The sequence below is a fragment of the Lottia gigantea genome, assembly GCF_000327385.1.
Source record: "Lottia gigantea unplaced genomic scaffold LOTGIsca_72, whole genome shotgun sequence".
In the NCBI taxonomy this organism is placed as follows: domain Eukaryota; kingdom Metazoa; phylum Mollusca; class Gastropoda; family Lottiidae; genus Lottia; species Lottia gigantea.
The window spans coordinates 1,085,489-1,157,577 of NW_008710427.1; the positions used below are offsets into that span (position 1 = coordinate 1,085,489).

Sequence of the window (72,089 nt, forward strand, 5' to 3'; positions counted from 1 at the left end):
TCTTAGATTATCAATATATGAAGAACGACGTCATCAGTTACTATTATTAAAACTAATGAAAGCTCGTCTTAATGACTGTCGCTAGGTTCGTCATTTTATTGTAAATACAGATTATTGTGATTACACACGATTAAATCATAATGAAAGTTCCGTGATGTGTTATGCTGTTGTATAAGGGATATCTATTTGTACCATTCCAATTTTAAGTCGGTCGTCTGTGTTGCGTGCAATTCCCCAAAAACTAAGTGTTTGATGACGTCACTAATCGCAAAATAAATATGCACTATTACATTCGCTGTTCCCGATTAATGACGTCATCAAAACAGAAAATTTGAAATGAACAAATTGATGCTATCAGTATCCCCGATACATATACGCATTAAATATATACGATATTCGAAGAACTCGATGTGGACAAGTAAGGAGTGGTTAATCCAACAAAGAATCTTGTGGTACGATTGGATAAACTCCCAAGCACAAACCTTTTTCTTGTATTATCGATAAACACCTTCCAAGACATATAACACGCAAGCACGACCAAAATTAAATAATAAGATTTCATGATGTTTGCCCTATTAAGTTTTAATAATGGGTTATTTATCACGCAATGTTGATCGAATTCGAATTTGTTCCTTTTTCAGACAAATTTCCTTCATTTGAATGCCACATTTCATCTTTTCAGAATAGATCTATTTCTGTTTATTCTTTCTATTAAACCTATTTACGATGTCTTTATGATATTAAATAGAGGTTTTGAATCTTCAGAAGTATTCTTATAACAGAAACAAAAACCCTTTAGCGTTCTCCTAAATGCATTTATATGGTAACATTAAATCGTATTCATCTCACAAGGCTTGCATAAATTCAATTTTAGAACCTCTATTCCACACGCTAGAGGAAAAGCTTCTCATTACCCTTGCTAGTAATTTCCAAACTCATTTTGTGGAGGCATTATAAATAAAAGAGAATCTTGAAGAGACATCGACTGAATGATAGTAATCTTGCTTTTGTTACCTTGCCATGAGATAATCTCTGTAGCTTTAATGAAAATTAATCAATGTATAAAGGAATCGGTCAATAGATGTGGCTATATTTGGACACGAAACATTCTGTTTTTGACACGCGTTAAATGGATAATGAAATACCAATCAATACCAGATTCAAATTGAAAGATATTTGTGTCGTTTCTTTAGGTTTAAAATATCTCAATTTACACAGATTGACGTCATGATTTATGTTGACGTCACGTATATTTCCTCCCACTCAAATCCGTCAGATCAATATGGGAAAGAGATCTGTTGAGAATAATAATGTATCAACAATAACACGCGCTACATGACGTGACTGTAGAGTTAACATTGATCGTACTAAAATGACTCTTCTAATATTTGTTGTAATTTCCTATTTCAGAGTGAAGTTGATGAAAGTCTGGCTTTAACGCCTACTGACGTGGCTCAATATCTTCTTGAGACTGGTGAATTCCAGAATTTTTATTCAGCCATCCAAGATCTCATTAATTCCAATGTTGTAAGTGTTTTTCTTCTTAGCCTTTTATCACCACCCCCTAATTTCATAAAAGTGACCTACACTTTGTGGTGCAGAAGCTTTTCTTTAAATACATCTGATCAACTTCAACAGAAATTCAGAGAACATATAAAAAGTAGCCTACTTTTGTTTAAGTTTTTAACTATCAATGATAATGATAAATATGAAGTTTAGTATGGGATAGGTAACACGTTCAACATCTTTACAAACACGTGGAGTATAATGGATTGGATTGATGATTTATGTATATGTTTATACCGGCCTCTAAGGAACACTATATTCTTGCGTAATCAGTCTAGAAAAAAAATGTCAGAGTGATACATTTAGTTCATTATGGATAAAATGTTAACACAATCTCTGCTTTCAGACAGTGTCAAGCTCTATTTTCTGTATGCCTTTAACACTAACAATGTATACTTTATAAGTCTTCTTCCATTAGTGAGGGTGTTCTTCGATCAGAAACTGTCTGAGTGCTAAATAATATTCATTCATGCTGATAAGACTATCGGATACTATATATGACGATATAGATTGCAGACAAGATCCATTAATTTGACACGATAGTTGCCTTTCAATCATGACCATTTGGCGAAGAAAAAAATGATATCTAAACAATGTGCACCATGTTTCCAATTGCGTTGTTGATTTCAAGCAATAAGTGGGCGTGGCAGGTAACAGCGTTTACCCAAATAGCATCATAAATCACTTATTTCGTTCTAGTCTGCGGACCAGAGTTTGCTAGTCGGATAAGTGGCTAGGACTTAATTATTGGTTTAATTAAATCATTATCAATAATTACAGATGACACAAGAAGAAGCCGAAGCTTATCAACAAGAAGTTATGAACGAATACCAAAGACTATTAGCTGAAATCGATGCTTACCAAGCCGAATTAGCTGTAAGTTGATTTTCATATTTCATCCATCCTAAACCAATGAAAATTAAAAGCCCGTAGATTTATCTGGCATAGAAAAAATGTAGTTAATTTAATTGATACAGTTAAGATTGGGGTTCATTCCATCACAATCCAGATTAGTTTCGCTATTAAATGTGTTTTTAACAACATACAATAAAGATAATTAGTGAGAAATATGAAATTCTAATTTGAGATTAATTCATGTTTAATGGATGATTTTATCTCGCCCTATAATATCTTCAAATTAAAAACTGATTAGCGACTATAGCTATTACTCTATAAAGATCATGTCTATTTCGAATCATCAGAGCTTATGGATGTAGACTCGTTGGCAATCATGCTAATTTATGTTATGGCGAAAACTAGTATGTAGTCATGTGTATATTAAATATGCAATGTGATTTTGCTGTATTCAATATTGTTTTTCATAATCAGCAACAGGAAGAAGCTTTACCCGTCTACTATCCACCACCATTCCCCGGTCAAGTACCACAAAAGAAATCAGATTTATATGCATACCAAGGTGGTTTCCTCCCAGAAGATTTATCTCCTCAAAATCAACAAGCCATTCAAGAGGCTTTATTAAATAACGAGAAATCTTTGAACGAAGCTATTGATTCATTATTAGAAGCTTGGTGGAATCAGGCTTTCGAAGCAGGTTAGTACCGATGAATGTCTTTCAAGGGTTTACTGTAAAGCATAAGAAATTATATTTCTATCCGGTATGTTAATGTAGATCAGACTTGAGTTTAACTGTCGATCTGCATTCCCATCACTTCATTATTTACTCATTACATAAACTTTACAATAAACGGTATGTTAATTACAGGTGACTCTCGTGCCCAAGCTCTAGTAGAATATTTATATAACATTGTATCAAAAGATGATGATTTAGATGATATGGGACAAATCAAAGAAATTGTTGGTAAGTTCATAAATTCATACCATACAAACCATTGTCAATTGGATATACCTAAAAGAAAGGCTAGTGGACAAACAGCCCTTGTTTTGAAATATACACTACATGGCAAAATAACAATATTTTAAATTCGAAAGAGATCAAACACTTTCCTTTAACTGCCAAATTTTAACTGCCTAGATTTTTTACGACAATACAAATTTAGATTGCATTGAAAATATATTGGTTTGATTAATGTGTATTACAGCTAAAATGTTAGCTAGAGCTGTGATGGAAGATTTATCTGTTGAAAGCCAACCAGAATTATTAGAAAACGTTGTCGGCTCTGAAAGTTCACAAGAATCAGAAGAAAGCGATGAATCTGCTGAAGAAGAAGCACCTCAACAATCAAGCAGCGAAGAAGATTCCGAGGAAGGGGATGAATCAGATGATAAAACAGAAGAGTCAGAGTCACAAGAAGAGTCAAATGAGGAAGTTTCTTCAGAAGAGGTTGTACCACCCGGTAAGCATTTAATTAGAACACTTATCCTTAATAGCACAGAAACCGATGTAATACTTAAACATATTTTAAAACCATGTTAACGGAAGCATTAAGAAGTTGACCACTCTGGAAAGTTTGAGTTTTAGCCAGGTTTCTTAAGAATTATTTAATTACATAAAAAAAACTGTTTTCGCAAAACGTCATCACTAATGTCTTTTTTTTTATTAGCAGCATCAGCACAAACAGAAGATAAATCGGCGAAGATGTAAACTATGAGTTGGGTTGTATATTGATGGTGAAGAGATTATATTTTGCAGAAGAATTATATGAAAGATGATATTTTTTAATGATTATTCAAAGAAGCCATATCTGCTGAAATTTAATTGATTTTGGACAATTTTGAATTAAAATGCCAATTACCTGATTACGCTGAAGAAAGAATTTTAAGACCATGTTAATTTGAACTTTCTGAAATCCCATGATATAATCAGACGTCTTCAATTATTTTTTTAAACTTAAACGATTTTATAATGGTATTCCACAACTTCTAGTTATATTTGACTGTACAATATTAAAGAAGAGTTCATGTTCGAGAATTTTTCTGTTTTTACCATCTGTTCGTAAATCCAAATGCTTTTCTGTCAATTGATCCATTGAACATTCCGATATATGATCCAAAACATTCCAGATCTTTCCTGTATTCAGACCGAGACTTTGATTCTCGAACATGAACCTCTTTCACCATGGTGGACAACATGCCTTAAAATATAATTGTCACTTGTTATTGTTTTGTTTTGTGTATATTATTGGCATGTTATATGATGCTGTTATAGTTCCGGAGATGTCAACCTCACACTTATCTACTTGGCCCTAGAGCTTGATCATCTGGGTTCAAGCAACCAATGGACATGAAATAATATGCTGGAACATATCGTGTGAGTACTTTCGCAGATGACGGAATATTGAACAATTTCAGAAATGAATGTCTAGATGGTGTTGATGATAATGAATAATTGTTAATCAAGGTTGTGTTTAAGTGTAGTGTCCAAATCAAACACTTTTATTAATCCTATCAAAGACCACTGTGTCAAAACACACTCCAAAATAACTTCTAAGATAAACTGTTTTCTCATTTTTAACCCTTTCTTTGAAACAAAGGGCTGAAATAAGCTTTACCTTGATCTCGAAATTGTCCACTGTGACTTTTATTGCTTCATTGTTCTCGAAAATGTAACAAAATAATATCCAGATTTTCGTGAAGAATAACAAATATGTTAGTCATCTGGTTGCTTGATTACCTGAAGCTAAATGTTCCAGGACAAGCGCCTCAGCAATTTGGGATGTTGTTCTTGTCACAACAAATTAACCAAAGTTTATCAGACTTGATCATAACTTAGTTATAATGGAAACCCAGTGACATTACTTGAATATTATATATCGATATTATCCCTTATATTGTTATTGTTTGCATTTTTGTAAACTTTGTAAATATTTATTCCTTTTATGATTCCTATTGTCGGTGCTGATGCAGATATGTGCGTTTTCTTTTAAATAAACAGAACTAGATCTCCATTTAAAGCTTAAACAGAGATAATGAGATATGCAGCTTCATTTACTTTCCATAATACTATCTCAATATCGTTTCGGGTTCCATTAGCTTTAAACACTCAAGGTTAATTGGGCCTATCACGTCTGAATACCTACGCATGAAACGTCTAATACTTTTTAACGATTTTAAATTTGGCTATCCTTAATACGACTTTTATTGTACTCTATTAACTGTACATATAACATATAACAATTCTGTACTATTTATACTTTTTTAAAAGGTATAGTCCTTTACTAAATCTGCTTATGGTTTTTAAACTCTCTAAAAGAAGAGTAGTTCTGCTTGGTATCGTTGCTGATATTATGTATATATTTTGACATATTGAGATATTTATTTATAACTGTTAAAACAATTATTGTTAACAATTCACTGTACAGTGTACAGTATTCAAATAAATTTTATTTAACAAAATAACACAGTTGTTTCCGTTAAATCATTGACTTGGATCTGGCATTGATTTATGAAAACGTACACCTCTGTAACGACCATATTATATATACACAATGTTATCGTTTTGTCAAGCCATGGTTGTGTTGTAATAAATCCAAAAAATTCCAAGTTCTTTGACATTATTGATCTTTCATCACCTTTTACTTAAGCAAATCTAAATAACTACGTGTATATAAAGAATGGATATACTAGCTCAGTTGTCTTTCCAATACAGATTGCCCTGTGTTCATTACCTTGAAATACAACCGGAAATGGGCTAAAATTCCAATAATTAAATTATATGTATATTGTCTAATGTTAGATACATGGCAACCCAAAGCCATTGTTGTAGACCCAATAATTAACAATTACATCTACCTTTCAGTACACAGATTTACACACCCACACATATCATATCAAGTGATTCAGGTCTATTTGCGAGAGTATAGAGAGCACGATGATCTTGCTATCCATTTCGATAGAGCCAATACCATATTACTGAAATAATAAAAGATGAAAGATAGGAAAATATTCTCTGTCGGGCAAAGGAAATTATTTAAACAATGTGATAAAGAACACTGTTTCTAAATTTGTCTTGAATTAGTAGCCATTTTGAACGTAAAGTATAGAAGTAATAAATTCAATTATTATCTGTTCCAGAAATAGCCTTAGTGTATACTTCACATGATCGATTTTGTCTAGAATTTAAACATAAAACACGGTATTAATCAGATGCGACGACTCGATCTATTGGAAATTATGAGAGTAGCGAGACCAATATAGATTGATCATTGTTGCTTATCGGAACCATCTTTTGTATTTCTACTGGAGTAAAAATATTGCGTGGGCGATATATTTCTTTATTGCTTTATCTCACGAAATGTCAACTATATTATAACCGCCTACTGATTTATCTAATGTTAGATTACTCAAATTCTTATTCTTATGCTTCCATATTTTCAATGGCATTTTAGCCATGCATTATATAAAATTTGTTTCGATGAATGATATACAATCAGTTCAATTAAATATTTTTTCGGGTAAACTTTCACTGTTGGTGCGTTGCGACACCGGAATGTATGAATCAGACAATTCATATGCCAAAGGCTACCACATATGTTGGGACACTTCAAGGAGTTCTTAATATGCTACGAATGCGATCCTTCTATTTGCTGCACGGACTTAGGGCTTTGAATATATCGGATGTTCAGAAGCATGTCTAAAGTTCGACTGGTAGTATCTGAGTTGTTTGCAAACTGATCTCTTGCCAAATTCTCACAGATAAACGTCAAAATGTCGTTGTCCAACCCTGAAAATATGAAAGTACTGTCTGAAAGTAATGCCTTTTTTTTCACACTCCGTACAAGAATACGAATGTGGCGAAAAAGAATACCATAAATAGTATAGAGCGTACAATAGTTTAGAATAGGTTAGAAATGGTTATAAATCACAGAACAAAATCGATCAGAATGAAAGTGACCTATTAGACTAGCCGACAATCGCTATTTCAAATTCTTGTAGTATTTAAACTTCAGTGTCGAGCGATTCCACTTAAAGTTTAATTCCTCTGGTGAATTAAGCATACCAACCAAGAATAAGAAGTCACATTAACAAGTGAGGTGGCGGAAATTTCTATTTGGTCTGAGAACGACTTTTATTTTCTCAGCACGCTTCGATGGCTTATTTGACAAGAAAGGAGCTTTTGACATTTAGTTGACATTTGAGCTGTAATTGAAGATTCCAGAAAGGTATTAACACTAACGTTTAAAATTGACTCCAGATTGTTCATGTATCGGCCATTTCTATAAGATCCGATTCTATGGTTGTTGTATCGTCCATTTTATAAGATCCGATTCTAATACCTCTATTTATCATGTTACATAGGAAGTCAAAGTATAAGTAAACATTGTATCTAATTGGAAAAAACCTTGGGTTTGTTTAGCGATTTCTTACTAAATATATCCTATATTTGTCAAGATGTTTATTGGGATGAAATAACATAAAGATATAAAGTTGAATATCAAAATGATACAGCACAACAACCAAAACTTTTGCGAGCGAAACTAAACGTCAAGAAAGCGTATATAGCTGTCACCATCGTAAATTCGTTATAGATCATCAAACTTCACATATTGAGATTGTTCAATGTCAATCTTGGTCCGATCGTTTGTGTTCACGACTTTCTGTATGTCCGGAGTGAATTTCAGTCGAAGATCGCCTCCCATTTTCTCCCCGATCCTATGACTCCTTCATGTATTTGTCCATTCAATAAACTCATCTCTGTATTCTAGAAGATGCGAAGATGTATCTTTAGGTCCTGAGATGCTTTACTATATTGATCTTTCTGCTCTAAAAGATGCGTCACTGCTGTGACTTGCTGGTCGAGAAGATGCGTAACTATACATATCTTTCCGGTCGAGAAGATGCGTCACTATATGTGTCGCTGTGTTTATCATGCTGTAGACTTTTTTCATCCTCTGATATTTCATACCTACAATAGAATTGATTTCATTAATAAAAAAAAAAAAAAACAAATTTTTGAAAGTACAAAATTGTTTTGGTGTTTATATCAGTTTTGCAATCAAAAATACTTGGAATTGTAAACACCCGAAGTTTCTAGTAATTCTACATAATCGCTAATACATGTATATTGAACAGCCTAAAATGATGAATAGAGTATTTCCCTGTGTTAACTATTTAAGGAAAAGAGACATTTTAATGCATATAAAACGAATTTAAACGGTAAATTACACCGAAAAGCAAATAGCGATAAAGGATTAAGATAGCTTGCCAGGTAAGGTAATATACGCCCACTGGCAGCTTTGATTTTGAAAAATATTTAGCAGTACAGTAACAATCACTAGTATGAAATATTCAACCTTCAGTCATACACTTCTTTTAAACTCTTTAGGGCGATACTGAATAATATTGAGTATGAGTTATTGCCCTAGTTCTGGAAAACGTGTTCAATCTGTAGCTCGTGGAAACTCTCGAAGACAAATATTCAATCTTCAGCGCGGTAATGAATAATAAAACCAAGTTTTGTCAAAATTCGGCAAGAATCATACCTTCTAGAGTTTTTATGAGCTACAAATTGAACGATTTTTCAAGATCAAGGGCAATAACTCATACTAAATATTTTTTCGATTTTTCTCTTTTTCAATAGGGTTTATCCTTGGGTGGTAACCAACAGTCAATCCAAATTTCGTTGAAATCCGTCAAGAATTGTTCTTTCTAGAGTGTTTTCAAGAACAAGGGCAATAACTCATACTAAATATTTTTCAATTTTTTCTGTTTTTCAATACGATTTATCCATGGGTGATAACCAACACTCATGCCAAGTTCCGTCAAAATCCGTCAAGAATTGTGCCTTCTAGAGTGTTTACGATCTCAAAATTGAACGCCTTTTCAAGAACAAGGGCAATAACTAATACTTAATATTTTTCAAGTTTTCTGATTTTCGATAGGGTTTATCCTTAGGTGATTACAAACACTCACACCAAGTTTCGACAAAATCCAACAAGAATTGTGCCTTTTAGAGTGTTTACAAGCTAAAATTGAACGCATTTTCAAGAACAAGGGCAATAACTCATACTAAATATTTTTCAATTTTGTTTATTTTCGATAGGGTTTATCCTTGGGCGATAACAAACACCCAAGTTTCATCAAAATCCGTCATGAATTGCACCTGCTAGAGTGTTTACGAGCGTTTCAAGAACAAGGGCAATAACTCATAGTAAATATTTTTCTGATTTTCAATAGGGTTCATCCTTGGGTGATTACAAACAACCATAATAAGTTTCGTCGAAATCAGTCAAGAATTGTGCCTTGTAGAGTGTTTACGAGCAATTGTGGACGGACAGACGGACCGACGGAAAGAGGTGACGGCAATATACGTCCCCCCCCCCCCCCCCATTTCATGTGTGCGTATAAAAATGAATATTTAATAATACTATATTTTAAAAAGATAAGGTGTGTAGAAAATGGCACCTACACAAAATCTTCTAAAAGCATGTCTTCTGCTTCATCCTCTTTCTGCGAAGAAAGGTGAGGCCAATTTCATGTGTCCTTGGGCCATAAAATAAGCAAAATATTTGAGAGAACTGGAGCAGATAGAGAAGATTTGATAAAAAGGTATCTTACCACGGCTTCCATGATTGGTTTTCTTTTATTTTCTTTTTACTCTGAAAATTCAAAAAATATCATTTAACATCAAACTCGTGAAAGGTTGAATTTATACCATTATCTTTCCCAAAGTGTCTAGCAATACATTTTAATGGCATCTTGTTTAACTAAGAACACTATAAACTAGAACGGAGGCTAGATACCGGATGTCCCTCTAGGATTGCTTTTGTCAAAGCATTTTTAAGAATTCAAACTTTTTAGACTTTTAAATATCAATATTGCTTTGTGATGACGTTTAATTTAAAGAAGAAGCCTTAAAGAAATCTATCTGAAAATAGTAACGTATTTAAGATGACTGAATGATTTTGCTACAAGCTACGTTAGAAATTGATAGTTCGGATGAAATTCTATTTAAAGGTTACTTAATCCCTTTTGGATCTTTTAATAAACGTGTATTCAACCGAATGCCTTGGGGCTGATTGATGTGTGGTTTCTTAAGACCTGATACGTTTATCCGGTATGCTGTATTAATTTGGATTCAGGTTGCCGGTTGGTGATTACAACTCTGAACATTAGTTTCGTTTTATCATACCAATCAGCCTATTCATCACACATCAATTTTAGTTCTAAATGTAATAATAAGTAAAACTGGTTTGGTTGATCGTTATTTCAAAACTTGTTCAAGGGTTGGTCCCTCCCCCCCCCCCCTCCCGTGCTTCCCCTTAAGGAGCATAGGCACCAAAATAAAGCATTGTCGTACTTAAATATGTTACCATCTTAACAGCCCCTTCCTCCATCCCACTTACTCTTGCGTCTCTGTGTGAAAGTATTAGACATTGTTGCGGTAGATATTTATTCTTGAAGTGTTTATCTATAATGACATACATGGAATATATTATATCAGTTACATCGTTTCTCTAGAGAAATAACCTTATATGTACCAGGTCTAGCTCATTAAAATAAAGAGACAAAGTATTGAATATTCATTTCTTATGAAATATATTTATGATGTATGTTTGACCACAACTTTTATTTTAACTATCGGTCCAGTGAGATGAATTACTGATTCAACTGGACTCAGGATACAAATAATATCATTAAACCGCTCTTATTGGAGGATCTGTTAATGTCCCTTAATCCACTCTGACATTTCAGATATTTCGTTGAAAGGCAATAAAAGAAAGTAATACTTTTATCGTCTATATACCTAATTGATATTACATTTACAAGATGGCATCAGCTGTATTCATTTGTGCTTTTCAGAGACCTTCGTGTTTGATGCATTGATTTACTATTCTCGTTATATCAGAGAAGACCCAATTTCCATACCAAAACTGTCCTGATGGTATCAGAAAAGCATGCTGCTGAACTATCATAGTGTTTATATCTCACATCATTTAACCTGATGTTAAAACTCTTCGACTGGTTTTGTCAGCTTTATATTCCTTTTCAACAGATAAAGGCTGATTCTAGACAGTTGTTCAAGGATCTCAGTTGTCTAATTAGTCGAGGAATAGATTTTAACAGCCGTGTTTGTATTCTAGTTTTGTTTGTTGTAGGTTTTCTTTCAAAGTGCAGTTCGACACAGTACACCCTTGTCGTGGCAGCACGTTCGACCTACATGCGACTCTGGAAGTCGTAGAAAAAATTCACAGCTCCTCTCTCAAAACAAAATGTTCTTGAAATTGACTCTCATCTTTGATGCAAATTCAAGAACGTAAATTATACACTCAGACTTGCTTTCAGAATAATGAATTTCACGAAAAACGTGAAATTTCAGGATAAAGCCAACCACAGCAGTCGTCTAACTCGGCACTGGTATATTGTGCGTGGGCGAGTAAATCAATACATGCCAGGCAAATGTAAATATCTCTTTTATCATAAATTATTTTAAAAAAAACATTAATAATAAACCAATGTTTATGAGACTTGATATTTTAAAAAGGTGTTTTACATTCATTGTTTATTCGATTGGATCAATGACGGATCAATATTTAAAATCACCACATTTTGCATTAGTTCTCAACCAACAAACCTGACAAAGGTTTCACCAGCCACATGCAGAGTGGGCGTAATTGTACGTGATCAAATATCTTTAGATTTGCATATACCACTGGTAAAGTTTTGATTTCCTTTCCAGGACTTAATAATGTTTGCAAAATCATTCGTCAACACTGAAAAATTAGTTTCATGTTCAATCTAAAGCCAAGAGGATCAAAACATATGAAGTATACGTACTTTTTGTCACTTCTTCACTGAAAAACATGTCAAGATAGATAAAAGTACAGTTACAGTGTTTTAACCGCATACATGCGCTAATGCCAAAGACTAATTGGGAACAAAGGTCGACATGCGATTCAAAGCTTTTAATCAGTGCTACAGTCGACTAGATCGAAGCCTAATATCGAATAGCTGATCATTTTCAAACAACTGTACTGTCGCAGATTCAATTTTTAATAGAAAGCAGAATACAAGGAACAACTGACAACACCTGGTAGAAATTTCGATTTTTCTGTCGTTGTTATAGACAGATCGCTTAAATCTCAGGTACCACCTTCATTCTAGAGTTCATTGAAAATACCTTCAAAATGACATACTGATAGTTATTTAACGATTCATACATGAGAGCAAATAGTTTATTATAATAAGCACTGATCATGATAGGCACTAAGTTGATTTTGAACTCATTGTGCCACTCTGTAACTGGATTTGTCAACTTATCAGCCCTTCGAATAGTTCATAATTGACTATTATTTGGCCGTTAATTCTAAGTTAGAATGAGTCTGATGTTGGCTGGTTGGTAGATGACGCTGATATCGCAAACTATCTCAGAAATGCCCATGCATTTATACAAGTTTATCAAACTGGGAAGAACTTAACTACTTCCTGTCTGTTTCATTTTCCACAAGATTGCCCGAACTACCTGTAATAAAACTGATGTTCAATTTGTGTCAGCCTGACGATCGATGAGATAGCCGAATAACATCGATAACCATTTCACGCAATGTTTGACAGTATGTAATGACGCTTTGATATTTATATTAAGAAAAGTTCAATACAAGTGATCTTATCCGTAATAGAAAGTATAATCTAATAATATTGTCTAGTTAACATTAGAATGACAGAGGTGAATTTATGACCTTTAACAAATTTCTTGTCTGGAATGTTGATCAAGTGTTTTATATTCCTCAGAAATTGAATATCGACCAGAAAATCAAATACATCAAATCTGTTGGAAACATCTTCTATGTGCTGCATGTAACTCCCACTGCATGCATTTACGACGTGCTGTTGCTTCAAAATTAACTGAAGTTTTATATTAGAAGATATCAGTTTGCCATTAGATATAAGCCACCTTAAATTGCAAACAATCAGAATAAATGCAAATCTAAAAGTTTCGTTTGCTTTAGGCTCATCCTGACGGTTGGAAATCGGAAAATAACTAGCAAAAGCATCAGCTGACTCTCAGTGTAAAGTTTGGTCTAATCACTTTAACTGAACATTGTGATTTTGTCAATTTAATTAAAGGTATAAAAAGTGACAACTGTATCAAAATGGCAAACAAAAAGTTCTGTGAAATAAAAAAAATAGTTAATCTATTTCAGACTCTTGCGATGAAATAGAATTTGATTTATTAATTCTGCAATTTATTGGCACGACCACGGAAATAGCATCATTTCAGAATTAAAATATCAAAGTTAAAGTGCATGGTTTCCTGAAGAATCGACAGCTCAGCGATTACTTTCCATTTATAGACCATTATAATAACACTGTCTATCATGGGAACATTGAGGTCTCTAAACATCACTATCTCTCGTTTTACTCCCACACATCCGACTGTCAGTTTTATCATACTCTCAACTTGTCCACTTATTCTATTACTCCTTTTATATTAGTATCAAAAATAGTTTTCAAACATTTACAAAATCAATAATAATCAAATCTATTTGATAAAATCAAGTTTTAAAACATGAATGGCTTTAATTTGGTGGTCAGACAAAAATTTGACTTAAGATTGTATGATTACTTAAAATATAGGTAACAGATGGTTACAGAATAGTATTCTCGAGATCAAATCGGATCACAATCAACAAATGAAACGGAAATTTGAGTTTCACGAACTATTTTATTGCTTATATTGGTCTTTAAATGATCCCATGTTGTCAGATCGGATAATAAGATCATGTACAGCGGCAAATTGTAATTAACTGTTTTTAACCAAGTATTTAAATTTATGCATAATGACGAATGGTGTCGAATACAGTAACTTACTTATAGTACTACCTGTAGGAAATATGTTTGAAGACATCTTCAAAATTAGATACTTATATATCGATAGAAGTACAAATTATAGTGTGTGAAAACTTGGATGACATTTTATTGAAAGAGTGTCTTGAGGCAATGAAATATTAATGATAAAATGATTAATAAACTTGTTCATTACAATCTGCATGCTTTCAATTCATCACAATTTCTCTGATTTTCTTTTGAAATTCAACAACTGGATTGTTTTGATAAGTATCTGATCCAACCCTTGACATTTAAACATCCCATGCTTTCATCATACATAATGGATTATAATGGCTAATAACTTGTCGATTCTTGTTTCATAATGGACGCATTGGGTGATAAAAAGATTATTGTTGTTTTAAAATCAGTAATAATAATTTGTAATGATGGAAGAACAGCTGGTTGTCAAGGTAATTGAAACTTGTGGGCGTTAAAAGATGTAAGGGCCACTGTTGAGAATAAACTTGATAAGAACGAATCAAGTGATAATTCTGATCTCGTTGTCGCCTACACTTCAAATATTGTTACAGACCTGAAACACTGTTGTCACTTGAAATAAGAAACAAGTCTGGTAAAAAAATATTCTGATATTGTAAATGTTAGAGAAAAATGTCAAAGGTAGATTTGGGTACAATTAACAATTAAACACCTCTAAAGAGTGCAGATTCTTACTATTATTGGTAACATGTTTGTTTCGTTTCTCATTGAATAACTGTAATTAACTATTTAATTAGAAACCGGTTAAATTTAATCGTAACCACAAACATATGGGACAGTATGGGTAAAACCATTAATCACGGTGTTTTGAAGACTTCTATTTTTACAAATATAGAAACTACTTACATTTAATTGGTATTTAGGGTGATGTTTTCTCTCATAATTCTCTGTAAAGTGTGATTTAGATATCTGTTTATCTGGTGCACTGTTTGTCCGGAATAATTTTCGAGACAATTTCAATTTGTGTTTGTGGTGATTTGAATAAGAATGTTTATCTGTAAAAGATGTATCGGGAGTCTGTTTAGCTTGATGAGAATTTAATATACGGTTTGCTGGCACGATTTTCTCAACTAAATCATTTTCACGTTTTATAACGGCCTGGAGATGTTTATGTAACTTCGCATCTTGTAAGTCAACATTCTGTACTTCCTCGTTTATTTGATTGAATTTTCTTGGCTCATTACAACTTCCACCATTCAAGCTAGTATAATTCAATTTCTGACTTCGAGTTTCTTGGCTAATATTGTTATTATCACTTTTACACGCTACGTATGGTAAACTTAATCTGGATGGTAGGACAGAGATTTCATCCTCTCTTAAGGAATTAGTCGTTAAGTTTGAAGCTAATGGGAAGTTCATCCTCTTACTCTCATTTTCAGGAAATGTTCCATCAATAAAATGAGTGAAGTTTTGTGTATCGTTGTGCTTTAAACTGTCTGTATCAAGTTTGTCACATTGTGCATTACAATTATCCAAAATGACATCCTCTGGGTCTGAAAGTAACGTCACTTCCCGATTTAAAGATATACAGTCACGATTGACTGTCGTGTTATGAGGTGACAGTATGTCTTCACTTACAGATTCCACAAGCGATTTGTTTCCATTTAAAATTCTACTTAAAATACCATTAATTTGTTCAGATGTTTTGTCTTTGAGTAATTTAACAATTTGACTGAAAAAAAACGAAGATAATGAACGAAGTTTCTGTCCAAACTTTTTATACTGGATAGAGCTCTTTGCTATGATCATTTATTTTTACCTAGGGATTGGAAGAGCAAACAGTTAACTAGTGACATTAACATGGATTTTATTGAAGCATCTGAATTGTAACAAAAACTGCGTTCTATAAGAATTTGAAGCGAAATAAATATAAAACTGTAATAAAATTAAAAAGCTAACCAACCTAAAGATGTGAGTATTTTCTGTATTTGGAAGTTGTTGAATTGAAGACTGAGTATGTTGACTATAAATAGATTGTAATACATCTTGGTGAGACCAGATTGATTGTAAAACACCAGTTTGATCTGTTAATTCTTCAACGATTTGTTGTAATCTTCTGATACAGTCTGTTGTGCTGTTAAATAAAATAGCAGTCACTTCAATGGTTGACAAAGAATCTCAATTTGATTTCCTGATTCCACTAATTTTTACTAAGAGTTTCTATTTTTGTGTTCTAAGTTTAAAGCGGTCACTGTCACAGTCCGACAGGTCAGCAATCGGTCGAGAGTGTATTCAATCAAAAATGACAAGAACACAGGTTTTATTGGACCGATTTGGAGTGCCAATGTCATTATGTCGTTTTTAATATCTATTCTTAAAGGCCAAAACTTACCCAAAACTAGTGCCATTTTGATTATTCTGGCATATAACTCTATTTAATTCTTCCTTCAGTTCTGACAATTCACCTCGGCCTCTAGTTTGATTTCCAGACTTTTCTTTATCAGTTCCTGACTTCAACTGTAATTATACAAGATTTCCAAACAAATGATAACACTGTCTTAAATAACGGGATAATCTCTAACCGTACTATGGCTAATAGTAATAGGCTTAGCAGTGTTCAAAATAATTATAAACAGGGCAATACAAGTTTAGATTTTTTTTAAAGTTAGCCCTTCTAGTACGAGGTATTGTATATATATCATATTCTACACCTTATTGGTCCTATGAAGGCACAATGATTGACAAAAAAAATACAAGATGGTTTTAGTCAATATGAAATTAAAAAGATAGTTTCCTGCAAGACTGAAATTAATCGGAAAGTTACTTTCCTAATGTCATGTTAATGGAAGATAAAGGAAAGCTGTGTTAGTGAAAAACTAGGAAATACTTGTTAATTAATGTATATGTGACAATGTGACGCTCATCACGAAATGTGACAATATTTTTTATTTTGTAATCAAGTACATCTCAATAATCCTTGCAGTGACATTGACAAGATGTTTTCATTTCCATTCCAATGCCAAGAGGTAGAAAAATGTTTTTTACATCGTAAAATGAAACTTTCATTAAAATTGAAGTCGAATTAAAATGCTGCCTTTTAAGTGAATTGTAACGTATGACGTTGATGATTGTATACGAACAGTAATCTAAAATGAAATTATGTTAAATGTAAAATCACATGTTATAACGAAAATAACACTAAAGGAAAATATTCCTTTAATGGAAATTTACAATAGGTCAGATGTAAAAGGAAGGTGGCATAAAAGACAGATGATAACAAATGGCAACCATCAAGTTAGTCTTCTTGTTTGAAAGTCAACAGGAAACCATGTTATCTGTCATTGTCAGACAAGACATTGTAATATATAGATAATATTCTCTAGACTCTAATTAACAGTCTCGTAAAAAGATGGCTAGAGAAACCCGAAACATTTGATAATTGTGTTAGGTTTGGTGTAGGCGTAGTGAAGTCTAAATTTAACAATTACCAGTAAGAAACACAGGGTGCCTTTGAGAACCATTTGGTAGGGAAACGTTCACAGTGTTAATGGACTATTGTCCTTAGTTTCAATCCAAACGACAAATTGATCAATAGATCATAATCATTTACAATATTTCCGTGATAAGTAATAACAACTCTTCGAATAGATGCTGAGTTGATAAACCTAGTCCCATAGTACCTGGAAATAGGGGCTTTGACAGAGAAATCTTGATTCGGTGCTTTTTAAATTAAACTCTAATTTCTTGTTTAAATTACAAAAGTCTGTTATTACTAATCACTGAAGCTGACAAAGTCAATTTCCATAGTATCATATATCTAATAGTATGTATGGTGAATCTATTTTCATGTTCCATTGAATATCATTATGACTAAAGTTCCAACATATTAGGTTGCAATATACTAATGATCTTCTACCAATCCTACACATACAGTATTTGATTTTCTAATGTTAATGTGTGTTCCACAGGAGGTTCAAATCTTGTTTCTCAATCCTACATAGCAGTTGTTAGTATATAGTTGTTGTTTACTTCATCAGGGAGTAATTCATAACCACCGAAATGACATTCCTGGTTGGGAAGAAGGTAAAGGATAATGTGGGTGGTGAAAAATTATTTTTGGTAAACGGAAATGTTTTGCTTGTCAGAAATTCTAATAATAAGATTTATGAGATATAAAGAAACACCTTACCTATCCGTTCGACCAATCAGACGTTAGTTTCAGAAACAGGAATATTTTTATCTTTTAATCAGTAATAGTGTTCACAACTCTATTAGAGCCTTCAAATCCACGTGTATCCATAATTATTCACGTTTGAAAAACATATATAGGAATGGACAGTGAAATTTCTATTTTGAGGTATATTTGAAGGGATTATGCGATTTTAAAGCGTTATAGTACTTCTTAAGACTATTAAAGCACAATAAATGCCCGAAAATGCCGACTGTTCCCCTTTAAGTCCGTTGCTCGATAGTGTCAAATGGTGGGGAATATAATTTACGGTTGAGGAGTACAGATTGAAACTGAATGTCATGGGAAATATTGCATGAAAATATATGGACGCAATCATTCAGGTTTATCTTCAAAATCTCCAATTTACCTGTCTCATTAATTCTTCTAATCTGTTCAGATACGCTTCTCTCCTGAAATATTAATCATCTGTTACGAAAATGGTTTTAGGTCAATCTGTATTATCAACAGGGTAATTACACTCTCACTTGAAGAACAAGATAGTCTTTAAAGATCAAACTCGTAGGCAGAAATTTGCAAAACCTGAACGTGATGTCGAAAAGTAGAACATGTAAGCAAAACTCGCACATATTGGATACTCTCCATTGCCTTACTATGACTATATTCTATGGTTTTGCAGACAAATATGTTTGAGTATGATCGCATAAACATATGAAGAGACACCATCGATAAATAAAAGTTTTGTTTTCCCCTAGAATGACGTGTATTAGTACCGTGATGGGTTCACATTAGATTTTTCAATTATTGTTCAATAGAACTACACTTACCTCTGATAGAAGACTTGAGTGTTTACATAGCTATATAATAATGTTTGTGAAAGTTGGAGTATTAATAAATAATGAGCACAATGTTGGTTATTATTGTCTCGGGCTATTTCCAGTATTGTTTGACCATTATTTTCAGTTGACCATACATTAACACCATATTCTATCAGAATCTACAATTACATTTATAAATCAGTCTGTTAGTTTAATATTAGATCAAGGTATACAACCCTTTGTTAATAAAATCATTAATTCAAGCTTGAATCGAAAACTAAAAGTCACAAAGAACATCAAGACTATTTAATATCAATTAATTCACAATTACTGCTTAAATTATCGAAGCAGGAAATAATCACCCGATGCCACTCCAGAACTGGGTAACAGCAGTCCTATAGGAATGATTTTTATGAAAGGCTGTGTGACAAGTTATAATATTCACGCTAATCCATTTTCAGAATGATGGTACTATTTAGCAGGTTGAACTTTGTAATAACAGTAAAGAAAGGCATCTCCGTATAATTTAAAAATTCAAATTCAACTGCCTTCAATTTGGTAGTTGTTTAGTTGGGATTTTCATTCGTGTGCTTTGACTAGATAAAACACGTCTTTTGCACATTGCACATCAGAGAATGTTTCCCTTTGATGTTGAAATTAATAAAGAACCAAACAGATTGAATGACTTGATGCAAATTACATTAGTTTTAACTTCACTATTTGTCTAAAATCGGATATCATATATAAAAATCATAGAACAACACTATTATAACTTGTAATTTCAGTAAGAATACGAGGGTAAACAAAATCTGATTTAGTTTCAATAAGTTATGTTGCGAAATAATATACTGTTTGGAAGAATGCAAACTTAAGACTGATGTACTGGTAGACATACCGCTAATAATTGACATTGAGCTATATAAGCAATTTTGCAATAAAGTATATCGATTTTTATCACCCAATAAATCATCTGAGTAACCTTTCAAATGAATAACTCGATTGCCCACAAGAAATAGGTATGAGTTATTTCTGAATTTCGTGTAGTTCAGACGTTGTAAACTGGAAGCTATAAAAGTCCTGAATGTCCTTTGAAACGTGACACAGTCTTGGCATTGGCAAAACAAATAATTAAAAATGTATTTGTTTAATCATTATTGTCGTTTATCCTTGTCCATCCGAGACACACTAATTAAGATCATCAAGGTAGATGAGCAGTAAGAAGTCAGACAACTGTTTTACTAAGAAATGATAGAGGCGCTTTTTAACAAGCAAAGATCTATGATTGAACCAATTATTCTTTTATTCCCTATTTCCAATTATATATTTGTCTTAGAAATAACAAGAGACATCAATCTTAGTAAACTAACCATTTGTAACTGACAAAATATATGTCAACTAAAAAACAAGACACGTGGCACGAATCTAACCCTGGTGGTCGCCGAGTTTCACCTCCTATACTTGAAGAAAATGGTCAACGTCTTGCAAAGTAGAGTGAGGAAACGTCTGTAGGCCTAAGGATAGAAGCACTAACCCGCCTACTGTTTTCGGTTTAGTACTCATCTTTATTTAGTGCATTTAAAGCCAGTGTTATCGGCTGATTATGTACCTATATGAATAAACCTTTAATCCGACTAGTAGGTTAAATTTGTAACATCTGAAAAGAACATTCCCTGATTTAGTGGCTTAAGATAGAAAAATGCCAATTCTATATGATTCACATAGTCGTGACATTTGTGTTTTGTGGCTTCTCTTTTTCAACAAAGTACACAAACATGTTGGATTCCTTCAATTTACAATAGACTAGAAAGACCAGAGATATAGCTTTTTTCAGAATATCAGAATTCCACATGAATCGTAGGAATTACCGAAAAATTGTTTTCATATTACATATTATTTCTAAAAAGTAAATGTATTTTGATGTTCAAGATGTCCTTGCTTTGTCTTGTGTAATTGAAAGTGGGTTGCCATTAAATTTTGAAGACGATATTTTTAGGTTCTGTTTCAGAACAGTTTATGTACTTACAACTGTTTATTTTTCATAATAACGCTATAGAACGACTGACATTGACATTGTGTCATCTTTTCATCTAGTTAATAACTTGAATATGACAGAAACATATCTCAATGGAAAAGATGTCATTGATGTATACCCGTGATTCGTATACAGAATCCATCATCTGGCCTGTTACATATTCCCTTAATTTGAACTAAATAAGAGCGAGAAGCCAACAGCGAGAACATCATTCAGTATAACAAGATCTCAGGCTCAAATCTAATAAACAAGAGGTCATCTAAAACTGTAGATTTGTTCACCGAATGCAGAACACCGAGGCGTGAACGTGAGAGCCACCTGCTCAACTTTGTCCCAGTGTTTTTTATCATGACGCGTGAGTTGACGCGCTAAAAATGATGTTACCGAACAAATTTTTACTGTGCTATAAAAAAAAGAGAGTACATAACATACATATGTATGTCGAAACAAGTTAAACACATTTTTAATTTGTCCTTAATATGGTGATGTAGACCATAAATTTTTTTATTTCTTTCTTAGTATTTTGAATTATATAACTCAGAAGTTTGGAAGTTAATAATCTACTCATAGACTAGCTGAAATATTCTCTTATGAAAAACTAATATTAATATATTTAGTAACCATTTCTGTAAACAACTAATAGTGCCATAATAAGCAAGTAAACATACCTGTAAACGACTAATATTACCATATTTAGCAGGTAAACATACCTGTAAACAACTAATAGTGCTATAATAATCAAGTTACCATACCTGTAAACAACTAATATTACCATATTTAGCAAGTAAATATACCGGTAAACAACTAATATTACTATATTAAGCAAGTAACCATACCTGTAAAAAACTAATATTACCATAGTTGGTAAGTAAACATACCTGTAAACAACTAATATTATCACATTTAACAGGTAAACATACCTGTAAACAACTAATAGTACCATATTTAACAAGTTAAGAAGTAAACGTACCGGTAAACAACTAATATTATCACATTTAGCAAGTAAACATATCAGTAAACAACTAATATTACCATATTTAGCAAGTAAACATACCTGTAAACAACTAATATTACCATAGTTAACAAGTTAACAAGTAAACATACCGGTAAACAACTAATATTATCACATTTAGTAAGTAAACATACCTGTAAACAACTAATAGTACCATATTTAGCATGTAAACATACCTGTAAACAATTAATATTACCATATTTAGCAAACAAACATACCGATAAAGAACTTATATTATCACATTTAGCAAGTAAACATACCTGTAAACAGCTAATATTACCATATTTAGCAGCTAACTGGCTTATGCGTTCCAATACTGCCTCCTCCATAGTTCTACAGTTTTCAACAATAACTACAAAACATTGGACCTACAAATAGCAACAAACTGACAAACAAATTTTATCCAAGAATGGGTTTGTTACATTTTTAGAAAAAAACTAAATATGCCTTTTGGAACGCACTAATGAGGACTAGAATGGTAGTAATATAATCTTTAAGCCTTAAGGACGGGCAATATAATATTTTGACTAAAAATTGACTACAAATATTTTTTAATATTTCATTACCGATACCTTGTCTGATTTTATAGCTTCTTCTGCCAGTAAAATTACATACTGATCTTGTTGAGATATAGAGGACATCATCATTTCTAAACAGTCTACCTTGCTGTTCTGAAAGAGCAATACGGTTGTTTTTGCATGTCTTATTTTGCTTCTTTTCAATATGCTTGTAAAATCAAAGTGGTAAGGGGGGCCCGCCCTCCGGCTCCACCACTGGGACGAGATTCTACTAGAAAAATTGTCATTTACCAACTCTTTTCTCATATCTAGGAACCTTTAATGTTGACTGCCTGAAGCACACGTGGAGTTGTTCTGTAACAGAACCTGCATTATTGTCAGGGTAAGCGGGGGAAAGCGCCCCTGGCGCATATGTTAGCGTTTAAGCTTGTGATATATAACGTATCTTTATTGACTGCAAAACAATTTATTTATGCATAGAATTGATGATTCAAAATATTATCAAATGGACTCAAGATGGGTAGAGTAGCAAGGGATGACATACCTGAATTGCTAATTGTGGTGGAATTAGCCCACGGCTGTTTCTCATAAAGAGCAACTCTGGGAGATTAGAGACAACTATCTCAGCACACTGGGGGTGATTCTCCAGTACGCATTGATGTAAAATGTTGTTCCTTGATTCACTGGATATCAAAACATCGCAACTGTATTTAAGTAACTCCATGTTCTGAATGTAAAATACTGCAGAATGAAATGGGATTTTTAAATCTGGGGAAAATGGTCAGAGCACAATCATGTAGGTATTATTAATGGGAGGTAACTCTAATAAATTTTACTACTTTCAGATGAAATCAATGAATGGGTACCTTTTGAATATATTAACTGAACTAAATTTTACAGTATTTTACAATATGACTACAAAAACAGTGGATTCATAGCAAATAATCTTGATTTTTATAATTGATGGTAAATTTAGATGTCTTCATTGTTCATTTTTCAAAATATAAACCAACAGCAATATATTTCCTATACTATTAGATGACATTAAGCTCTTTAGCAGCTGACATAATAACCAGATCAACTTGGCTCAAGTCAATAGACCTAACTTTAATTATGTTACAATACATGTATATTAGATTACCAATTCGCTTAAACGATTCTGTCTAATAAGATTTGAAATTCTTTCAAAAGGTTGATATTGTGTTGGTAAAACATAATCATCTTCATCGGATATATCTTCATTCAGAATATCTTGTGATGGAAGTGAATTCAGCAACGCAGTCTTTGGTATGCACGATTTCATTTCAAAATATATGTTTTCTTTTTCTGAAATGCAAGAATTTTGAAAATATGTAACTGCTACAAAGAAATCTGATTACAGAACGATTAGACATTCGCAATATTTTACAATAATCATGTGTGAAATAGAACTTCATGCTTCTTAGACTGCTCTTTTTAGAACAATGGTTTGTTTTCCTAGTAACATAGGAAAATTATATCCTAATTCAGCACTTAAAATATATTTCAGCAGTTTCAGTGATTCGTGATCATAATTTTTTTCAGCGTCTCCTAAACATATTGGGACTGGACAAAGACCAACTCGCTTGTGATATAAAGAAATTAGCTTGCTGTTTTCTTAATGTTTTCGTACCAGCGCCATTACATGTTATTGTGGTCTTGTAAAGTCCCTATGTCTATTTCACATAACTTCCCTGTGGTCTCAGTTATTGACCTTCACCTTGATCAATAAACTGCCGCAGCTAAAACCTAAAACCTACAATAACCTCCAAGAATACCAACCTTTGTGATATTTTGTTTCCTTAACATAGTGTGACTTCGTGGTATCTTTGGATTTCCTTTTAAATAAGTCACTTATGTGTTTTCTACCATTTTGCTTGTGACTCCCTCCAGATCTTATTGGTTCATCCTGTTTCATGTGTCTGCTCTATAAAAAAAAGTTTATAGTGAATTTAATACCATATCGCTATATTTTAAAATATCGTCCGAAGATTTGTCATCTAAAATAATGAAAATAATCGTCAAATAGTTCTAAAATATGACCAACTATAATATTTTATTCAACAGATAGTTTATTGACGATTGAAGATTTAAGAATGCGTCCCAAAAACAGGTATGGTCAGATTTGTCGGGTGAATTAGCACCCAGCCAATTACTTTTGCATCAGAAGACTTGGTTGAATTTGTGCTTTAATAAAATAGGTAATGTGATGGGCGTCGATAGCTGGTCAGTACATGTTCCTGATGCCACTCTGCGACTGGATTTCACCAATTTCTCCACACTTTCAGAGAGTTCACATAGCTAATTTTGCTATTTGGATTGCTTGTTATTCAGTTACATGCGATCATGCAATCTAAAACATTATAATACTCGAAGGTGAACCCGAACCAACAATATTGTAAATGTTTACCGTTGTCTCTGTATCACTAACAAAACATTCTGATATAGAATCATCAATCTGGAAATCTCGCACATAATTATCTAAATCATCAGATGAGCGTATTGATAGGTCGTCCACTAAACTCTCTTTAAATCGTTTTTGAAGGGATAACTTTGTAAGATCATCTGGAATGGAAAATATTGCTTGTAGTTCAAGCCAAAGTTGTATGATATATCGGACACGTGTCTAACTTTTTCTCAGTGAATATTGGTCTTTATTGACGTTGATTCTATAAAAGATGTACTTATGATGTCAAGTTGATTCGTCACAAAAGTTTCACAATTTATAATTAGTATCAGTTGTGGAGTAGAGAGAATTCTGTCGTGGATAAGGCCTGTTAGACACTCGCAAAAAGGTCCTTAAAATTTGGGCTAGATCAAATATTATTCGTACCACTTGAAAGAAAGATTATTTTCGTTTATACTTCTCAGAGAGTAAGACTAAATATTGGTCAATATCAGACAAATGCTTCTGTATTATGCCCATCAGACACGCCAAAATATTGACCCAGTCCTATAGCCAAATTGACCAGATAAAACATGAAATATTCTGAAAAATACTTTGAATGAATGATGAATAAGTTACATGAAGACCCTGGTCAGACATTGACAACCGAAAAAGGACCTAATATTCGGGCTAGATCAAACCACCTCCAGACTAACACCCAAACTTGACAATGATCATTGCCTGTACAATGTCGGCAGCAACAGTTAAATAGATACAAAACACATCACATTCTCCAATGCCTTTGTTAATGCCCCCCCCCCCCCCACCCTATCGTTTTTAAAAAACCACACCAACCTGTTAAAAAAAATTATGTAAAGTTTTATTTAGGATTGAATTTTAATCAGTATCGTATGAAAAATCATCAAACCTCAAACCATTGTTTTCATAGCTTGGGTGTGTTCAGGGGTTAAGTTTCAAAGTTTTACTTCGTAGGTCAACTGAAGTCAGTTTTCAAGCGGCGGTCCAAGGCTATACAGAACCTCTTGATACTTGTATTGGACGAGACTTCAGCTCTTAAAATGCATGTTATTCTTTTTTTTAGCATGCTTTCACATACTGCAATGTTATCTATATTATCGTAAAAATTGCAACATGGTCGTGGTCATCGTTACTCAAAATTTCATTTTCTATTTTCCCTGTACTCTCATCGAATGTGTTGTTGTATTTTGCAGGTTGCCATTTTGAAAGAGGACTTAAATCGACAATGTATTCTAGAACTGAATAGCTGATCAGATTTGGTCTAGAAGTCATGACAGCTCTCTGATTGAGGACACCCAAGTCGACTTAAACCTTATGGAGGGGGATCGTTGCCAGAAGTATTCACAAGGTACCACAGTTACTAGGTGAATAGTCAACCTATGTTTGGTAAGTGGAAAGTATAATATAAACTTATATGGTTATGAATTGTTTGTATTTAAAATGAAAGAAGCGTATTCAGATGTACCTCCTTTAATGCAACTAGACCTGAAATGTCTCGGGTTTCATTTCGCAAGTACATATGTGTCCTTCATATGAAATTTCTTCCTTGGAATGTGTACGATTCTGACTATCGGAATATGAATGCAACACTTCATTATCTTAAAGGCAGTGTGCAAAATTTTTTTCAACCTAATCTAATGACCTTTTATTTAGATATATTATGTCCGGTCCAGCTTCGTTTTTCCTGTCAAAAGAATAATCAACAAAATTATATGTTAAATCTTTATGTTACACGATTCTTAAAAGTTATCATTTCTTTCAGATTTCTAATCTATAATCCATATTAAAACTAAGTAGCGGAAGTTGAAATGGTTTAATTAAAAGCTTTATAAGGAAGGATGGCTCCAGTTATTTGTTTCTGGATGTCCTAACAAAACGTCTTATGGTTGATTCGTGTGTTTTATTTTATTATATCTCCTTTGAATGGGTTTACAATAGGAAGGCTTATTGGTCTTTTCTATTACGGAGATAGTACAAGTCAGCTGCATGAGCTTGAGGTTCTGCTCGAAAGTTCCGTTCCTGACGACAATGTGCAAACAATCAATCCGTATCTTAGGTCGGAAAGCTGAACCAGATTGGTATGTCCTGGAAATTGGGAGATTCCTGTTGGCACGAGTTTGGTGTTCGTGGTGACAGGATTGAGTAGATACCTTGACGTAAGGTCTATAAATGTTAGGTGTATTTTTGGCTATATATTGGTGTTTGGTAAGTCATCATCTGACAGTCAGACCAGTTCCGATGTTGCTATCCCTTACACCCTGCCACACTCCTTTCCCTCTCGAGAAAATGGCGTAACTGTCTCTTTAAAACGTCATCGATAACAAACAAAAAATCAGTAATCAGTCATCTGGCATGCTATAAAGCTGCAAGAAAGCATCACTACTAAAATAAGATTATAGGGTATCAACTCGCGTCGCTCTGGTGAAGCTTGCCCTTTAACACTCCCAGAATCAGTTTTCTCTTAAGTTTGTGTTATGTTTCTGGTTATACATCATAGTCATTTAGATTGCTTACCAATGAATTATTTCTATTAGATTCGTTTTTCTAAAGTCTGGTAAGACCATGTTAGAGACAGTGGCGGATTACCCTATAGGCAAACTTGGCAGCTGCCTTTCGGCCCATGACAAATGTAATAGTGAAAATTATCAGCCGATGACACATTTCTTCACATAAAACATATTAAACTTCCTTAATTACACTATTCCCGCAACCTTAGCACCTACAGGGATAAACAAATAGTTCTCATATTTAAGTCTACTCTTACTCTTTAATCCATTTTGTTGCCATTCTTTAATGTTTCTGTGAACTATATAATTTTTTAGTTTATTATCTTCCTTGAAAAAATAACCAGCTGAATGTGTCATTTCTTGTCAGATTAGTGCTGTTCTTCGTAGAGATAGAACCTTTCGCGTCACTGGTTAGGGATAATACAAGTGATGTTAGAGATACGAGTGTTGGGTTGTGTAAGGTTCTAAATTGTTATCCCCAGAATATTTTGAGATGTGTATGAGATGGTATTGACTGCCTTTTTCTTAGATACATGATACGTGATACATTTTCATTTTGGCAAACACTTTTTTATTTTGACTATTTTATATCAGGATAATGACTTGACTTCAATTTAGATATTTTTATAATTAGAAATATTAAAGCAGAACTTGGATCATTTTGGATCTTCAGACCACTGACCTATTTTCACCCGGCAACTAGGGCCTATTATAATTGTGTGTTACTGTATCTTATTTATATGATCGTTTGTTGCTCTTGCTTTGTGTTGATATTTAACTGACAGACTCTTTTCGACCTCCTTTTCAATTATTGCAATGTGGTGTAATTGTTAATCAGAAATTCTACAAATCCTCACACAGTTCTATCCCCTTGCAGGGCACATAGCGTCAACATGTGTAGATTCTGAAACCTACTAATGGAACTACCTATACTATGTAAACTGCTACTTTAAAATATTGAATTATCACATGAACAAAAACATTCTTGTGGTGTTGCGTGTTTCTTATCTGTTTTAGCTGTGACATGGTACAGGCAGGGACAATTCCGAGACCACAATCGGCACTGAGAGGTCAGGTTTTGGGTGTGTTTTTCTGGTTTCCAAATGCAGCGTTTAAATCTATGGATCTGTTGTGGTGTTTTATAGACCTTGCATATTATGCTTTGTTTTACAACTATAAAACCATCGAGTCAGGCTTGACAAGGGTCATTATGTACTTTTAAGAAATTCAAAAGTATCTTGTCAATTTGACCGTAGCACTGAGCGTTTCAGAATAATTCAGAATTATTCAGATGGTTATTAGTCTGGTATGGACCAGAGATGTGTCCAAAAAAAAACTTTGTTTCAATTGGGCGCAAAATTTTGGGTGCAGTGGGCCTAGTACTTTATGTCCTGTCAGTATCTATATTCACTCGGCAATTGGTGTCCACTACGTATAATCAAACTACCCCTTGCATATTATGCTTTGTTTTACAACTATAAAACCATCGAGTCAGGCTTGACATATTTTCAAATTCCCTAAACTTTGGGGGAATGATTGTTCGGGGGTCGAAAGATTTAAGATAAAAACAATACGACATGTACATGCATGAAATGTTACCCTAGCGATGTTGTTAACAAATACTCACCTAAAATTGCCTCAGGATCCATTTTGTCAAACTGTTACAAGATTTACAAGTTTAACCACATACCTCACTGTCTCTTCTTCAATTAATTTTAAAAAAAATGTTTCTTACATTACTTTCTTGTGTTGTTGGAGAATATAATATGGAATATGAGATACAATTCACAAAATAACCAATATTGTATCCCAAATGTTGAATCGAAGGATTCTAAAAGATGTCTCCTTGGTGCGTTTTCCTTTTAACGGTACTATGTATCTTTCAAAAATATATAAGCTAACATGTTATTTAGTGATGTTATCAGTATCATACCAATACTTACCAATCCTACTTTAGTTTCAGAAACATTTTAGCTAAGCTAATGTGTAATAATGTTTATAGTTCACCGTCGAAATTTGAGCCTTCAAATCCATGTGTGTCCAGAACTATCCGCGTTTGAATGTTAAAAACTGGTATATAGAAAAGACATAGAAATAGTGAGTAAAATTCCTAGTTCGAATTATTTTTTAAGGCCTACTCAATCAATCCCCCAAATGATTCATCTGTCCCTTTAATATCATCTGCAATATGTCCTCTCAAAAAACGCAACTCCTTCAAATTGATGTACACACTAGTCTGAATCTATTATAATCTTCAACCTAGCTTAACCACTTCCATGCAACACTTTTCACAAAATTTGTAACATTTTCCAAATTTCTGTCTGTAGAGCCAATAGCAATCCAGCGTATTTCAAAATTTAACATTGTAAAGAAAGTAACAGTGAATGTTTAAGATGAATCATTATTAGACAATCATTTACAGACTTTAACTTTATAACCTTGATTTTTTTCACACAAGAAACTAAAGATTTGTTTCTAGTAAAATAACACGTTTTCTAGTTTCTACACATGATTGATGAGCAGATCAACCAGCCGTGATTTTCAGTTTATCTCTTTGCAAATACTAAGTCTCCAATTTTCTAATCTTATTATAGACACATTAAACTTGAAATTATAATTTGTATTTTTGTATTTCAATATAACTTTGAATTGATTGTGAGAAATCACATTATTTCATTCTTTGATCCGTGACATACCTAGTCTTGGTTATCAAGACATGACATTATCAACTTACAACATTCATTATAGTGTCAAGTGTCATGACAAACTTGACTTGTTTTCCTTCAAGTGTATTTAATGTGGATTGATTATAAGGGTTGCCCTGTCTATTCAAGTATCAAGTATTTAAGATCTGAATTCATACGATACTTTATTTTATAAAAGATTACCACCTTACTATCCTCATTCAATACTAAATACCTATACTACCATGTTTTGTATGTATTAAGGTGGGACGCAGAGTCGAATTTCAAATTGATTACTAGAACATAATAACAAAATATGTCCTCTATGGTAACAACTTGTGCATTACTTAATATATGACAACGAAGCCAGGTATTTCATGTTGAAAACAAGAAAGTTTGTTTGTCTCGGTAGTTATTAAAAATAAGAGAGAGAGACCTAAAACAGTTTAATATCCGATTCCACAACCTTTTTTCCTACATTGGAACCATGTCCAGGCATATTTTTGTACTTGTATTGAATCTAAACTTGACAGCAATACGTGGCGAGAAGATTTATGCTCCAGTTACTGATTTATCATCTCATTCGGTGAGTCCACAGATTGTAATAGTAACTTCTCTACTGAAATTTGTTCGTGTGGAAATAGTCACATTGGTCCTGCTTGATGAAATATGAAAACAATTCATACAATTTATGTTAAGATTTGTTTATTCATATATTCACAATCAAATTATTTATTATCCTCATTCATTGGGTAAGTGAAAGTATATACAATTCTGTCTGATACGGCGGAGACAACAGGCAGGGTGACATCATGTCATAATGTTGAATTTATACTCGAATATAATTCAACGTCAGTCTACCAAATTCTTACTGTATATAATAAATTATTATTCTTCTTCATATTTTACCATCATTTATGTCATAAAACATACTAAAATGACAAAGACTTATAAATTTGGTTATTATGAATGAGAAAATAGGCATAAATTTATTTAGGTGTTTGAATAGTGAAAATAAGGAAAATGTACTTCCAAAGGAAAACAGTCATCTTACTCTTTTCTCCACCAGCCGATGACAATCAAATTCAGCTATCCGTATTACATCTCGGAAGCAAAAACCGATGTTCCTGCAAACGACCATAACCATAATACTCTTAGCAATTAAAAGTAATTCTTGTTTTGACATTAGGCCATGTCCTTGAGAATTCAACACGTACTCAACAGGCACTGTCAAAATTTATCATTCTTATTTCACTTAATCTACATAGAATGACGTGTATTTCAATTTTATTGTATACCTTTTTTGTCAGTTACAAATTGTTACACGTATAAAAAATAGTCAAATAGACCTATATATATGATGAATGGATGACATTTTGTTCATCTGATATAGATGATTCTGATAAAGTAATGTCTGATAGTGGAGTTGGCATTAAACATATCAATTTATCAATGACAAATCTCTCACGTATTTTAAGGTAATTACCTAATAATAAAAACGTTCTAGCATCACTTTCTAACAGGCCTCTAGTCAATTCACCCCATGCTATTATTAGAATCAAATGTCCAAAATGACGTGAATCGTACTTAGCATATTTAAAACTTTTCGTACAAATATGACTGTATATGAAATTCTTAGTTAATAAAAACAACGTACACTGACTGTGTCGAATATTATCCCTGATTTCATGAATAAGCATATCTGGTGTATTGTTCTCACAATTAGGAATGTAAATCCTGAATTTCCAATTTCTTTTAGTTAAACGAGGTATTAGGTTCCTTGTGACCCACCATCGGCACTTCGAGTCATTTTCGTCAAATATAATAACCATATCATACAAATAGTCATTTCTTATTACCACATTTTTAAAACAATGAAAATTTTCTATTTTCATTCTAGAATAGCCTAAAGCAATGATATTTTTTCTGTTTGAATAAATACAGATTGATATTAGTGCAATCAACACTAAGAAACACGAGGCCAAAATTCCCACTATGGCGCTTAATTGATGAGAATCATTAGAACACTGCAATTTACTTCTATCAAAACTCATGATATCAATTTCACCACATCGGACATGACGTCTATCAAAAACTCTACTCCTATGACCTTTGACCCAGTCAATCAGATCTATATTTTGACAATTACAGATCCACGGATTGTTTGATAGTATAATCCATCTGAAACCAACCATAACTGACAGTTCAGATATCGTTTCAGGCAAGAGAAAATGTAGTTTATTATTCTGAAGACTCAACAGTTTAAGATTTACAAGACCCTCTAAAAGGCCTGCAGGAATTGTTCTAATTCCATTGTTATCTAAATATAGTTCTTCTAGAAATCCAAGCTTATGAAAAGTATTTGATGCCAAGTTGATAATACTGTTATCACTGAGGTTTATCTTTTTAAGACTGAGCATGTTGGAGAAGAAATCGTCTGCTAGTCCTTGAAATTTACTAGAATTAAGATAAATTTCCTCCAGTGAAGAAAATTCCACTTTTGGCTTTGCTTGAAAAGCTGAATGTTCTAAATCATTTCCATCCAAATAGATTTCCTTTGAAGACATGGGTAAATCGGTTGGTATGGAGGTCAAATTACGTGAACAGATAACAGTTTCCGGAATCAGGTCAATTTCTCTTGTATAACATTTACACAAGTTGGTACAGTTTGGTATTTGACACAGGAAGTGTACAGATGGGACATCAGCTATTTTCATTAACCCTAATTTGGGATAGGTGAAGCAATTACGAATGATGTAATGGCTGGTGTGAACAGGAATATTGTTGACGACAACGAGTTTTTCTTTTAGCCATTTCATGTCACAGGTACAAACTACAGGATTATAAAGAAGATTGAAATCAGCAGAAGAGAAGAATGGTTGAAAATGGCTCAATTTGTTATTAGACAAATCAACCATTGTTAGTGAAGGAACGTGTTCGAAACTAGTGTCTGCCACGTGAACCAGTTGACAATATTGACAAACAAAGTTCTTTATGGTAGTCCTAGACATTCCGCCATCAAAAACATTGTAAATTGTCTCTATGGGATTATAAGATAAATCCAGATTGATGACTGAGTGTAAGAATCCACAAACACCAATATCTGAAATGTTAGTGACATTATTATGACTAAGGTCAAGTTTGTGAAACAATGGAGGCATGTCAAAGTCCTCACTCTTTAGAATTGTGTGGATTTCATTCTGTCGTAAGTCCAATAACTGAATATTGACGAGTTCATCAAATGATTTGGTGTCTAGTGTTGTTATCCTGTTAAAGCTTAAATCCAAAACTTCAAGTTGGGTCATTGCATCAAAAACATGCAATGGAATCCAAGTAATGTGGTTTCTGCGCAGCAAAAGTGTCTTTAAACCTTTTCCTACGGGAAGTTCCTTCAGCATATTAAAAGATAAATCCAAGACCACTAATTCCGCATGAAATGTTGTATTTTGAATGAATTCGAGATGATTTCGTGATAAATTGAGCACATTCAAACTCGTCAGATTTCCAAATAGTGCCTCTGGAATATTGGTAATATGGTTATTGTCAAGACGTAAAAGAAGAAGATTTTCAAGATTATCCAGGCCGATATTACCAATAGTTGAAATATGGTTGTAGTTTAGATGCAGTTCCTGTAGTGCTGTTAGATTCCCAAGCGTTGCGGGTTCTATTGCAGCAATCATGTTATTTCCCAGATCCAGATGAACAAGGTTATCTAAATCCTCAAACACAAGATCACTTAGTACTTCAATTAGATTCCAACTCAAATCCAAAAATACAAGATTGTTCAGTCCAGTGAAAGCACCATTTTCAATAAATCTTATATCATTATCACTTATGTCCAGATATTCGAGTTCTGTGTAGCTTTGATTGAAGAAAAACGCCGGTATTTGTTCCAGGTCATTATCCGAGAGATTCAGGTTTTTCATAGCAAAATGTGGCGAGCTAGAAAGTTGTAGATGTTCAAGTAAATTCTTAGAAATATCCAGATGGTGAATGTGGTCACATTTGGCAAACACTGCGAAATCCATGTACTGGAAACTATTTCCTCTCAGGAACAATTTTTCTAGTTTATGTAATCCATCACAGAAATCCTGTGATATCCTGGATATGAAGTTTTCTGATAGATCCAGATATTTTAAAGATGTGGCCCCATGGAACGGTGTTGGTGGAAGGTCGTGAAGTAGATTGCTGGTTAGATTTAAAAACTCAAGGTTAGGAATATTACGGAAAGATTGGTCAGCTATCTGTGATATATGAGACATGCTCAAATCGATCATCTTAACATTTAAAATTGTATCATCAACGCAAGAAAAGGCAGACCAAGGAAATATTTCCAATGATAAATGTTGAAGTAATATGATTTGAAGCTTAGATAAATTACAGAAAAGCCCAAGAGGCATATCTCGTAATGGATTGTTAGAAAGATCCAGATAGGATAAAGATTTTTGATTCTTAAAAAGACCCACTGGGATTTCTTTAAGCAGATTACTACCAAGGTCAACCACTTGTACATTGGACAATTGATAAAATACATTGTAGGAGATTGTATGAAGCTGACAGAAGTTAAAATCGTCCCTGTGTTTGCCTGGATGCTGGCTGGTAGTAATATTAGAATGTTTACAGTAACAGTTATGTTGATGTTCAGCTAGAAACGACTGGTCATGACATCTTACTGACACATATTTTATGTGTTCAGGATAATATTTCCATTTGCCAATTATGTTATAATGGGGCCAATTTTTCATACATATCAAATTATCAAGTACTCTATCTAAAATACATCCTGATTCCTTTTGATTTGGGAAATGAATAGATACCGCACTACCATTCGGCCATCTGACATCAAAAGATCGTTGTTGTGGCTTTGCTATCACCAACTCAAGAACACAATATACATTCAGCACTATGAAAATTAAGCTGAAATTCTCCATCTGAACCAGTTATAAAGAAATTCCCCGCATTCTGGGTGATTCTGGAAAATACCAAAAAGGGAAAACAACTATAGCCTAAACTACTAGATCTATCTATCAGCGGTAATGACAAATATTTGAGTGTCGATTTCGAAACTGCAACAAGTAGCAAATGCAACCCTCTGCCATCCTTACTGAATGCAACTGTATAGATTGCAGAGTGTCGACAATGAGACACCATTACAGACAAATCTGTCTATCGATTTTACAATAAAAGAAAAAGACCCAGGGGTCTTTATACTTAAATGTAATTGAAAAGGCTCAAGCATCATAAATGTCTGTGGTGAATATTAGTTTTAGAATATTGTAAAATCACAATTGCTGTGTATTTTTATAAATAGGCCTAGACCTATAGCCTACCTGTACAGTGCAAGTGTCCATAAAAAAGATAACGGCCTACCTACCTATCGTATTAAATTCAGTCCAATAAAAGTAAGCTTTGTATTATCCAAAAAACGAAAATAGTATAAGTATATCGGATGTTAAAATAAACCTGTCAACTTGGGGGAGTCATTAATTATCCACGCGTCTTCCGCAACACTTTATTATACAACTTTATGTGTTATGTCTAGATTATACTATTATATAGAGCATTATAAATATCGTTGTGTTTAGTGTGCCATTTCCTGATCGTTAGCACATCGCTTGAGATTCATTTTACGAAAATTCTAATGAATTTATGCTCTATATTGTGTAAATTTTAAAAACTTCTCTGAATGTTGTTATTTGCTCCAAATATTTTCAAATAAAAGCTAACTTTACTATGATCTGAATTCGGACTAGTTATGTCCCCTAGAAATAGCGATCTTTGATGGTGGAGGCCAGAAGGCTATTAGCTGGAACAAAATGGCTGACAAAAAATGCTAATTTATTCCGGGGTAAATTATCTACATTTATCTGCCATTTCTACGAAAAATGTGTGTTGTTTAGATTGCATGATAATATTCAAAGAATTATTTTCAAACCTGGGTGAATAAGAGGCATATTCACTGGCTGGAAGTAATACAAAATGAGCTGTACATTTTGTACACCTTAATACTCGCACACACTGTGAGTACTGTGACTGTCAGTCACTCAGTGTCACCGACTGAGTCTCACGAGTTACTTTCTTACTTCTTACTAATCTTACGTTATATACTATTATATAATACAGTAGCCAAAACTGATGATACAATATGTGCTATAGTTAGGTTTTAGCCCCTCGTGAAAAAGCGAGGAGTATGAACTTTAGAAGCAAGGACCTTGAGTTCCGTACATGATTTTGTACATGTGGACATATTTTCGTTTTATACAGTCAAGTAACCTAATTTCGTGGAAACCTATTATTCGTGGATTTCTGGAAAGGATTAAGAATTTACATGAGCGACATTGCGCGACCTCCGCATTAGTTTGTTATAATAAACATGGGTTTTCTGTACAATATCAGCTAGTAGAATGAATCCAGTAGTTTCAAGCAAGGTAAAATGTATTAATGTATACTTTGACAAATACAAAATGGCGGATTTCAGTTATTACCAAACGTCACCATTTTTTATCGGTCGAATTTCCGTGCAATCCCAAGCGGTAATCGGAATTCCAACTGTCGTCTGCTAGAATATATTCAAACCAATGAAGTCACGTGATCAACAAGCCGATTCCATGTCAGCAGAAAATTTCTATGAAACACAAATTGGGCCATATTCTTATGTTGTTTCAGTGACTTTTAGCAATAAATCACGCTACGTATCTTACTTTGTCAGACGCTTTTTGTTTTTAAATCCTGGTTCCTTGGAGGAATTGTCACTAGTTATAATGAATTGATATTAAAGATAAATACTAAGAGAAGTTAATTATACCACCCGGTATCCATACGTGTTTTTCTCGACTTATTTATAGATCAAACATTGTACATGAAAATAGGTGACGCATTCTGCCGCCGTTGCCAAGTTGGTTGCTCATGAAATATGGGTCAAAGTGAAGGATTCATAAAGAAAATTGAAACAAACAAATTTTAATTATTTTGTAGAATATCTGAGGAAACATCTAAGACATAAAAAATTTTTTTCGTTTTTTTAACTTTGATGAAATTCGGTGTTGAATCCTTATATCCACGAAAATAGGTTACACCACTGTACAATAAATAACTGTTCCTAAAACTAACCTTCTCAAAAGTCTCAAGGCATCTGTACTCTTTTAAAAAATAAGATATGACTCTACTTACCTTATATAAGTCACTAAATAGCATTCTTGTAGCTGATATTACATTGACCAACCAAGATAAGTATTTTTTGCTCATGCAAGTCCTGTCATAGGTTAAGTACAAAGCCTGTAACTTTCTACATATATTACTGAAATGGTGAAACAAGCCTTTTTCGCACTAGCAAATAAACATTTTCGGTTTATAACCAGAAGAAATATCTACCTCCAGTAATGGATTTTGACTGGATACGATCCAGGTAATATGCAGTGTGAAACCAAACAATTAGTTAACCGGATATGAATATCAAATTGGGTATAACGTGAATAAACACATCAAAATGGATATTGTCATAGAAATACTTGAAAATCTGAATGAAAGGTATTAATAAAGTACATGAATATGCATCAGAAAGGAAAAGAGGAAATTATATTGTTATTATGTTAATATTTTATAATGATGAGCATTGCAGCTCAATTGTGTCAATTGTGAAATGGTGAAAAAATACAAAGTTATCTAGATAGCTTCACTTGGCAGTGTGAAAGCGAGTATTCAGATAAGATTGCAGTAATTTTTCTACTCGGTTATAACCGAATATTATAATTCTGTTTTGCAGTGCGAAAGGTGTATAAAACAGGTTCAGTAAGAGCTTTGAGCATTGGTATGCATTTTTAAGCAGTTTGCTTTTTCTTTTAGGTTACAGTGAATGGTTTGGCCTTGAAGTTGTTTTGTTATTGTAAATAATGATCATGGCTAATCCAACTGAAATGAATTATCTTGGTGGAGCTCGACCTAAAACCTCTGTTGGTAGTAGTACAAGTAATGAAAAGAAGAAGGAAAAGAAACATGTTGATAAATCTTGTAAATATGGAAGTGATAAGTGTGGTGGCTCACCTTATAGAAATCAGTTCTTAAAATCATGTTCGTGTTGTCACAATCCAGAAAAAGAAAGGCATAGGGTAATAGCTAATGACACAACTCCTAATCATACTTTGGAAAAGGATAGTACAATTTTTTTAGACTGTGAAATTCAACAAGGCTGTATTCCAATTAAAAATGAGTTTGATCTTGACAATGTGAATCATTTTAGGAGAAAATTATGTTACAAAAAACCTGTTCAGTATTCGTGTATGGAAGACAGTGCTGTTACAGGTTCATTATACAATTTAACTTTAGACTCTAATACTGAGTCAATGCATTATTCTAGTCAAGAAGATTGTACTGGAGTTACATTAAGTGATAGTAAAGATTTTTCATCAGATGACAGAACTACAGATCCTGCTTTAACAGTATCTTGCCTTCATTCAAATTGTACAAATAGTAACCCACAGGCATTTGTCAAGTGGAAAACAGCAGGGTTAGCTTTAAGGGAAGTACTATCTAAGAAAACTAATAAACTGAACAAAGGTAAAGTGTCATTTCCAAGGGACCATTTAAAATCTGATCATACAAGGTGTTGGTTACAGAGACTTCATGATTTTGATGAATACAATGAAGATTTTTTTACCTTTTGTGATTGTGAAGATGAAGAAACTTTAACTAAAACTGGTTCATCATCCAGTTTACTTTCATTTGATTCAGCAAATTTGTCAAATCCTTCAAATGACAGTAGCAGTAACATTTTTCAGTTAGATCCTGTTTCATCTTGTTCTATTCCAACCATCAAACGCATAACAATACCTATTGATCAAACTAGTAAAGATTCAGAGAAAACTTCAATTAATTTAGAAAGTAAATCTGACTCTAAATCAGAGTCCAAGTTGTTAATCAAAAACAATGTTTGTAACTCAACTGTGTGGGAAATGCTACAAAAACCTTATTTATCTTATAATGAAGACAACTTTAACAAAGTTAATCATGTTGACAGAATGAACCAAGTTGACAATGTGCAGCATGTTGATAAAGTTAACCCTCTGAACCAAATGTCTTTGTTGTCTCATGATATCTGTGATATTTCTTTGTGCAATAATAACTCTAGTAATGAAGAGTCAATGAATTTAACCCTTCCTATTACAATATCTAGTCATAATAATACTCAAGTTGAACCCAATACATCGTTATTATCATCAACTCACAATTTTAATAGTCAGCAAACACAATCAAATAAACAAAGTGATTTAACATTATGTTTTGACAATTTAAACACACCTAGTCATTTATTAGCACCTAATTTGTGTGGAACTGTAGATAAAAATGTGAATAAATCTCCTGTAAATACATTATTGAAAAAATTGGTAGCTGATGTATCTCATGAATGTGCAGGGAGCAATTCTTTATCTAATATTGAACAATCTAGTTTTGAACAATCAATGCTTGAACAGTCTAGTCTCAATCAAACCAATGATGAATCAACGTTAGAATTTCAAATGTGTAATTGCCTACAATTTGTGTCATCAGTGTCTCAACCATTGTTAAGTTCTCTCAATTCAACAGATTTGTTGAACTCACACCTTCAATGTGCAAATTGTCTGAATATCAACCAAAATTGTGATTTCTACTCAAACTCTCAGAAATCCTTTCCACCAGGAAAATGTAGTATCTGTAAAATTTATCACCATCCAGACTCGTTGATTGACATGTCAACATCTTCCTTATTAAATGAATCAGAAACTATAAATGAAGAAAGTACATTAGTAGTATCAAAACCTAAAGTATTATGTGAAAGTGAATCAGATGTTACTGATCGCAGCTCTATTTGCTGTGAAACTAGTGGTGAGATATATTTTAGTGAAGGTACTGATAGTTCTGATTTACCTTCTAAACTGATACGTCTAAATCCAACCAAAAACAATACAGAATATTGTGCTCAATCTACTAGCCGTGAAAAGAAAAAGAAAGTGTTACATATTCGCAAATCTCATCGTCGTTCTGGTTCTACTAGTGATAGTGATATTAATGATGAGGATCATAATGAAAAAGCAATAGGTAGGGTATTGGAAATAGCTTATGGGCCTTGTTCCAAAAAAAAAAAAAATATATACTGGTTTTTGATTTTGCTTTTGGGAATGAAAGGGGTTCTAAGTTAAGTCTCTATCATCTGGAACATGCCCAGAGAAAATTTTTCAGGATTTGAATGTTTCTCATTATGGCATTAAAATTAGTATAGTTTGGCTACAAACCAAATTCTACTTACTGATTTGGAAACTAAACATATAGTCTATGAAGATAATCCCACCATTGAAAATATAAAAATCATTTAGTTTGTATTAAGGCCATGCTTTGGAAGTAATCTTACGTGTCTTTGTGTTAATTACCTAATTTCTCTATTTCAGTTGCACCTTTGGAAGAAAGCAATAATATTTTATTGTCAGATATTCTTCATCCTACCACTCCCTTAGCACGCTTCCTGAAAAGTCATATACCTTATGATGAACGTAGTGTTAATATGCCATGGGAGAATATAGAAGATGGTTTAAGTGTAGAAAGTTGTGCTGATGCTGATTCCAATCATTCTTTAACTGGTATGTCAGAAGGCAGCAGTCTCCGTAACACACAACTAGATCCTTATCTTGATACTAAAACAGATGAACCACTCAGTCAAATATCTCAACATATAAAGAAATCATCAGAAAGAAAATCTATGCAAGCTCGACCCTCAACGACCTTACGTAAATTATTAAATATGGAGATACATACTGAACTAAATGGAGAGAATTCTCAATATTCACCTGAAACCTGGGTACGATTAGTTGATCAGATCTCTTTACCATTTGATTGTACAGAAGATGATAATTCCAATGATATTAATAATGATAATTTACTCATTGATTCAACAGAAAAAGTAGGTATATGGATTGGTTTTAAATATTTTACATTTTTGTAATTTCTCTTTGAAAGCAGCGTAGAACATTTATAGTACCATTTCAACTTAATCTTTATTACCGTACTCAAATTTCTTGTATCCTTGCAGGGTATCTTCTAAAACAACCAACAGGATTTTCCATATGGATTGCAAGTCTGAAAATGTCCATGATAAATATTGCAAGTGCATGAATCTATTTGAATAAAAAGTTTTTGTTAATACTGTTATAATAATACATACACAATGTAAATTAGTCCTATACAGGACATAGTGTTAACTTAAGAAAAGGTAACTCTATAAAGGAGTATAATAAGAATAATATGAATTTCAGTCCAATGAGTTTGCTGATCTATGTTTACCAAACTATGATAGTTCAGCAAGTTGTGATGCTGATGATGAGTTTGAATGTGATTGTGAACACTGTCAGTTATTAAAGATTGTTGGAAATACAGATAATATTCTGGCCACTGATAATGTTGATGATAATTCCCCAGATAGAAATAACTATAACTGGTAAGTACATAATTTATACTGATAAACTAATTAGTATAGGTTATTTAACTGGTATATAACAGTATTTGAATTTGATGTTACCAGCATCAAGAGTGTTGAATTTTTAGAGAGGAAACCTTTCAGTAGAGAATGGTTCTTATTGGCCAACTGGTAATATATTTTTTATTGAAATCTTCATTTTTAGGCCTGATTTTCTAGAAGATGATACAAGTTTAGACTTAGATTTATCTGAATTACGACCATTAGATCCATTATTAAATAATTTACAAGCAATACCTCAAGATTTGATTGATCTCATGTTTCAGGTAAGTTTACATCTTAAGTTTTGTTCTTTACAGATCTGTTACTACAAGTAATTCTCTAATATTCCCTGAATGTTGGTTGTTGTCCTATTATCAGATGATTGCAAGATACAGGTCTTGTTTTTTTATGTTCTTATATTAATAAAAGTTTGTAATATTATTTTAATCTGTATTTCAGAATGTTATTATGCAGATGTTAGCTGTGCATCCTGAATTGATGGGAGATCAGGCTCCTCCCCCTGTTCCTCAACATATTATTGATAGTCTTCCAATAGTCACAACAACACAGCTTCATATTGGTAAGTGCTGATAATTACCATCTCATTAACTTGTACTTTGTGGTAGTTCTAAGTGATGCAGGATATTTCAATGAATCGATCATAGAGTTATATAAGTTTATGGTACAGTGGTAAAAATTCATTGAAATTTAAACAAAAAATGTTTTCACTCCATATTGCAATACATAACTGTTTTCAGCAGTAGATTATTAACATAATAATAATTATTTTAGATGAAGAAGTGAGTTGTCCGATTTGTTTATGTCCGTGTCAATTAGAAGAAACATTAACAATATTGTGCTGTCAACATTTGTTTCATCCACTATGTATACAAGCATGGTTAGCAAAGGTACATTTTTTTTATATTTTTAATTTCCTCTTTTAATTCAACAAGGAAAATAAATAAAAGTAAAATTGTATTATTATTAAGTATGTACTTGAATACACATATTTAACTCGTGTGATTGTGAAAACAAACATTGTTTACAAGGATAACAACTTTTATTCTCGAAAAATGTGGTTTTTCAACTGGTCATGGCCAAACCTCTTTCCACTGATCTGCCCTACATGATCCATTGATGATTTAGTCCACTGAAATAGTGAAAAAAGATGACTGAAATTATGACGGTCATAAAATCACCTTGGATAAAATATAGGGTCTTAGGGACAGCTTTGTTTGTATTCTAATAAGATTGTTGTATGTTATATTTTTCAGTCGGGAACATGTCCTGTATGTAGATGTACTATTAATGCTGTTATATAGATATCAAGTGTACAATATATTGTGTCACCAGGATATTCACTGATATATTACAGTGGTTTCATTGTTATAAGATAATTACATTAGTGCTATTATAGTTATATATATAAAGTTATTTAGAGATTGCAGTATATTCATGGATGATCGCTTAAACATGCTTATAGTAATACAATAAATCTGTAGTCACAGACCCTGTTGTTCAAATAAACAAGAAAATTTACTCATAAAAATTCTATTTCTCACTTAATATTCTAAATGTTGTTTTCGCTTATGAACATATACAATGTAATGTGAAAAATATAATCCAATGGCATATGATTCTGCTTTCAAGAATAGCAATTAATTGTGCTTTCTTTCTGATATTTATGAACATATTTATTAGAGACTCATAATTTAATCTTACTCTCGTTAGCTAAATCAAATCAATCTTACATGGCCCGAGAAACACTTGAGAAATAAAGACTAATCTACTGATCCATTATTGCATTATGACTCTTATTGTTATTGTCTCTTCTTCTTACCACTCAGTTCATTTTGATGCTCTACAAAGAATCCAAAAGATCCTTTAATACACTTGATTTTTTAAATGTTTTTGGAAATCATGTGGTATAATATGGTAACAATTTCCATAGTTAATATAGCCAAATAAAAGCTAAACTTGTCTCTATTTAAAATGTTAACAGAAGACAAGAAAGGGAAGTAAGTTTCAAGGAGTTGTATAGAGTAAACATAGATAGGTTGCTTTATATTCAATGTTATCACAATATCTATAGATTGTCTTGTTCTAGAAATAAATAATATGTCCATGTTGTTCATGATTATTATGCTCAGTAGACTAAGGAGCGAGATATAGAGTACAAAACTATTTGCATTGAAAAGTTTTCGGATGCAAGAGACATCGTAATAAATTTAAGGCCTTTATAAAATTGAATGGCATGTAAAACTGAAACAGATATAGTAATGCAAGTGTATGCAACTAATTACTTTTCCTGCTGATAGAGCTCAATCTCAACTATCTGACAAAAACAAGATATGTGTATATATTTATTATTTACAATTTTCATTATATAACATGCTATATTTCTTCAGTCATTTAATCTTCAGAAATTTTGTGTAATTAAATCATACCACCCATAGTCTGTTTAAAAATACCTTCTATCTAGCGACCTCATATACCAGTCAATCAAGCTACTATCAATACCATGTCAAAGGTTGATTAACACAGTAGACCAACATTCAAAGTTTGAAACTGATTATCAACTGTTAAACAGGCCTTTTTTAATATTCTTCTGGATTCGGTGACAAAATTAGAGTAATGGATATCTGGATGTGCCTCTATCAGTTCATCTATTGTATCAAATGTTATTTTCTTACACTGCATTAAACCAAGATATTTTAATTTGGGGTTATTATCAGAGATATATTTAACACCATAGTTTGTAATATCTACACACCAGGCTACGTCCAGATGTTCTACACATTTACCATAGTCTGCTACATATTCTAAAGCTGAAATATACAGATAATAACTAACTTAAAAAACGAATTATTATTTGTAATATAATAAGTTATATCATATTTGCTGTATGTAACTGAACTCTTCAACATCTAGTTAGCAGAAATTAAGTGATAACATACCTTTATCTGTTAGTCTACAGGCAACACAAGACAAAACCCGTAGTTTCTGACAAGCTGTAACAATAGTTTTAATACACTCATCACCAACTGCTCTATTTAATGATACATTTAATGTCTCTAATGAATTACAATGTTCCACCACTTTAGTTAAAACTTTAGGACTCAACTGTGTTACATTAGATATATCTAAAAGTTTTAACTTGGGTAACTGAAAGAAAAAAAATAATACTTTCACCTGAATTTTAATGGAAATTGACTGTGTATTTTTTGGGATAAGTTGTATTTTGAACAGTCTATAAAGTACCTATATTAGCACATAATTACTTTTTCGTACATATAAGGATAGTATGTGGGTATCTGTTATCTCAAGCTTTTACAAGGGAGACAATTATGAGAATCTATAAAGCTTCACCCAACAAAAATCAATTCATTTAATCTGAAGAGGTGCTATGATATAGGTTCAAACCCTTAATACACGAAAACACTGATAACACAACTAGTAAAATTTGTCATTTCTCACCCACTACAGTGACAAAGATACAAAGACTTACCTTAATTATCTGACAAATACTACTGTCTGTAAGACTACATGATAACATATGTAAATAATCCATATCTGGACAATATTTTGTTAATTCAATAATAGCCTGATCTGTAATCTAAAAAATATGATCACAATGAGTGATCGTGAAATATAACAACAACAAAAATTGACAAGAACTTATATCATTTGAATATTAATTATACAAGCTATCGTTCTCAATAAAGATACAGTGTTTCAACTTTAGTCAGTATGAGTACAGAGGAAAATAGGAAACCATGTCATACAGACCACAGCACATATAGTCTATCTGTATCGCTGACAAGAATAACTGTTTAAAATACAACCTATGTTGGGATCACAGTTAACCAATACTCCCTCGAATGAGACTACAACTCACCTTGTCACATTGTTCAATACGTAGCTGTTGTAGACTAGGACAGCCTCTAGCTACTTCTACTATACCAGTATTCTTAATAAGACTACATTGTCCTACATATAATACTTTTAACTGACTACAGCCTTTACCAATCTGAAATATTGGATAAATCAGCAATCATTTGCTTAAAGGGGCATTACGCTTTTTTTGTAAAACATTTTCATTATCTAAAACGTCTTAAATTATACCTGAAAATATTTCTTAAGAATGCATTTTATATCTATGTATCTATTTGATCAAACTGAATTTGTTTTAAAAGGGTGTTAATTAAAAACAGAGTATTAATTGTTAGTTTCCGTGATAGGCTTTTTAATGGCTCGATAAATGTAGTAGAAATCTTTAGAAAGTGAGACATATTTCTCTACAATAAGGCGTTTATTTTACTCAAATCCCTACTGTAGTTTTGTAACCGCATGCAAAAAGCATAACAAAGATTACAAGGTTACGTAACCTTTTAGGTAAAGTTTTGGCTTTAAAAAATTAACTGCTGGATTTTCAAAACTAAAAAAGCGAATGTCTCTTTAATAAAACTATATCAAAATGTTTCCATGGTGATGTGATGGAACTCAATTGCAGCTTCCTGTTCTTATTTATGATGTTACATATTGTAAATATTATATTGAAATATAAGCTTAAATAATGATCATATTGATCAGGCAATTTAAGTGATATCAACTTGTAAGGGTCACAATTAGATTACTAATTTCTCTTACAACTTACATTGATTATAGCTTCGTTTGTAATATTAGAACAGATATCTAAATCTAAATAAACTAAATGATGACAATAAAGACCAATAGATTCAAAGGCTTCACCTGGCATATCAAAACATCTAAAAAACACAAACACAAAATAACAAAATATAAACATCTTAGAGCAACAAAGATATTTTGCACTATAGTCCACTTATAATAGAAATAATTCAGGTAGACCTGCCCTAATAGACTGCACATGTTAATGAAGTATTTTTTTGTTGAAAGGATCTATTCATTCTTAATGATATAAGCTTATCATTATAATATGTTTTCTTTCATACAGTTCGAGACTGGAAATGCAATTTACATTTAAGTAAATATATTCTATCATATTAGTGAAAAAAATTAAGAATGGTCCAGCAGAACATTTTGCAAGTTATTTTATTAAAATTTTTATTATTGTACAGGTGCTAATTTTCTACCCTAGTTACATTCTCCTATATTAATTTCCGCCAATAAAATACATTACCTTGCCATGTTGAAAGTCTTTAAATTTTTACTTCTTTTAAGACACATTTCTATAGTTTGAGGGAATACATGTAGAGATCCTCTATGTGTTGATAAGTCAATTCCTAATATATTATCGCTTATATGTGTCAATTTCACCAATATTTCATCACTTAACTGAGATTGTTCACTTAAATTCACATATCTCCATAGAGCAGGGTCAAACACTGCTGTATACCAGTATCTACAAACACGCGCTGCTCGACACAGTAAATCGTGTAGCGATAGATATTGAAATATATTAGTCAATATTAGTATAGGTAACTTACAATTATTATAGTCACTTATATCTACTTGTGTATCCACAATAGGAATATCTAAATGTTTTGGTTTCACATCAAAGTCAATGTCTGGTACCGGTATCTTATTAGATAATAACAGTTGTTTTGATTTGAAACTTGCACTTGGAGGTTTATACAGTTTTGAGGACTTTGTAAAGGGTCTTGCAGCTTTATCAAAACTAAAATTATGGGGCCGTTTTCCAGGGTGTGTGTTTAATAACAATGGTGAATTGACTTGATGAGTATATGGTCTTCTTGACCCAAAATAATCAACAATTTTATTCCTTGGAGTTGAACTTGATGCAGCATTTTGATGATTCAAATTTAATTGTCTGGAGTCATTTTTGTAAGGTGAATGGTTTCTAGTGGAGCTACATGCACTGGATTTTTTGGGTATAGGTCTATTAACAGCAGATTTAGGTCTTGGATTTTGACCAGTAATCTTATTTTTCACTAATGAATTGTGGCCTAAACTTGTAGAAGCTCTCTGGGTTGATAATAATGTTTGCGGTTTAGGGGTTATCAATAACTTATCATTATCAGATTTGGGTGTTTCTATACTTTTTTCACATTCTGGTAAACTATCACAATTATCACAATTTACATCTTCATCAACACAATAATTTATAGTAGGACTGATTTCTACTCCTTGATCTTTTCTTCTACATCCATATTCCAATTTCTTTCCTTCCATTCTATAAAATAGATACAGTATTGATAATACATGTCCTGATTATAAATAAGGTCAATAGATAATCATTGTCCGATTGTCACCTCACTGACAGTGAAAATCACCAACCATTAGGCCTAGGCCTACCCAAAGGTAATGTCAGTGTTGACTATCACTGTGTAGTAGTCGAGTTATTTAGGCTTAGTTATTTGCCATCTTTCATCACTTTTTGCTTACCTGTGCAGAAATTACAAACTAAGCGATCTACTTATAGATTCTGAACTACATTGTAAACTAGCTTGTAATTCAAGAAATTGTAATTAGTGAAATTTCAAGAGAAATAGCCATTTATTTTCTTTTTGTTGAAAATATTTTGTGAACCTATGTGAAGTACGTCAGAAAGTTTGTGCACATGAAACCGTGACGTAGTTATCAATGGCTGAAAGTGGAAGTATTGAAGAAATGAATTCGAGAAGTTTTGAGGAGATAAAATCCAAACCTAACTTTTTAATTGTAGATATCTAAAATTTATACCACACCCAATACACTGTAAGTTAAATAGACGACAATAACTATTGCCAGAATGACACTGGCCTCGAGAAGACAAAAGTAATCAGCCAGATCATAAATCAATGAAATTTGTCAACAAATCTTTTTGTACATGACTGGTCTGGCTTAATTGATGATTGGTAAAAAGAAACTAATCTCATTGCAGAACTTGAACACCACAATTATATACTCAAACAAGAATATTAAAAGGTTAGATAGAGACTTAATTTACAAATGCCAGTAGGCCTTAACATAAAGGAACAATCGCCATTTTTGGAGCTTGATTTGAATTTGGGTCCAATAAATGTAATGCAAATAGTAAAATAGTCTTTCTACAAATTATTTAATTTATTCAAGGACATTATTGTGTTTTAACTTGTTCAGAGACTAGCGAATGCGCTTCATCATTTGGGATTATTTAAACAAAGAAGAAGCATAAGAAGATTCATGAACAAACTTAACTTTCCACACTTGAAAACAAGTCACAGTAGTCTTACTTTTCTCTACTAGGAGCCACGAGGTTGAGGAGTTGTTACTAGCTATCCTGCAAAATTCTGTTATGACAAAACGCCAAATAACATCCAAAAAATACATAATACAAACCTACAATCATTGAAGACAAATCTCTTTAAAACTAGTAGCAAATCTGTCTTGTAAAACTGACTAACTGATTGGAATCAACAACAAGATGATCTTGTGTGTTCTAAGACAATAGAGAGCTTTTATACCTTGGCTGCTCTCACATCGTTGGACTAATCTTCCAGCGCTCTCCACTGATTCCATTTGTACCTGGCCCTGCAATGTATTGATTCAGAAATGTGGAAAGATGACATTATTCCTTCAAAAACACCTCAAAGCAGGAAATTAATTTACTATTTCTATATAAGTCTTTTCTGTATAAGATTATGGCAGATTCTCCAGAAATAAAGAGTTGTCATTTAACTTTCAAACACAGATTATTCTGGACACACATGGATTTGAAGGCTCAAATTTCGACGGTGAGCTGTGAACATTATTTCTGATTAGCTTAGCTAAAAAATTCCATTTTCCTTAGACTGATAAGACTAGTCATCATGAGCCTCACATGGTACCAGTTTGCCTTTATTGCCACAATAATTGTAGGAAGTAAATTTTAGTGTAATAGAGAGAAAAAGGCTTATAAGCTTATGCAACAAAATAAAAGTTGTCTTATATAAAGTTATAACAATTCAAATTTTTATAAACCTTTTTCAAATGTAAAGAGAATTATTTTCCGTTGTCAAAGTTAAGATTAATGGTTCATTGCACAACATTAAGATACCAATTATGTCAGAGTTTATCTTTATCATGCACATTAATTCTGTTTTTGCAAGTTTAAGATCCTGTGCAGATGTTAAATCATCGGTGAGTTGTGCATGAGAAGGTCAGCAACTTGAAATTTAACCTTTCGTCACATTCATTGTCAATTTTTATAGGCTCACATGAAATGAGGGGCGAACATTGCCTTCATCGATGTCTGTCTGTTGGTCCATCTGTTTCCCCACTATTGCTCATAAACACACTAGAAGGCACAATTCTACACGGAATTTGACAAAACTTGGTGTAAGCGTTTGTAATCACCCAAGGATGAACCCTATTGAAAATATAAAAATATAAAAATGTTTAGTATGCATTTTTTCCCTTGTTCATGAAAACGCGTTAAATAGCTCGTAAATTCTCTAGAAGGCACAATTCTTGACGGATTTAGATGAAACTTAAGAATTTGTAATCAGCTAGGATGAACTCTATCAAAATTCAAAAAATCGAAAACTACTTTATAATATTAGTTTTTGAAAACGCATTAAATTTTTAGCTGGTAAACATTTAAAGGCTCGATTCTTGCCGGATTTTGTCAAAACTTGGTAGAAATCAATGATTTCCTTGTCCATAGTAGATTTCTGAAATGGACTTTATATGAACACCTCTCTTCGAATATTTCCCTTTAACACTTGAACACTTTCCCGCTTGAATTCCTGTGACTGTGCTTTCGTAACTTTGTCAATAATACAAAGTTACAACCTTTACTCCTAAAAAGTCCGTCCGTCCGTCCGTTCACATTTGGCTCGTGCTCACTCTACAGGCTACAGTTCTTTTGATTTTTATTTTGTGTGTTAATGTCATTATGAAGATGATCCCTATTGATTTTCGTGATAATTTTTCACCGAAATATCGTGTCTGACTTGACGTTCTTCTCTATTAGCTATATTGTGCAACTCGTGCTCACTCTACAGGCTACAATTTTTTACAGATTCTTTTGATTTTTATTTTGTGTGTCAATGTCATTATGAAGATGATCCCTATATTGATTTTCGTGATGATTGGATAATTTTTCACCGAAATATCGTGTCTGACTTGACGTTTTTCTCTATTAGCTATATTGTGCAACTCGTGCTCACTCTACAGGCTACAATTTTTTACAGATTCTTTTGATTTTTATTTTGTGTGTCAATGTCATTATGAAGATGATCCCTATTGATTTTCGTGATGATCGGATAATTTTTCACCGAAATATCGTGTCTGACTTGACGTTTTTCTCTATTAGCTATATTGTGCAACTCGTGCTCACTCTACAGGCTACAATTTTTTACAGATTCTTTTGATTTTTATTTTGTGTGTCAATGTCATTATGAAGATGATCCTTATTGATTTTCGTGATGATCGGATAATTTTTCACCGAAATATCGTGTCTGACTTGACGTTTTTCTCTATTAGCTATATTGTGCAACTCGTGCTCACTCTACATGCTACAATTTTTTACAGATTCTTTTGATTTTTATTTTGTGTGTCAATGTCATTATGAAGATGATCCCTATTGATTTTCATGATGATCTATCGATTTTCATGATGATCGGATAATTTTTCACCGAAATATCGTGTCTGACTTGACGTTTCACTCTATTAGCTATATTGTGCAACCCTGTAGTCACTTAAGACTGTTTAATCATTTCTGACAGCTGCCAGTGGGCGTATGTTACCTTGCCTGGCAAGCTATCTTTATTTAAAGTCAAAGCTGCCAGTGGGTGTATATTACCGATTCTATCTTATTTTATGTTCGTTTGATTTTCAGAATGTAGTATGTGAAGTGAAGACTAACATCATGGGGTTTGGTACACAGTTACAAGGGCGTATATCTCACAGGGCCCTAATTGAAGTACAGGATATAGAAATTAAAGTATTAGAGAATATCAAGAGATGTATGGCTCTAAGAGTAGAAAGTGATCGTCAGTATGCTACGTCATTAGCTAAAGTCATTGCACAAGCTCAAAAAGTTGATTCTTCTGAGTTCAGTGACACCTTAACTTTTCTGAAAGTAAGTGATACCATGGATAACTAACACACAAGATATTATTTCAAATATTCATATTGATCTATATTGAGTATCACAGAACAATACTTTTCTCTGGTTCATTACACAGTTTCATAAAAAGGATATGAACTCGTAGCACAGGCTAATATTTATGCAAATTGGATCATGTAGTCATGTATCATATAAAAAGAACAATGTGGCATTTAGTTACCACATGATCGTGTTTATCTGGATCTTATTTGTTACATATTTACAGAAAGTTGCAAAAAAGGTGGACCTCAAAATGAAAGCTCTTTTGAAATGAATTAATCTTGTATCATGATATAATCCAATGGCATTGATGTATGTATGTATGTATACAGTTGTCAAAAGACCACACAGAGTGAAATACTAAAAAACAAAGATACTAAATATTTCAGTTAATGTTTAATAGTGTTACTATATGTATGTAATATATTATATCCTAGGTATGGGATAATATAGTCAGTGAATCAGATGTATTTTTAAAACAAGTAAGAGAGAATGCTGATACATTGGCAGGTAGAACACTCGATACAATGACTACTATTATTAATGAGAAGAAAAATATGAGAAGATTTTATGTTGAAGAGAGAAATAGATTAGAAACTGATTTTAGTAGAGTAAGTTAAATATCAACTAAAAGACGTCAAATCAAACTTTTTTTTTCACATTGAAATGTCCATGTTGATCATGACATATATTAAGAACAATAACTACCCATGCAAGTATGAGTGTACTCCCTTCAAAATGACTGGACCCTAATGGGAAGATATTCCCATCCTCTAGAAAACAGCGTGTTATTATATATTTGTACTATCATGGCCTCTACAACATCTTGTCTTCTGTTAACTAACATAAATTTTATCATCAAACACTCAAATTTTTTGAAGTTACAAGAAGATGTACAGAAATATAAACTAGAATATTGTAAAACTGTTGAAAGATTAAAAGCTGAAAAAATCAAATGTCAAGAGTTACAATCAAAAGGTATGTTGAAGTAAATCATATACAAGTTTATTAATGTTCAATATCAATCTTAAGTTGAGCTAAGTTACATTATCTAAACAGTTTTAATACAGATGAAAGATCCATAGTAATTAACATGTCATCTGTAAGTTCTGTAACTGTTCAGAATACATGCTCAATCAAAAATATTTCTTTTCCCTAAAATATTTATATAAGACATTTGTATTTATTTGTTGTTTTTAAGGTAAAGGTGGGTCTAAAGTAGATGAAGCTAAGAACAAGTTAAATAAAACAACTATTAAGTTACATAGATTACACAATGATTATGTATTAGCTTTAAGAGAGGTAGAAGAACATCAATCTGTATATTTAGGTAATACATTACCATCCTATTTAGATTATCAACAAGCAGCTCAAGAACTTCTTATATACCAAAGGTAAGTTCATAATCTTCTTTGTTTTAAACCGTTAAATTGGCACATGACCTTAGCAATGATCTCAATTTGTTATTGAATGCTTGTTATGGTATGTTTGTGGCCATTGATTCTTGAAAATATTGTTTTGAACTACCACGATATATGTATTACTTCAACTTTCTCAATTAAGCTTACTATATTGTTTACATTATGTTCAGTTGTGTTTTGATTAAATTTTGTCAAATAAACAATTGTGGCTATCAAGTGGGAAATACAGTTGATGAATGAAGTTGAATAGTAAAATCAGGTGTTTCTGTCATTCTCACTACACCTGCTGCAGTACTTATTTTGATTCAGGCTAATATTACTCTGTAGTAATTTAGAAAATATAAAACTATATAGAAATTTATATTAAGTTAAGTAGATTAGATTTCAAACTATGATAGATTCAGAAATTTAGGCACTTGAAAAGTGTAGTTGTGAGAACTAGGTTTTGATGTTTGTTATTGTTATTCTTAAATTTGTCAAGATATATCTGTGATAGGAATTAAATGCATAGTATTTATTTATAATGATAGAAACATATCTTCCTGTTTATATTATTTTGATTGTGATTCATAGTCTTTTCCTTTTCAATTTTACAACTTACTATGTTCTTTATATGACTTATAACTTTATTAATTATATTCATTGGAAATTTGGGAAGGATATTTGTTTTCATTGGATATCATTTGTGTGACGGTTCAAAACCTTACAACTAAGAAATAAAATTGAATGCAAAATTTTGCGCACAAAGTATAATAATGCTCCTGTGAAAAAATACTTCATTATATTAAATGTTATTATTCTGGATACCACATTGGAAAAAAGTTTTGCCTTAAATGATAAAAATCATAAAAGAAATTTGAGCATCTTTATTTACTTTTCTACAATTTTTAGTGAAAGTATGATCAGGATACTAATATGTTCCCCACAATTGATAAATTTCTACTTTTATATTGAAAGAATGATATAAACATGTATAAAACTGGGCTAAAAGAGCCTGAGACTAATTTTCACAGTAGCTTTGGAGATGTGATGTTTGGTTTATAAAGTTGTATTTTACAGTAAATTTGTACTAGAAGAATACCACAAGTTAACAGATTATTCAAGTAGTCAGTATCAAAGGATATTTGATAAAATAGGTAGTGATATAGATAGTATAGTACCATCTACTGAATACACTAAATCTTTTATGGATAAATATAAGTAAGTTAAACAAGAGGCAATATTAGATTATGATTCTGTTAAACTTGTGCTGTCTTTCTTATTTTTACTTGTCTTGTCTCAGTATTTTCTTAGTGTTTTTAAGCAGTTTTAATCTAATTCCTTGTTTTGACTTTGAATATGTCATAAGAAAAAGCTTAGCACTATCAATTTAATAATTATGAGCTGTAAAATCGTTGGAGACTGCTTAGACTGATTTTGATATAGATGATTTACTTTGACATCACATATGCTTAGAAAACTGTGAATTTTCTTTTTTAAAAGGTCTGAGCAGTTAACAGCAAATATATTTGAATTTGATGAAAAAGCAATAGACTGTTTTAGTGTTTCGTTACAACCAAATGTATTAGAAGTAGATGATGTTACATATGAATTCTTACTACAACGGTAAGATTTGATAATTTGTATTCTGCATTTCAATATAAATGATCTTATTTCCAATATAATATTTGATATTGGTTAACAACATTGGCTCCTTATGATCAGAAAAAATTTGATTATAGCTGAAAATAGCACTACAATTTTGTTGAGAATATTTCAAAAAATAGAAACTATCCATGAAAACCCTTAAATCTGAACCTTTGAAAGAACAAAATGAATTATTGTACCAAGACAAAATGCTGTCCTTGATATGTTATGAATTCATAAATTTTCTATAGGTTACATTCTTAATATTTTTAATTTCAGGAGAACTCAATTACAAAGTCAAATGAATGAATGTCAAAAAAGTTTAGAAATAAAAACCACACGACATAAAAGTTTATCTGTTGATTTAAATAGATTAGAAACAAGACTAGCTGTTAGTAAAACTACAGAATTAGTCACAGAGTAAGAAATTATATGTTCGTCCGTCCAAAATTGCTCGTAAACACTCTACAAGACACAATTCTTGACGCATTTTGACAAAACTTGGTGTGAGTGTTCGTAACCACCCAAGGATGAACCCTATTGAAAATCAGAAGAATCGAAAAATATTAAGTATAAGTTATTGCCCTTGTTCTTCAAAACGCATTCAATTTTTAGCTCGTAAACTGGCATATATTACCTTGCCTGGCAAGATATCTTTGAATAGTTACATTTATGGCCACTAAACTTAAAACATGTCACTGTCTCATTGAAATAAGTAGACCCTTGTAGATGTTCTTTAATTATATGACTATCTCTGACTGACAAAAAATTATACCAATGGATGTTTTGTTGTCTTCTATTAATCCTATACCTTAAAGTTTAACTCATATAGGAATATCTTCTGTATATAAAAAAAAAATCGGTATAATTTGTTGATTTTTTAACAGATACAGTGAAAAGAAGAAAGAGTTTATAATATTAGAAAAAGAAATGTGTGAAACAGAATCTAACTTACAGAAATTGAGGAATATATTTGATATTATTAGTAAACCATTAGATGATTTAGGTGATAGTAATCCACCCACAGTATCCAATTTATTAGAAAATGGAGACTTGGTTAGTAATTTAATGTGATATATAAGCTAGATGACTAGATTATACTTTTAATGGAGTTATTTACTTGACATGTGATAGACATAGCATATTGTGTTTCATCCATGCACAGTTCATTTATCATTACCAGATATACAAAGCTCAAAACATATATGCCAATCAAGAATATTAGCCATGTTCTGTGCTTAAAAATTTATTTGTTAGACTTAGATATCTAAGAGTTAGTGGAATTTTAGTATGATATATAACAGATATGAAAAAACATTTATATAATGAGGTGTTGTTATTTTTTCATATCAGATGTACGTTAAGGTAAAAACCATTGAGAATTGTGTGTGGGTGCTTCTAGTATTGTCAGTTATTATTACTATTGATGTTATTTAGGTGTACATGTAGGATATTGGTGTTAAATATGTGTTTATTGTTTAGTAGTTAGTATATCTATAGTTCTATAGTCAGTGTATTATAATAAAGCAAAAAGTATTACCAAATTTATCACACTTTAAAAGTTAAAGTTATAATACGATGTGTATAATCAATCATAAAGCTTGTTTTCATGATAACAAAACAAACAGATCAAAGCAAACATAATAAATACAGTTTATACAACGGTTTTGTGTATAAAAATCAGACAAAATCTGAGATAATCTGACTTTAAATAAAAAAGAAATTGTGATTAAATTTTGTTGACTTGAGCTTATCAATGTCCAACAGTTGCAACTAGTTAATCATGTGCTACTTTTTGCAAAAACTGATGACCTGAGTGAGAATCTGTGATCAATTAAATAAAGGGTCTTGAAGTTTCGGACAGTCAATTTCTCAATGTTTTGCTCATGTTAAGATCCCCTTTAATTACAGAGTATAAAGAGGGGGCTCATCTCGGCATCTTTGAGAAATGAAGCCAGGTTTTATCTGCTTTACTTACATCAATTTTTTTTTGCCTTATTATTAAACAAGACTTTAAATTTTGTGGTATTTGGAGTAAACCCTATTTTTGTGTAACCCTTATATGTTGACTCTTTATAATTTCTTTCTAACTTTGTGGTTTTGGGAATTTTTTGGAGTAACATCAACATTGATGAATATAGTTTGCTAGAAATAAGTTCTGGAGATAAAAATTTTAAATGTACATCTAGAGAGAAATTTGAATTATGTTCCATGATAAAACTAGACAATCCTTTAAAACTTTTAATCCTAATAGATATCTTATATTGAACTTGGTATACATGGTTTACAATCAACTCTTCCTATTCATAAATTTTTTTTACAATAAACAAATTGGGCTTTGCCTCAGTTTTTCCTATTAATTTACAAACTAAATGTATGTTTGTTGAAATAAGAAAAGAAAAACTAAGTTAAACTTGATTTATTTTATGATGAACAAGGAATGTGATGAAAGATGTATAACAAAATATTGCTGTTTTATTTCTTATGATATTAATAGAAATATGTCAAAATATTCTTATACAGTTGCTGAAGTTCTGAGCTGTGGATAAAACAATTTTAAGTAACTTTAAGATTTCAAATTGCAATTTAAAAAAAAAAGTTAAATAGGTTGCAACCAAAAGATCGTTAGGGATAGATGATAGATGATTTAGCTTTCATTATTTATGAAAGATGTGACTATTTGATTTATTTGCTAATTTAGATTTATGATTACTAATCTTCATGATTATTTAAGATATATATTACTTTATAGGATACAAGCTCAACATTATCCACATCATCATTGGCAACAAAGAAAAAGAAGTTTGTTAATTTGTTCCGTCGAAGAAGTGAGAGTCCACCTTATAATTTAGAGAATGTTACAGAAACTAAGAAAACTAAAGAAAGTAATAAAAAAGGGGGTGATGGTTATGAACAACATGATTTAGATCCTCCAAATGGTAAAGCTAGTCCATCATCACCTAGATTGAAACTAGACGACTCTGTTGATATACATATTGTAAGTATTGATATATATATACCCCACATAATTCTGTTTATATACATGTTGTAAGTATTGTTATATATACAAGGCGACTCTGTTGATATACATATTGTACGACAAGACAACTCTGTTGATATAAATTTTGTAAATATTGATATATATTAACCAGACAACTCTGTTGCTATGAATAGTTATCTTCTAGTAATGTTCAACTCCAAGTAATGTATTTTTTTGGGTATATAATTGCAGGATTTTAGTGACTTACCAGTAAGATTACAAGATGATGAATGTTTTCATGGTGTATTACCTAGAGAAGAAGTACAGAGATTATTAAATAATGATGGTGACTATTTAATACGTGAAAGTAAAAATAAACGTACTAATGAAGTACAATATGTATTGTCAGTATATTGGGAAGGTTATAAACATTTTATTATACAAGGCTCAGAGGTAAGAAGAATTATGCTAGCGTATTGTATGATTGAGAAATATGAACTACATTAGATATTAATGTTAATCACTTTAGGGCATCTAGGTATCTTTCATTTCATTGCATTTTGTTCATGAAGCCTGCACTAAGTGTAACATATGAGTGGACATCAAGAATCCCAGCAAACATTATGTTTATAGTTTATAATGATAATGTTTCTTTACAAAAGTATGGTTGACATGAAAATCAGAACAAATACAAATGTTAGATTGTTAATTTCAGGGGGAATGGAGATTTGAAGGTCAATCATTTCCAACTATATCACAGCTAGTAAAATATCAATATAGTATAGGTACACCAGTGACAACTAAATCTCAAGCTATATTACGCAATGCTATTAAACGTGAAGCTTGGGAATTAATGAATGATGATATAACATTGGAAATGAAAATAGGCAATGTAAGTTTATTTTATCTTTCTTTTGGACTATACTTATGAATTGAAAACGTGTCCAGATTGAAATAGATATTATGGTAATGGCACAATTTTCCCTTAATACACTCTGCCTGACCTAATCTTCCATGGAAGAGTAGTAGGCCTTCATTCATATCCAGAAAATTTTTAAAAATTGTTTGATTTGATGAAATTTTGTCCTTCAAGTGACATGAATGATCCAACAAGTATGATGAGAATGTGATTACCAGACATCTTATCTGAATATTTAAGATTTGTTTTTCAAATCATTACCTCCAAAAACTTAAATAAAACTGTTTTTATTTTAGGGTAATTTTGGTGAAGTATATAAAGGATATTTTCGACCAAACAATACTGTTGTGGCAGTTAAAACTTGTAAAGATACGCTATCAGAGGATCAACGTAAAAAATTTTTACAGGAAGGCAGAATATTAAAACAGTACGATCATCCTAATATAGTAGAGTTTATTGGTATAGCTGCCTCCAGACAACCTGTAATGATTGTTATGGAATTTGTGTCAGGTTGGTTTAACTTTATACAAGATTTGTCAGTGTTCACCTGATTTAGTCAGAAATTTTAAATAAATTTTAATTGTGTTTGATATTTAGAATAAATGTCATTTGATATTCAATTTATTTGCTGCATTCCAGGTGGTGCCTTATTGTCATATTTACGGAAACAAGGAAGAATACATACTAAAAAACAATTAACACAAATGTGTGTTGATGCAGCTAATGGTATGAGTTATTTAGAGAGTAAAGGTTGTATCCATAGGTTAGTATACATTACCAAACATTACCTATTGTATATATCAAATCAGTGCAGCAAAGAAGAATTTTGGTCTATGAACTAAAAGTTGATAAAATACTGCATATTAATCATTATAATTTCCAGGGATCTTGCAGCTAGAAATTGTCTGGTTGGTGATAATAATGTAGTTAAAATATCAGATTTTGGTATGTCTAGAGAAGAGGGAGAATACCATGTGTCCCAGGGAATGAAACAAATACCTATCAAATGGACGGCACCTGAAGCACTTAACTTTGGTAAATTGGTCTTACTTGATTTTATGAACTGACTAAACTGAGATTATAAAGTTATTTGATTTAGTAATTCTCTTATACAAAGACTGCAAAAGTACCTCTAGAAAGATCATTTCCTCTATTGATGATTAAGTTATGTAATGTCAATCTGTGTTCGGCTATTAGCTCTAATTGTAGTTCCAGGCACGGTCAATATAACAGCCCAATAGTATAAATTGATTGTTGTTTATTTTGATATTTATTTACTATAGGTGTTTATACATCATTATGTGATGTGTGGAGTTTTGGTATATTAATGTGGGAAATATTTTCTTTTGGTGTTACTCCATATACTGGTACAACTAATGCTCAAGCAAGAGAGAAAATTGAAGATGGTAGGTATTCATGTTTGTGCTTCATGAGAACTTATCAACTAGAATGAATATTTTCAAGTGTTCCAAATCACATCTATTAACTTAAGCTTTTGTTACATTAGGTTAAAGTCATTCAAATTCTGGGTTCTTATTTTGGAAAAGTGAACTTAACATGATATTTGTAGTCAGGCCATCTGTTGATTAATTACTAGAATTGATATTTATTTTATATTTAGTTTTATTATCCCATCCAGTACTGTATTTTCTCTTAGTTTTCGAGATGAAGGTCAATGTTGATATTTAAAAGATGCAACTGAAGTCCCCACAGAATTTGAATAAGTGTCATGAAGACAAAAAGGGGTCAGATGACTGTAGGCAATCAGACTTTAGATGTGCATCTATTCATTCACTTTTCAAATCAACCCCTATATTAATTGACACTTGAAAATTCCTCTCAGGAAAATTTTTGTTTTTTTCTTCAGGATATAGGATGCCCCCTCCTGCTGGCACACCAGATGAAATATATACTTTAATGAGAAGGTGTTGGGAATATGAACCTGAAAAAAGACCTCATTTTGATGAAGTTTTCAGAACTTTATCTTTACATGTGAATAAACTTTGAAAAAAGAGTCAGCTAGAGTGGTGTATAGCAATAGCTGTGATTGAATTATGTATATCCAGCTTCACAGATGTACCGTGTTCCAAAAGTGCTAAGAAGATATAAGATCTGATGAAATGAGCATGGTTCAAGTGCCCAAATTATTCTGTTGTCTATAAAGATAACAGACTGCAGTGTTTATATATCCCTGAATAAAGCTAAATGAAATATGGAATGTTGCAATTATTTCTGTAATTAGAAAGAACTAAGATGCACAACAGACGAAGACATGACATAAGCATCATAAGGTGCTACACAATAAAATCCTTTATATATATGTGTGTGTGTGTTATGATACCTTGTTGGTCGGTTTAAAACATGTGCCTCTATCTACTGTTATGTTGTTATATTAGTTAGTACTCAGTGGCGTTTCTATGGTTTGACTCCCCCAATTTCAAATTTCAAACCATTGAGTTCTTAAATGCCCCCCTTGACAGTTATGTGGCTGCCATGTTATGCTTTATAGAAACGCCACTGTTAGTGCTCCAAGTTTTTGTTCTTTCATTGCCAAATAAGATAAGTTGCCAATTTGTATACAAATCATGTACATTTTGTGGTCGAAGAAATTCCGTTCCTATATACTGCCTGTGTTTATTTGTTCCAATCATAATTTAAAACTTACATACAAAAGTATTGTTATAAATACTTGCAGTCCTTGAGGCTCATCTATCATTTGGCTAGTTAAATTTAGATCATGAATGTAAATTATTGGTAATTGAAATTAAGAAAAGTTCTGTATATCTATGCTCTGACAGCAGTATGTCTTTAACAAGACTTTCCTGAATGATCTAGAGAGATATATATATAGTATATTCATTTAACACAATCAGTTTGTTTAAAGTAAGAGTTTACATCAATTGATAACAGATAGATAACAATTTAATCAAAAGTTTTATGTTTCTTGGCTTATGTTATCTTGCCTTGCAAGTTATCCTTATTTAAGTACATGTACTTTAAATTTATTTTAGGCTGTTAACAAGTATATGGTAATGTTTTGATCACAGATTTCAAACGATTTTTGAATGAATCTAGCCTTATAATTGTTTGATCAACTATAATGTTGAACACATTGTTTAGATAAAGATGATATATTTATTTAGAGAATATTTAAGACATAATTTATAGTAGAAATACCTAGTGTTAGATTTATAATATGTTCTAAACATGAGAAATAGGTTGTGATTTATTACATTATAGTATTATTATATATCTGTGTTCATATTTTATCATATTGATCACATAATATTGTGTTCCAATATGTCATTATTACAAAATTCAATATCCAACGCTATCAATTGTATTTTAGAAATATTTTTAGTAACTTCTTAACTTTCTGTGACTTATTAAGAAATGATTGAAATAAGTTTCTTTTCCAACCCATCATCAGTGTATCGTTTTCTTAAGTAAGCAGTAAGCAGGGAGCTGAAGTAAAAAACCAAGTCGTATCTGATTACAAGATGGACTCAGGTATATGGTGTCACAAAATCTGGCAAAGACCATCCTTATGGATTGGCACCCATACTGGTGTATTAATAGTATTTTGTCAGAAATTTATCAAAACTGAAATTGGTGATAAATAATGGAGAATTTATATGATGAATATCTTCTAAAACATAACTAGAACTAACACCAATATACTATATTCTGTTAACTCTTGTGTAATATTACATATACAGACTATTTTTTTAGAAAATCGTTTTGTACAGAAAGCTTCATTATTCAATGCAATAGATGACCATGGCAATAACATTCATTGACATCAAAGTCATTAAAAAGCCTGAATATATATGGTCTAGGAGAGTTTACCAGGCAGTGTTTTTATTTTTTGCTTTATAAAATCAAATACCACAATAATCATATAAATGGATAAATTATACAATATTTTATATAATGTTTTGTACAGGTTATATATAAAGATTTTAAACGATTATGTATATTATAAGATAATTTAATCATATATTGTAAATGAATTTATATTATGAAACAAAGTCTTTGTGTTAACATACATCAACCTAGCAGCAATATTAGTTATGTTGATGTTTAAGTTATTATAATGCAAGTTTTTTGAAGAGAATTATCCTTGAATGAAAAAGTTTTTAATTGTCATTTACATTACAACAATGTTTGCTATTGCTTTATTATAATTTCTGTATACATGTTAAAATGTATTTTAGGTAAGTTTGCTTTTGATAACTTAGTAGGCTTTATTCACATTTGTTGTAACTCTTGTTGATTAAGTTCCTCTTGTATAGCACAAATATTTTTTAAGTATAGTGAATCTATAGAGAAAACCTCTCACTGCATAATTATACATCGATTTACCAAATTCCCTGTGGCTTTTAGTGTTTTAATAGGGTTTTGAGTTGCTTTAGTAATATAAGTAAGTTCGCCAAGATAAATGTAATCCATAATGTTAATCATAATGTGGAGTACCTCTGTTAAAGGGATTGTAAAGAGCATCAATTTGAACCATTCCAATTTTCAGACGCCTGGTTGATAAAGCTTATTTTATGATTAGTGACGTCATTATATACTAAGTTTAGTGGAATTGCAGGAACCACAGACGTCTGATTGAGAATTGGAAAGGTGCGGATTGATGCTATCAGTGTCCCTGATACACACAAATCATTTAAAAATCCTATTTATAATCCCTTAAAGTAATGTCTATAAATTGGAAAAAAAATTAATTACTAACAATAATTTATAATTATCCTCATTATTGTTTGTGTATGAGTTGACTTAGCATTATTACCCTACCTTTTTATTCTGCTTTATTTATGATCTCAAATATTGTACAAACACTAAATAATTTTGTCCATTTTATAAATTATTAACTTAACAACAGTGATTTCAATTGAATTTTCATCTCCATTTCAAATTCAATCAAATAAAAAATTTAAGGTTTGATTCTACATTTAAAATATAATTCTCTCTAGAGCATTACCTGTGGAATTGACAATTTCAGACTGAAAATTCACACCTGTCCAAAGATAATCTAAGACTTTCAGTGCAAATTAATATATCACTCCATACAAAAATTAGTAGTAAAATTCATTTCTGTAAATATTGTGGTCAGTTAGTAGTGAGCATGCTCCTGTATCATTTCATATTTTCTTTCAACATGCTTTTTATTTAGAACTCAATTGATCAGTTTTCACTTATTTTGTCACACTGCAAGAAACCTTTATTTTGAGATTGCAGCCAAGATGTTGAATATTACAACTAATCAGCTTGTTTACAATAAAAATGCTGCATTAAACGTCTTGCAAACTGAATGCAGTATAACAAAGATAATTGAATAGAAACATGTTCTTGGATTATTTAAATTCATGCACATTAACCACAAATTATTTATGGAATGAGCCAATCTTATTGTCCAATGTTTATATGTATACCTATAGCTTGCCATGGTATTTTTTGTTTGTAAATATATGCTACCTTTATAGGTAGTGAACATTCATTTCATATTTTTTTTCTCTTGTTCATAAAACGCTCAGTAAATTATAAAAAAATTACTGCACTGGAAATCTGCAAGAATATTATGTCCGCCATTTGCAAATCACTCAAGTATCAGAGAATAAATTGTGGTACAAACATATGATGACTAATAGTACAGCTAAGCTAATATGGTATGACAAGATGATTCATGGCATGTTTAAAACCAACACCACACTGCCTCACATGAAGTAGAGTTTTAGTCAAATACTCATCATGGAAAAGAAAACTGGAATGGATATCCCACTGCTGAGCCATGTTTGCCATATACCTATACTAAATTTAATGAATTTATCGTTGTATACAGGATTCTGTTGTTTACTTACGAAACTAATGAGTTTTATAAGTTTGAGACTTTATGTCCATTATAAGAGGTTGAATTTAAAAGTAGACAAATATCCTTGTCAGGTGAGATATGTTTCAAAACAACACACTTTGTACTGAAAACTATAATTGTATGACCATAGAAATTGTATGAATACATCATGAAAAATCAAGTCCCCTGAACTTGATCAATATTAAAATAATATTACTACTTAAAATGATAAGAAAACTACATAATAATAATAATGATGATGAATCTTGGTTGAAATAAAAAATTAAAAATTAAATATGTACAAAGTGTGAACACCAAGATGGCGAGTAATCCTTCCCAAGCTTTCCTGATATTTCATACAGTCTCTTGTTTTACAATTCTAACACCACTATTTAACTTGACTTTAATATGTTCACTGGTTTTGTTAAATCACAAATATGTCTCTCCAATAGTTTAAGAAGTGGGATTTGCCTCTGCCATATATTGGTCTAATTCTGAATCTAAATGTGATTTAGTTTTGGACATGTAGGCATCTAATTGGTTATCTAATTCTTCAGCTGTTGGTGGTTTGCCATTTTGACCTCCCCTTCCACCTCGTCCACGACCTCTTTGACCTCTCTGAGCGCCTCTCATTCCTCTAGCTCCTCTTCTACCTCTTCCACCACCTCGATTTTCATCATTAAAACTGAAGATATAAATCAACATTAAATGAATGGTAAAAATCACTCTTACCATAAAAAAGTTCTTCTTGTGAAGTTTTTAAAATTGGATATTTTGTATTATATAGTATCACCTTCATGGTGATAACAAAAAGGCAATTTAGTTATGAATGTTATTTTTTTATATATATATTAATACTTCAATATATCATATTGAAGTATCTTGTACAATAACATTCCTTATAAATCAACATCAAATGTGTTTGTGCTTATAATATTTCAAGAAATCAGCATCAAGTCAGTATCATGACCGTGCTAAAAATATTGCTCATAAATCAGTATCAGACAGTTTTCTCTGATAACATTTCTATTGTTTATATTTCTTCAAAATTTATGTATTAATATGTGCAGTTGATCAACAACACCCTGAGTGATATTCCTTAGACAATGATACAACAACACCAGAATGAAATTGGAGGTAATTTAATTACAGTAAGAAACTGGTATGTTAACCACATGCTAAGCAAATAAAGTGAACTATGTCCAAGTTCTTCATGAGAAGACAATACAGTGGAATCCTGAATGTCTTCTGAAAATATAATTTATTATGAAGATCTCAAAGGAAGTTCTCATTTGATTTCAGAATAGTGTTAAAACTTTTTGATAGTGTAACCTGATGAGTTTTATAAAGAACACTGCCATTCATATTGTACAACTGATTTTGACTGCAGCATTGCAATCTAGAGATTATAAGTTATTCTTCATTTACAATTTAAAAATAAAAGCAAGAAACTAAACAGAAAAGGGAGGTACAACTAAAAGTATAAAACCATTTCAGCAGTTAGGATGTAGCAGATGATGAACTGTCAATATAATTTTATTAAATAATTTACAGGATCAAAAAAATTCAACTCCACCAAAAATTAAATGATACAGAGAAAGCCAGGGTATGGTGAATGCCACATTTACAAAATAAACATCTAAAAAAGCATCCACACCATACTGTCTTACTTTCTCATCAAGTAGTTAGATCTTCCTCTCTGACCACGCCCTCCTCTCCCTCGGTACAAAGCTTGACCTCTATTAGTAACCAAATCTCTAAATAACACAATGCCTCAAATGATGATCTGATTCTTAAATACCACAATGTCTTTTTTGCCTTTCTTTTTCCTTTTTTTTTTCAATTTGTGATGCATATTTCTTATTTATTAAGAGATCATCAAATCCCATAACACATTGCATATTTGTATAATTTGTCTTGGGATATATGATGTATTTCTGCCAAAACAAACACGATGCTTATTAGTTACTTTTTGTTAATTCTTTATGACTAAAGCAGCTATAAAGATAGCTTGCCAGGCAAGGTAACATATGCCCACTGGCAGCTGTCAGAAATGATAAAACAGTCTTTAGTGACTAAAGTATGAATTTTCTCATATTAAAGAAATTTGAATTCATTGATATATATATTTACTGCCAGTTATTTATGCTGAGAAATACCACCAAATTTTTAAAATCATTATCAATAATCCAAACACATCAAATTATCTCATCAATATACATGATCACACTATGTTTCATTAAAATCAATTGAAAACTGTAGTCTCACAAACAAATTTTGATGTCTTTTTCCTAAGTCAAGGGCAATAACTCAAGAACCGTTCATCGAAAGATCGTCAAATTCGAACTTGACCAAGATCTCATCAATATAAATGATCACACCATATTACATTAAAATCAGTTGAAAATTGTAGTCTCTATTGTGTTGACAAGAAATGTTGACGGACCAACGGACAGGGGCGACAGCAATATACGTCCACATTTCCATGTGGATGTATAAAATCAGTTGAAAACTGTAGTCTCTATTGTGTTCACAACAAATTTTGATGGGTTTTTCATAAGTCAAGGGCAATAACTCATAAACCTTTTAACAAAAGATCATCAAATTCGAACTTGACCAAGATCTCATCAATATAAATGATCACACCAAATTTCATTAAAATCAGTTGAAAACTGTAGTCTCTATTGTGTTCACAAGAAATGTTGTCGGACCCACAACAATATACGTCCACATTTCCATAGGGGCGTATGAAAAACAATGTTCGAAAAATGGCAATAGTGACTAAAGGTTCTGATGAAGGCTATAGACAACATTCCATTGGACATGGTGAAAACAGGTCTTCTGCAAATCAAGTAAAAAGGTAAGGCACAGAAACATTTGTGTGGCAGCATAGAGCGATATTAACCAGCTCAGTTCTTTAGATACTATGTAAACAAATTATGCCAAAACAGAGAAATTATCATTCAAAAATTGTATAATTTTACCTGTTGCTACTTCCACGTCCTCTCATACCACCTCTACCACGGTTACCACGATTACCACCTCGGCCTCCTACAATTAAGATCTACCATGGTTAATAAATAATTTTGAGAGCTAATCAAAGAATGGTGAAAGTGATACAATATAAATGTTTGTTTTACCAGTTGATTTTTTACTGTTGTTTGTAATAATTACTTAACAATGTAGAATTCCTGATGAAGAAAGAGTTGGAACATCAGATTTTCACGTAATTGAGATTTATTTAAATTTACTTGAAAATATACTACACTGAACATCTTTATTAATTAGAAAACCAAATCTCTGTTAGCTTACATTTACACTCATCAGACATGAAAAATACAAAATTTAATAGTATGATAACTAATAGTAAATGAATTAATGGGAGGGAAATTACATTACATGAAATATGAGGAATGTATGAATAAATAATTTCAACATTGAAATATATTTGAGAACATGGATGACAGCATGCTTAAATTTAAGGATGTGTAAATGATGACAGTCTGATGAGTGTAATATTGCTTACTTTGGTTATTAAACCGTGGGTTAAACCCTCCTCTATTACGACCTGTGAAATCATTACTGTTATTTAATGAGGACATGGATTGTTGTCGAATAAATCCACCACCGCGACCACCGCGACCACCTCTCTGCTGTAATTGTCTTCCACCACGTCTATTTCCTCGAGTATGACCTCTTAATCCACCTTGATTCTGGAAATTTCCTCTCTGTACCCCTCGACCTCTAACAGCGCCAAAATTTAATCTAGCTTTAATATTACTTGATCCCAAGCGTTGTTTTAAACTTTTCTGTAAAAAATAAATTACTACATCATTCAGTTTTTAGGAAATTAGATAATATAATTTAACAAGTGGTTGCCTTGCAAGTTACGCTATACATTATAATGTGGGCTTATAAAAATTTATTTTATCTATCAAATTTAGGTTTGCAGAAAAGAGACTTCTCAATTCACAGACTTAAACCTTCAAGTATAACTCTAAAGGAAAACTTGAAACTAACCTGTTTAACTTTAGAAGATTGTTGTTGTAATCCTGGCCGATTAATATTTTGTTGATTTTGACGTTGATTTCTAACTGATTGTTGTTGTTGTGACATCATGTTTCCTCTTATATTCTGCACCGTTGGTTGTGGTCGTGTCTTCTGGATATGTGTAAATCTTTCCACAAGAAGGAAATAATCAGAATTTGAACACTCTTACCAGAGATTTTACTTGTGGCCTGTATCATTCTTTAATCTCAGTTAATTTTCATCTCTCTTACACAGATAGCCTGTATTCTTTGAGAAGAATGATAACTTCAAGTCCCTTCATTGAGCTAATTACTTCAGCCAATGTCAAAACCAGAAAATAATACTTTAAAACTTGTTCAAACAAACGAAAAGGTTTACATGTGAAAGATATTTTTTCTCTTTATTTTTATTGTGCAGTTGATTTAGAAAAGAAAAACTGTACCCAAAGTTTAAAACTTTAGCATACATTTCTCATGGTTCTGCTCTCTGGGCTGAAGATTACAGGCCACTTTTTAAATATTTATGATCATTTATAGAGAAGATTGTTTTCTTACTCTTGATCATGATTACAATTATATATGCAATTTTTGAAATGTTTGAACAATTTCCTTCTAAAAGCTTATATTGCATTTGGTATTCTCAATAAATATATTTTCATGAAATAAAATTATGAATGCTTCTTTCTAAATCTTATTGATTTTCTACATTTCAATGAATCATGAAATCCACCAATTATTACTTCAAGTAACACCATCTGGTGCACAACTGTATACAAAGTATACTTTTCCTTCCATTATATATGTCATATTTCACATATATTTTGTAGTACAAGTCCTCACCGATCATTTAATGACATCTTAGTAGTGCTTTTAAGCACAATCTTAGTAGGAACCTGTGACATCTTCAACCTGTTAATCTGAAATATAAAAAATATGGTAAAAATACTTTGAATAATACTGATTGCCATTTAAAAGAGCAATAAAGAGTCCTCTATTCTAACATTAATTGTAAACATCCATCTAATAACAATAAGCAATATCATAGCCCATTAGTGCATATCAATAAATTCATAAAAAAAGAAGAATACTGTGTCTATTCTGCCACAAAAGTTGTTAAGGGTTAGGGTTAAGTGATGCTGATGCAGTAAGAGATAGATAATTTAATTTCTACCTTGAGTGGCATTTAGTAATTGAGGTATGAATATATGAACACAATTTTCTGGATAACAATTACTTTAATAAATAACTTGAGATTATTGCTTGATAATGACGAAAGTATCATCGTCAAAATGTCTCAAGTTATTTATTAAAGTATTTGTTATCCATAAAATTGTGTTCATATATAATCTAATTTTTGTTCAACTTGCAATACTCTTGTTTGACCCAGGCAGCATGTCAATACTTGTGATGGATGTGAATAAATGGTGTCATAGAAAATGGTATACAGATAATCCAGATATGTATATTTTTTATAGTTATTAATCAGAAACAGTCTGAAGCTACAAAATCATCGAGGTTTATTTCGATTTTTTATGAATCCCTCACCTTGACCCATATTTCATGAGTAACCCACTCTACAACGGCGGAAAATGTGTCACCTCTTTTAGTGATATATATTATATATTAATTGCCATTAATTGCTTTATTAAATAGTGTTACTGTTTTTTGTTTTAGATGTTTTGAGTATTATTATTTACTAAATGTCTTTTGGCATAGCAGTGAAATTGGGAAGCTGCTGGTTAAAGTTTAAACTTTTTTTAAACTGAAAACAGGAAAACTGTTACGTAACATTTTGTTATTGTTGAAATGAAAATGAAATAAAATATACTATATATTACATGCATGTCATTAAATCAAACTATTTTTCTTCACATAGATCTACCCTAAAATGAGAGCGCAGCTCTCTCGACGGCAAAGTGAAGCTCTCTATAATGGTAACACACACGTATACATTAATTCGTTTCAGAAAATTTATGCCCCACAAAAAGTGAGAAAAAAGATGGCGGATCATGGGGGCCGCCATGTTTGTTGACAACTAGATCAGTCAATCAATTAGTTTCGGAGTGAATATTCTGGAATTCTTTAAATAAATTACGACAATTGTTTCAAATACAGAAAGGGATGTTTTGTAGCAACTTAACAACCCTTACGTTTTATTTTATTTTTCCTGGATATTCTCTATGCTTCATAAGGAATAAAATGACAGCTTCGACCTAATTTCCAAAGACTTTCTCCCAAGCAATGATGGCATCATACGTCATGATATAATGACGTCATCGTTATAGATGGTTACTTTCACACCTTATAGAAATGTCTATGGATCTTATATTCATAGAAGATTACCATCATACATATGATTAGAAGACAAAATAGTTTGCATTACATACAGATAAGGTTGAATATCTTTTATTTAATTATCATTAATTATTGTTATTCTATCATTAACCTGCGCTCTCATTCAAGGCCATGCCTTCATTCATATTAGTGAATAGGGGGAGGAAACCACCAGAGTTAAAATTGAAAAGGGGAGAACCATAAGGGCATGAACTTTTTAAGCCAAATGAGGTAAACCACTGTAAGCCATTACTTTTAAGTTCTACGTAATGATAATAAGAGTAAGATAAGACACTAAAAATAGTAACCTAACCGAAGAAGTTACACTGAGACTGAGAGTAATATTGAGAAAATGCCGAGAAAACTTACACTATGTACAGTGATTGTGGCATTTAGACTACAGAATTTTATTTAAAAATTTATTTTGCAACAAATTATATTCTACATTTTACATCAAATAACCCACCTTTCGTCAGCAAACAATAAGGTAAAGTTCTGAAATCAAACACTAAATTGAAGTGAAAAATCAATTTTTGCCAACTCAAGTTTTCGATGAACGGAAGTGACCAAATTTGGAATGGTGTGTGGAAGAAAAGACATTCTTTAGATCTGAATGGATGATTTAGTTTTGGAAAGAATATTTCCAGTGTAAGAATTACAGTTTTTCTTAGTCTTTCCAAGTCAAATCAATAGAAACAATTTTTTTTTATAACAAATTAAATTATATTAAAAGAAGAATAAATTGTAACCAGAATATACCGTAGAAGGACAAAAACATAACCCTAATTATGGACTCTAACATTATCATGATAGTGGTAAGGAAAATCCACTAACTTTCTCAGCACTGGATAATTAAAAAAAAAAAAATTCTTTCTGGGTTGAAGTGGGTTTATACATTATTGCCAAGTGATTTGAACAAAATGGTTACGCACACGGAA

General features: G+C 31.9%; 8 protein-coding genes across 8 annotated transcripts in view; 3 read left to right on the forward strand and 5 right to left on the reverse strand.

Annotated features, from left to right (window-relative positions):
* LOTGIDRAFT_235960 (hypothetical protein) overlaps positions 1-6,626 on the forward strand; it is a gene marked incomplete at both ends in the record, with an annotated part of 13,655 nt that extends 7,029 nt beyond the window's left edge. Inside the window, 6 exons of the mRNA XM_009066000.1 lie at positions 1,411-1,527; positions 2,347-2,442; positions 2,896-3,118; positions 3,290-3,385; positions 3,627-3,881; positions 6,559-6,626. Of these exons, the coding sequence (XP_009064248.1) occupies positions 1,411-1,527; positions 2,347-2,442; positions 2,896-3,118; positions 3,290-3,385; positions 3,627-3,881; positions 6,559-6,626 (855 nt within the window). The remainder of the gene's footprint in view (positions 1-1,410; positions 1,528-2,346; positions 2,443-2,895; positions 3,119-3,289; positions 3,386-3,626; positions 3,882-6,558) is intronic.
* Positions 6,627-21,849: 15,223 nt separating this feature from the next.
* LOTGIDRAFT_131067 (hypothetical protein) lies at positions 21,850-22,630 on the reverse strand (the record flags this gene model as incomplete). The annotated part of the gene is made up of 3 exons (XM_009066001.1): positions 21,850-22,009; positions 22,240-22,353; positions 22,374-22,630. 3 exons carry the CDS (start codon positions 22,628-22,630, stop codon positions 21,850-21,852), a joined length of 531 nt encoding a protein of 176 aa, XP_009064249.1.
* A 1,321-nt stretch (positions 22,631-23,951) lies between these two features.
* On the reverse strand, positions 23,952-29,418 carry LOTGIDRAFT_168135 (hypothetical protein; the record flags this gene model as incomplete). Its single annotated transcript, XM_009066002.1, has 4 exons — positions 23,952-24,145; positions 24,620-24,764; positions 25,248-25,402; positions 29,397-29,418. The coding sequence occupies 4 exons, from the start codon at positions 29,416-29,418 to the stop codon at positions 23,952-23,954; spliced, it is 516 nt and encodes a 171-aa protein (XP_009064250.1).
* A 2,384-nt stretch (positions 29,419-31,802) lies between these two features.
* LOTGIDRAFT_168136 (hypothetical protein) lies at positions 31,803-35,384 on the reverse strand (the record flags this gene model as incomplete). The annotated part of the gene is made up of 1 exon (XM_009066003.1): positions 31,803-35,384. The coding sequence occupies one exon, from the start codon at positions 35,382-35,384 to the stop codon at positions 31,803-31,805; it is 3,582 nt and encodes a 1,193-aa protein (XP_009064251.1).
* A 2,964-nt stretch (positions 35,385-38,348) lies between these two features.
* Positions 38,349-43,257, forward strand: LOTGIDRAFT_168137 (hypothetical protein; the record flags this gene model as incomplete). Its single annotated transcript, XM_009066004.1, has 7 exons — positions 38,349-40,524; positions 40,872-41,380; positions 41,733-41,914; positions 42,099-42,219; positions 42,395-42,515; positions 42,728-42,843; positions 43,210-43,257. The coding sequence occupies 7 exons, from the start codon at positions 38,349-38,351 to the stop codon at positions 43,255-43,257; spliced, it is 3,273 nt and encodes a 1,090-aa protein (XP_009064252.1).
* Positions 43,258-44,470: 1,213 nt separating this feature from the next.
* LOTGIDRAFT_131114 (hypothetical protein) lies at positions 44,471-47,374 on the reverse strand (the record flags this gene model as incomplete). The annotated part of the gene is made up of 6 exons (XM_009066005.1): positions 44,471-44,763; positions 44,893-45,100; positions 45,444-45,551; positions 45,834-45,965; positions 46,593-46,742; positions 47,165-47,374. Coding segments are annotated over 6 exons (1,101 nt in total), but the record flags the coding sequence as incomplete, so codon positions are not given.
* Positions 47,375-51,749: 4,375 nt separating this feature from the next.
* On the forward strand, positions 51,750-52,609 carry LOTGIDRAFT_131117 (hypothetical protein; the record flags this gene model as incomplete). The annotated part of the gene is made up of 2 exons (XM_009066006.1): positions 51,750-51,962; positions 52,427-52,609. The coding sequence occupies 2 exons, from the start codon at positions 51,750-51,752 to the stop codon at positions 52,607-52,609; spliced, it is 396 nt and encodes a 131-aa protein (XP_009064254.1).
* A 12,633-nt stretch (positions 52,610-65,242) lies between these two features.
* LOTGIDRAFT_179538 (hypothetical protein) lies at positions 65,243-69,719 on the reverse strand (the record flags this gene model as incomplete). The annotated part of the gene is made up of 5 exons (XM_009066007.1): positions 65,243-65,474; positions 67,774-67,840; positions 68,415-68,598; positions 68,810-68,966; positions 69,658-69,719. The coding sequence occupies 5 exons, from the start codon at positions 69,717-69,719 to the stop codon at positions 65,243-65,245; spliced, it is 702 nt and encodes a 233-aa protein (XP_009064255.1).
* Between the last annotated feature and the right edge of the window lie 2,370 nt (positions 69,720-72,089).